This window comes from Anolis carolinensis, chromosome 1 (assembly GCF_035594765.1).
Source record: "Anolis carolinensis isolate JA03-04 chromosome 1, rAnoCar3.1.pri, whole genome shotgun sequence".
NCBI lineage: Eukaryota > Metazoa > Chordata > Lepidosauria > Squamata > Dactyloidae > Anolis > Anolis carolinensis.
In genome coordinates, this window is record NC_085841.1 from 116,290,437 (window position 1) to 116,353,147 (window position 62,711).

Consider the following 62,711-nt stretch of genomic DNA (forward strand, 5'->3'; position numbering starts at 1 on the left):
TCTCCTTTCTCCAATTTATCACCTTCCACCCTCTTTCTGTCTGCGAATACTTTATACTTTTTATGTGCTTCTTTTAAGGATGCAGTCACTTGACTCCAGCATTCCATCATTTGCGCTTTCCATTTCCCTGCCTCTGTTCCCTCATTCTCTGTCCATCTTGGCAGCTGGGGCAGAGGCTGTATTTCATACCCGTAAACTACTTCAAAGGGGGTTTTATTTGTTGCTGAATGTATAGTCGAATTAAAAGCTAGTTCTGCAAAAGCCAACCACCGAGACCAGCCATTTTGTCTCATGTTAGAGTACATTCGAAGGAACTGCCCAAGTGTCTGCTGAGTACGTTCTACCGCCCCATTTGTCATGGGGTGAAAAGCAGAACTTAAACTCCTTTCTGCTCCTAGCATTTCCAGGAATTTTTCCCAAAATTTTGCTGTGAATTGTACTCCTCTGTCACTGACCACTCTACTGGGACATCCATGCAGTTTGTAAATGTGGTTTATGTACAATTCAGCTAGTTTCTCGGCTGATGGTAGTTTCGTCAGTGCTATAAAGTGGGCCTGTTTAGAAAACAGGTCCAATACTGTCCAAATATAACGATGTCCTTTGCTAACCGGTAGTTCCCCCACAAAGTCCATAGCTACACATTCCCAAGGTCTGGTAGGTTCTGCTACTGTTTGTAATAATCCCATTGGCTTCCCTCCTCTCGATTTATTTCTGGCACAATCATCACATTGAACAACATAATTTTTTATGTCCTTCCTCATCCCTGGCCACCAGCAATGTTTTGCTATTGCTTTTGTTGTTTTTGTAATTCCTGTATGACCAGCGCTCTGGTTGTTGTGAAAACGATGCAAAATCTTGATCCTTAATGTTGCTGGGATATACAGTTTCTTGTTCACAAACCAAAATCCCCCCTTCTGCTCCCCCTGTTCTGCATTGGACGCGATCCACTGGTCTCCTTCATAAGACTGTTTCAGCTCGTTTCCCCAATTATCTTTTCCGTCGAGTTCAACCATAGCAGTGTTCTCCTTTTGGGTTTGTGCTCTTGTTCTGACAGCTAAGCCCCATTGTTTGTCAGAGAATATTGTTCCCTCTTTTGCTGTGGGTATTCCTTCGTGTTGAGGCATGCGTGAAAGAGCATCTGCCAAGACATTCTGCTTCCCTTGAAAAAACTTTAATTGGAAATCGAACCTGCTGAAGTATTGTGCCCATCTAATCTGTTTGGGGGACAATTTTCGAGGGGACTTTAAATACTGGAGGTTCTTATGGTCAGACCAAATTTCAAATGGGATTCCGCTTCCTTCGAGGAAGTGTCGCCAGCATTCTAAGGCTTTTAATATGGCTAATGCCTCTTTTTCCCATATTGGCCAACTTTTTTCAGTTTCGCTGAACTTCCGGGACAAATATCCACAGGGTTTTAAGTTCCCATTTTGATCTTTTTGCAATAGTACTGCTCCGTATGCACAGTCTGAGGCATCGCAATGGATTATGAAAGGGCTCCTGATATCGGGGTGTTTTAGGATGGGTCCTTCTGTGAAGCATTCTTTTAGGGTTTCGAATGCCTTTTGGCATTCTGGCGTCCAACTTAGTCTGGCGCCAGGAGCTTTTACTTTTGCTGTCTCCCCTTTCCCTTTTGTTTTTAAAAGTTCAGTAAGGGGTGCGGTTATTTGCGCGAAGCCTTTTATGAAGGGTCTGTAAAAATTTGCAAACCCCAGAAATGATTGCAATTGCCTCCTTGTTTGAGGCACTCCCCATTCTTTCACATCTGATACTTTAGCTGGATCCATAGCTAACCCTTCTGGAGATATCCGATACCCCAGAAAGTCAATTTGAGTTTTATTAAATTCACATTTGGACAGTTTTGCGTACAGCTTTGCTTCTCTTAGTCTCTGCAAAACTTCCCGGACCAATTTCACGTGCTTTTCCTTATCTTCAGTCACAATCAAGATATCATCAAGAAATATGAATACCCCTCTGTACAACAATGGGTGCAGTATTTCATTTATAAGCTGCATAAAGCACCCGCCTCCATTTTTTAATCCGAAAGGTAAAATTTTATATTCAAAATGGCCGAATGCGCAGGAAAATGCAGTTTTCCAAGTATCCTCCGGTTTTATTCTTAATTTATGATACGCTTCAATTAAATCAAGTTTAGTAAATATGCTCCCTTTTTTCAATACGGTAATTAAATCCTTTACTAAGGGCATAGGGTATTTATTGTCCTTAGTAATTGCATTTAAATTTCGATAATCAATGCACAGTCTTAGGGAGTTGTCTTTCTTTCTCCTGAATAACACTGGGGCCCCGAGAGGAGAATTGGATGGCTTAATGAAGCCCCGCGCCAGGTTTTTATCAATGTATTTCCTCAATTCCTCCTTCTCCTGCACAGACATGGGATACACTTTTGGTTTTGGTAAGTTTGCTCCGGGGGTTATTTCAATTTCTACTTCTACATTCCTTTTGGGAGGTAATTTACTTGCCTCTTTCTGATTGAACACATCCACAAAGTCTCTGTATTCAGGTGGCAATAGCAGTGGGTCTATTTCACCTTCTTCATCTCCCTCGTCCTCCTCTTCTGCAATCTTGCTTATCTCCCATTGCGTCTGCTGTTCTTTAAATGCTAGGCTCTTTCCTCTCCAATCTACTTCGGGATTTGCCTGTTCGAGCCATGGTATCCCTAATATTACGTGGTATGTGGCAATAGGGGCTATCACAAAGGATATTCTTCCTTCCCATTTGCCTATTTTACATGGGACCTCCCGTATTTCCTTTGTAGATACTTCCCCAGTAGCAACTGATCCGTCTAACTGCGAAAACGCAATTGGGGAGTCAAGCGCCATCTGCTGGCATTTCAACGCTTCTGCTAACTCTGGAGTTATAATATTCCTGGAACAACCACAATCCACAAATGCCTTGCAGGTGGCCCGATTCTCTAGCCCCGATAGGCAGATTGGTACTACTATCATGCGTTTGTCCCGACTCACCAATTTTTCTGGAGATTCTGGGGCTTGCACCTCCTCCTCCGCACGCCTCCCGGTTGCTGGCTTGGGCTTTGAGGGTTTTGGCGGCTCCCCCTTCCGGGCCCAGCATTCTGCTGCTCGATGGCCCGTCTTCCCACATACAAAGCATCCCGGTTTAGGTTTGTTGTCATCTCCTCTGGAGGGAATCCCCGGCCTCCCTCCGGGTCTTTCTTGCTTCCTCGTTTCTCCTCGACCTCTCGCCACCGGTCTTTGCTGGCCGCCGCTGCTCCTGAAGCGCTTTACTTGGGCCAGGGTGGATTCAACGCGCCCCGCTAGTTGAATCCATCCCTGGAGCGTTTCGGGGTCATCTCTGTGCGCTGCCCAGCTGAAAATCTCGGGGCGTAGTCCCTCTTTAAATAATTCCACTTTGGTCACTTCAGACCACTCTGGTACCCTTTCCGCGAGGTGGAGGAATTCCTCTGCGTACTCGGGTACCGTTTTGTCCCTCTGCTTTATTCCTTTCAGCTGGTCTCGAGCCCTCAATTGCTCTAGCCGGTCTCTGAACCGGTTTTCCAGTGCGGCGAGGAAGCGGGGCACTGACCTCAGGCATGGGTCCTGTCTGGCATGTAGTTGCACATACCAGCTGGCCGCTCCTCTCTTCAGTGTGTTGCCGATGGCCCGAACCCTGCTTGCTTCGGAGGGGAATGTGTGTGCATTGTCTTCCATGTATCCCCTGATGCTAATTAGAAAAAAGTTCAGTTCGGCTGATTCCCCTCCGTATTCTAGCTTGAGATCTTCCCTTCTTGGCATCCATTCAGCGGCCCGTTGATGCTGTCTGGGAGGCATGGGGAAGGGTTGCATCGGGTTTCCTTGGATCACGCCGCGCCCCACTCCGGTGGTCATTCTGCGCGGCTCCCGAAATCCTGCCGCCGCTGTCGGCCCTTCCCCCCATCCGCATACTGGCCTCGCTGTAGCCCCCGCATCTCGCCTTTCCCCGTCGTACGGCACATCCTCCTCCTCTTCCTGGATCTCCTGCTCCTCTCCGCCTTCGTCAGCTAATCCACTGGACCCGATCCCTGGCCCCAGTGGTCTTTCTACTCCGACGCCCATTCGGGGGGTTGGGAGCTCTGTTGGGGTTGGCGGCCTCAGAATTCCCAGAGCTTGCTGGCGCTCCACTTCGCGCGCCATTCTGTCCCGGAACTCCAGCTCTTGCCAATATTCCTCGTCTCCCTCGTCCCTTACTGCCGCGGGACTCTGCGTTGAAGCTCGCTGTCCCCTCTGGCTCCAATCGCCTCCTTTGCTTGGCTCTCTCTCGGCGCCATATCGGATGTGCTCTTTTTGGAGATTCTCTTCCAATATTGGCACTATTCTCCCCACGGTATCCGACAGCCTGGATAAATGAGTTTCCAGGATGGATAACCGCAGGGCCACGGTCTCCGGCATGCTTCCTCCAGATCCCCAACTGGTTTCTGCCGCCGCCGGAACGCCTCTTCCCCCTCTGGGAATCCTCTGGGTTACGCCGTCCGGCTTGGGGTACCCCGTAGAGGAAGCTATGGCTTGCAATGTCTCTTCTGCCAACGGCAGAGCTCCCAGCGGAGGCCCCTTTGCTCCGTCATGGCTTTGATCTCCTTCCCTGCTCATTATCACTTCACTGCAAATTTGCAGGAGGGTGAGAACTGGATTCCTGACTTAATTGTCCTGCTCACTTCAAAGGATCAGTCTGAACGCAGATCAGAGATGGCTGCTCTCAAATCCAATCTTTATTGAAGAACACATGACTTTGGAAAAGTCAGGAATGACTCAATGTTTACATACAACTATTTTTATAACTTTTTATGCTACGTAACACCACACGTAAATATCATCATCAAGTCCCACCCCCAATATCACATTACTACCATTTTCACACACTAGACCAATTATAATTGTTTATACTTTCGGCCCCAAGTTCCCAGGCATATTCTATCTTCTTCTGCCAGGTGCTCCTGGGATTGTTTATGTTATGACTCCCAGTTACAGGGCTGAATTACCAAAGCCCTGTAACTGGGTTCCATGACACTTTTCAGTAGCAGTAAAAGCATTGTTAGTTAAGTTTTCCACAAATAGACCTCATAACTTAAATTTCCTGTTGATTTTAAATAAATCAGGTATGCCTTCATAGACATCTGTTAGAAAAATAATAATTTAATTCAGATAAATTCAGTCTCAGATAGACAAAAATATTCATATCTGTCAAAGACAGCCACATAACTTGGTCAGAAAGGGGTTTTTTTGTTTGCTGTTGGCCTTTAATTTGCTTCCATTTCATTCTGACTCTATCATAGGAGTTTGGCTTTGGCCTGAAAGGATTACCATTGGCTTCTTTTGCAGCGAGAATATAACTTGCCCAAGATGGCCCAGTGGGTTTCCATGGTTGAACGATGATTCAAACCCTGGTGCCCAATAGTTCTAGTCCAGCACTAAAACCATCACACTGCACTGGCTCCTTGGTCATAGGTGGCAGTTCAGCAAAAGTTGGAAAAAGCTGGGATCCATATTGCAAGAAAATGGCTCTAGGAAAGGAAGGTGAATTGATGTACTGGTAGCCCCCAAGTTATGGATAAGATAGGTTCTGTAGGTTTGTTCTTAAGTTGAATTTGTATGCAAGTTAGAAGAGAAACATTTTTAAAGTGTAACGCAAGCCAAGGATATGTCTTTGAATACCAGACTCTCTACCTAATGCCTAGTGTTGTGCTTTTGTATGGAATTGCTGTCTGTTTTGTGTAGTTTCATTCGTGTTGTCTCATTTTTGTATTTGGTTCCCGCTAAAGAAAATGGGCCGCCTATATGACATGAATTTTTGTCTGGCTTTCTTCTCCCAGGCTTATCTTAGATTCCCAGAGTAGCTAGCTAGCGTTCTTTACATCTCTATATATAAAAGGATAAAAAAAATTTGGCCTAGGACAAAACAACAAAACTACACATCCCAGAAACACTAAACTTGGTAACACAACCCCTCATCCATACCTCTACGTTCATACAACAAAAAGAAAAGAAAAATAAAGTCCTAATTAGAGGGAAAGGAATAATTGTTTTTTATCCAATTGCTGCCAGTTACAAGGCTAAACTCTGCCCACTTGGTCTCCTAGCAACCCACTCAGCCCAGGGGACAGGCACAGTTAGGCCTCAGGCCTCTTCCCCACTGCCTATAAGATACAGATTATCTGATTTTAACTGGATTATATGGCAGTGTAGACTCAAAGTCCTTTCACACAGCTATATTACCCATTTATAATCTTATATTATCTGCTTTGAACTGGATTATCTTGAGTCCACACTGCCAGATAATTCACTTCAGTGTGCATTTTATACAGCTGTGTAGAAGGGGCCTCATATAATCCAGTTCTAAGCAGATAATATAAGATTATCAATATACAGTAGAGTCTCACTTATCCAACATAAACAGGCCGGCAGAACGTTGGATAAGTGAATATGTTGGATAATAAGAAGGGATTCAGGAAAAGCCGATTAAACATCAAATTAGGTAATGATTATACAAATTAAGCACCAAACATCATGTTATACAACAAATTTGACAGAAAAGGTAGTTCAATGCTCAGTAATACTATGTTGTAATTACTGTACAGTATTTACAAATTTAGCACCAAAATATCACAATGAATTTAAAACATTGACTACAAAAACATTGACTACTAAAAGGCAGACTGCGTTAGATCATCCAGAACACTGGATAAGCTAATGTTGGATAAGTGAGATTCTACTGTAATATGAAATAATTACTGTGGTAATCCAGTCCAACCCAATTCTGCCATGGAGGACACAATCCAAGCACGCCCAACAGATGGCCACCCAGCCTCTCAATAATAATAATAATAATAATAATAATAATAATAATAATATAATACAATCATTAGGTTAGGAGACACCCCTAAGGATCATCCAGTTCAACTTCCTTCTACCATGCAGGATGACACAAGCCAAGCACTCCTGACAGATGGCCATCCAAGATCTGCACAGTAATAATACAAATCGAATCATAGAATCAGACAGTTGGGAGAGACCCCTAAAGGCCATCCAGTCCAACCCAATTCTGCCATGCAGGACACAATCCAAGCACTCCCAACAGATGGCCACCCAACCTCTCAATACTAATACTACTACTAATAATAACAATAACATCATACAATCCTAAGGTTTGGAGTGACCCCTAAGGATCATCAACTTCTTTCTACCATGCAGGAGGACACAATCCAAGCACTCCTGACAGATGGACATCTAGCCTCTACATAATAATGATAATGATGAAGATAATAATAATAATAATAATAATAATAATAATAATAGAAGCATAGAATCCAAGAGTTTGGAGAGACCCCTAAAGGCCATCCAGCCCAACCCTTTCTACTATGCAGCAGGACACAATCCAAGCATTCACAACACATGGACAACGTATAAATACTATACAATACTACACAGGGACATAGACCCCCTCTCCCCTCACCACTTTCACAGTACACAAACAACCAAATGCATACTAAACATAAAGACAACCATACAACAGACATTCAATACCACCACTACCTCAACAGGTTCTCACCAACACCACCAGACAATGCCACAACAACGTGTGGCCGAGCACAGCTAGTATAAATTATATTAACATCCATTGGCACACACGTCAGATGTAATGCGGAGGCATTCCCCTCCCAGGCTCAGCTTAGATCCCCACAGTAGCTAGCTAGCGTATGTATGTATGTGTGTGTGTGTGTGTGTATGTGTATATATATATATATATATATATATATATATATATATATATATATACATACAGTAGAGTCTCGCTTATCCAAGCCAAACGGGCCGGCAGAAGCTTGGATAAGTGAATATCTTGGATAACAAGGAGGGATTAAGGAAAAGCCTATTAAACATCAAATTAGGTTATGATTTTACAAATTAAGCACCAAAACATCATGTTGTGCAACAAATTTGACAGAAAAAGTAGTTCAATACGCAGTAATGTTATGCTGTAATTACTGTATTTACAAATTTAGCACCAAAATATCACGATATATTGAAAACATTGACTACAAAAATGGCTTGGATTATCCAGAGGCTTGGATAAGCGAGGCTTGGATTAGTGAGACTCTACTGTATATATATATATATTAGCACCCAATGGTACAGATCAGCTGTAATGGGAAAGCAGCCCTCTGTCAGTACCTGCTTATTGTTATGAGGCAGAAACAAAAGGAAAACGAAAGCAAGGGCGATGACTGTGTGGCTTTCATTTTTGTGTCACCTATCGTTTCCTACAAAAATGTCATCATTCATTTTGTGTAGATGAATGGTCAAAACAAAACGATAGCATGAAGGAAATGAAGGAAAAATCTTTGCGCACATCTCTACTAATGTCTTGATTGTGACTTTCCTTGCATGTATGGTGGGTCCTTTTACAAATGAAACACTGGACCACACAATCCTTTGCTTTGATTCAGCAGTGCCATTTGGAGATCCATCTTGGAGAAGCAAAACTTTGCCACAGTAACCTTTCCGATAGGGCTATCTCTGAAGACTGTTAAAGTCAGCAAGTACAGTATACATTCCTGAGGCCATTTGTTTGTACATCCAAAAATGATTTATCTCAATAGTGTTCAAAGAACTCTACCTATAGTTAGCTGACAGTTCAAAAGTGCAGGTCGCAGATTTGAAAGTGGCAAAGGAGATGTGAAACAATGGTGTTCACTGAGCTGCCTGCTTCCATTTTCATTGGTCCCCCAAAAGGGAGGCTGTATTTGGTCCATGTGCCATACCACTGGAAATTCATCTCCTTATCTATTTATATAAAAATCATGTGTTTTTATGCACTGGGTTAAGTGTTGTTGTTGTTTTTTAACTTCCCAGGATTTTTATGGCTTCCACAGCAGCTTTTAGTTGCCTTCGAAAGGTAGAGATACTGTTTTGATTGCTTGAAATAGTAGGTTTTTTAAAATTAAAACACCAACATAGTCATGCTTTGATTATAGGCAGTCTCCGGGTTGCAGGACAAGGTAGGTTCTGTAGGTGTGTTTTTAAGCTGAATTTGTATGTAAGTCAGAACAGGTACATTTTTAAGTGTAACTTGAGCCAAATATGGATACCATAGGTAAAGGTAAAGATTTTCCCTGACGTTAAGTCCAGTCATGTCTGACTCTGGGGGTTGGTGCTCATCTCCATTTCTAAGCCGAAGAGCTGGCGTTGTCCATAGACACCTCCAAGGTCATGTGGCCGGCATGACTGCATGGAGCGCCGTTACCTTCTCGCTGGAGCAGTACCTATTGATCTACTCACATTGGCATGTTTTCGAACTGCTAGGTTGGCAGGAGCTGGAGCTAACACACGCCGCTCCCGGGGTTTGAACCTGAGACCTTTCAGTCTCCAGCTCAGTGCTTTAACGCACTTCGGCACCAGGGCTCCATGGATACCATAGGAAAGGATTAACACCCATGTAGAGTTTGTTTTGCTGTCTGTGCCCCTGTTCAGAAGATTTCACCTCATTTTCTGTCTGTGGGATAATAGGATTTTGAAAAAAAAATTGGCTTGTTGTGGAAAGAAGGATTGATGAGGAAGCTTCAGTGGAAGACAGCTTTTCCGTGTGATAATTCTTTCCAGAGTGAATTTCCCTTCCAAGGGGTTGATTTCTCTCACTTCCTGTTGCCTCAGCCCTATTCATAATTGTGAGTCATTTGTAAGCCAGATGTTTGTAACTTGGGGTCTGCCTGTACAGAAACATACTGGTAATCTGTTTTGCTTCTTATTCGACAATACATGTGCACTGCCAAAAATGTTTACCTCTTTACTTTCACAAGCTTTATAAAGTCATAGTAAAACCTTGGAGGAAACCCCCATTTCACTCAGTGCCTAAAAACACATTATTTTTATACAAATAGATAGGAAGATGAATTTCCACTGATAAGGCACCTGCACTAAATACAGCTTCACCTTTGGAGCACTGGGGGCAAGCGCAACTGGAAGTAGGCAGCTCAGTAAACACCATTGTTTCAGATCTCATTCCCCTCTTTCAAATCTACCATCTGCACTTTTGAACTGTCAGCTAACTGTAGGCAGAGTTCTTCAAATACTATTGAGATATGTCATTTTTTGGACGTACAAACGAATAGCCTCAGGGATGAATTCTGTACTTGCTGACATCAACAGTTTTCAGAGATAGCCCTATCAGAAAGGTTACTGTGGCAAAGTTATGCTTCTTCAGAATGAATCTCTGAATTGCACTGCTTGGTCAGACCAAAGGTGTTGAGAAACTAGCAATCTTTGCATGCACATTAAAAAGGTTTGTCTCCATGTTTTGTCTTACCTCACTTCCTTCCTGTTAGTTTTGTGGTACCCTCAATTAACATTTGCATGGGGCTTTGGGCATCTTCTACAAAGGTGTTAAGTCTTTTCAAGTCGTGGATTGATCGTCATATAGCTTGCATGCCAAGCATGGTCTGCTTTCCTAGGCCTACACTCAAGCTAAGAAAACTATTCTTTAACATCTGTCTTTAACTATAAGTTAAAGATACAAACAGAAAGGTTTTAAAGTTCAACCTGACAAGAAATGTACCTGTATATTTATATACATTAGGTTATGAGTAAAACAGACATGTTATTTTAAAGTCTACTTAAATCTTTATCTGCTGAGAGTGTCGAATAGCAACAAGATATTTATGTGGCTAGTGATCTTCCATTACCCAATAAACTAAAGGAACACCCCTGAAACTCTGCTACCCAATAGGTTATGATCCTAATAGGTCATAATCCCCATTAGGTTGTGATTTTAACAGGTCATAATCCCCATTAGGTTATGATCCCAAGAGGTCATAATCCTCATTAGGTTGTGATCCCAACAGGTCATAATCCAAGAGTCCAATAGAGACAGCCTGTGCAGGTGAAAAGAGACTCCTTGCAATCATAACCTTGTAGGCAAAGAGGGTTTAACCCTTTCTCTCCCCCTATAGTCTCCATCCAGAGCAGACCTTGCATTCAGCAAACTGGGCAGAAAAACCTGCACAGAACTCTCCTGAAATGAGGACCAGGAAAGGCAACAAAGATCTCAGACTCTGGCTTCAGAAGATGCCTCGCTCTCTCTACCTCCACTTTCTCTTCTTGACTATTTATTTATTTATGATATTTCCATTCCATTCCACCTTTCTCTACCCCGAAGGGGACTCAAGGCAGCTTTAAAAAATTGGCAGCTATTTGATGCCTTAACAACAATACAAAATAAAATGACCATTTAAAAATAAAATTATAAAATACAATTAAAACACTAAGAACAATTAAAAAACCATACAATCACAGTTAAATTACATAATCCACCGGTGTAAACTGGGCCGTTCCTATAGTCATAACATGTTGTTCCAAATCTGATTATTGCACAGGTTCTCCGAAGGCTTGGCCACACAGCCACGTTTTTACTCTCTTATGGAAGATCAGGAGAGTGGGGGCTGATCTAATGTCCCTGGGGAGGGAGATCCATAGCCAAGGGGCCACCACTGAGAAGGCCCTGTCTCTCGTCCCCACTAATTGCGCCCTCGAAGAATGTGGAACCAAGAGCAAGACCTCCCCAGATGATCTTAAACTGAGGTGGCTTGCAGAGGGATATACGTCCAGACAGGTAAGCTGGGCCAGAACCATTTAGGGCTTTATAGGCTAAAACCAGCACTTTGAATTGTGCTCGGTAGCAGATGGGCAACCAGTGGAGCTGACGCAGCAGCGGGGTTGTAGGTTCCCTGGATGCTACTCCAGTGAGCAATCTGGCTGCCACCTGTTGGACCATTTGAAGCTTCCGATCGGTCTTCAGAGGCCCCAAGTGCAGTAATCTATTTGGGATGTAACCAGAGCGTGGACTACATCCCAAGGTCGGGATGCAAGTGGCGCACAGGTTTTAATTGTGCGAAAGCTCCTCTGGCCACTGCTGAAACCTGGGGCTCCAGGCTCAGGGGTGAGTCCAGGAGAACCCCCAAGCTGCGAACCTGCGTCTTCAGGGGGAGTGTGGCCCCGTCCAACACAGGCTGTAACTCTATACCCTGTCCGGCCTTAGGACTGGCTAGGAATAGCTCTGTCTTGACTGGATTCACTTTCCATTTGTTCGCCCTCATCCAGACCCTCACGGCTATTATTCTCTTTCTGCGTGGACAGCGCCCAAGTTTCCTCTAGTAAACACAGGCTCGCCATATAGGACAAGGACATCAACCTTTTCCAAGAACGGATGCTCGCTGGAGAGGAATCGGACTTCCAAATCCCGCAACGCCTGCTTTTCGACACTCTACAAGGGACCTACAATAATAATGTCGCAGACCCCAGGGACGGAGGAGACGCGGCCAAAGCCCTTCTGCTGAAAGACCCCGGCGGGGCTCCGAGGGCGCCCCAATCTCGCTCACCCACCATGGCGTCGTAGCGGAGGAGCTCCATGAAGCGCGCCACCTCGCGCCCCTTGAAGTAGGAGAACCAGACGGTGCCCTGGAACTGGTCGCCGGCGTCGAGGAGCAGGACGGGCGCGCCTCCGCTCCGGATCTCCTTCACCTTGGCGGCCCTGCGCGCCACGCCGCCGAAGCAGCCCCCCGCGCCCCCCGCGCACTTCCCGGAGTCGCGGCTGGTCTCCTCCACGCGCGCGTGCACGTCGTTGGTGTGCAGCAGCGTCAGCTCCCAGGCCCCGCCGGCCCCGCACACGGCGCCCAGCAGCCAGCCCCACCACAGCCCCGGCCCCGGCCCCGCCATCGCCCCGGGCACAGCAGCGCTCCTCCGGACCCTAATCGCGCGCTCCGGGCGGGGAGCGGCGGCTTTATCAGCCTCCTCGGGCTCCTGCTCCGCCCTGCCTTGCTCAACCCTTCCCTCGCCCACGAACCAGGTGCCCTTCCCTCCCCGCTTCCCAGGAACGAGCCGGGCGGGGTCCCTTCCCCGCTTCTTTTATGGGGTGGAACGGACGGGGAGGACCCCGACGCCTGCATCTCTGCCCCGTCCGTCTCCTCCTCCTCCTCCTTCTACGCCTCTTCCCCTTCCCTGCCTCCTTCTCCTCCTGCTCCTTCTCTTCTCCTTCCCTCCACCTTCTCCACCTCTCCTCCTCCTCTTCCTCCTCCTTTTAGAAATTAGAGAATCCTAGAATTGGAAGAGACCTCATCCAGTCCAACCCCCTGCCAAGAAGCAGGAAAATCGCGTTCAAACCAAAACTGGTACAGTAGAGTCTCACTTATCCAAGCTAAACGGGCCGGCAGAAGCTTGGATAAGCGAATATCTTGGATAATAAGGAGGGATTAAGGAAAAGCCTATTCAACATCAAATTAGGTTATGATTTTACAAATTAAGCACCAAAACATCATGTTGTACAACAAATTTGACAGAAAAAGTAGTTCAATATGCAATAATGTTACGTTGTAATTACTGTATTTACGAATTTAGCACCAAAATATCATGATATATTGAAAACATTGACTACAGAAATGGCTTGGATAATCCAGAAGCTTGGATAAGCGAGGCTTGGATAAGTGAGACTCTACTGTATCTATCCATTTCAGGTAGACACAGGTCTCATGGTGGTCAAGTTTTGTATAATGAGATCAGTCTGCTTTTACGGTTTTAGACTAGATGGGGAGATGGAGGTGGGGTACAAAAACAAGGTTATTGTTATTATTATAGACATAAAATCAAGACCAGAATGTTGTTGGTGTCTTACACATGATAGAAAAAAGCATCTGAACAGATCTCTCCCACATGAGGTGTGGTCCTTAGTATGTTGCAAAAGACCTTGAAGCTGATGTCTATCCAACCTCTGCTTAAAAGCCTCCAAAGAAGGAGCCGCCACCACAGTCCGGGGCAGAGAGTTCCACTGCTGAACAACTCTCAAAGTGAGGAAGTTCTTCCTAATGTTCAGGTGGAGTCTGCTTTCCTGTCATTTGAAGCCTTTGTTCTGCATCCTTTACTTAGGCGATCCCTCGTAGCCTGAGGATGATGGTGTCTTGGTGGTGGATGCGTAGGTGGCTATGGAGATCTGTTATTGACCCACATGTTCTTTCACAGTGAGGACATTCGTTTCCAGGTGGAAAGTGGTTCCAGTCAGGGTTGGCTTGATGCACCTTCCTCTTGACATGTTTTGCCCTTTTGCCCTCCATTTGTGCCTCTTCGAATTGTGCAACACTGCTGGTCACAGCTGACCTCCAGCTAGAGTGCTCAAAGGCCAGGGCTTCCCAGTTCTCAGCATTTATGCCACAGTTTTTAAGCTTGGCTTTAAGCCCATCTTTAATCTCTTTTCCTGTCCACCAACATTACGTTTCCCATTCTTGAGTTGGGAGTATAGTAACTGCTTTGGGAGATGGCAATTGGTGATCGGGCATTCAGACAATGTGGCCAGTCCAGCAGAGTTGATGGCTTTAATGCTAGTGGTCTTTGCTTCTTCCAGTACACTGACATTTGTCTGCCTGTCTTCCCAAGAGATTTGCAGGATTTTTCAGAGGCAACACTAATGAAATAATTCCAGGAGTTGAGTGTGATATCTGTTGGTCCACGTTTCGCAGGCATATAGCAGGATTGGGAGGACAATAGCTTTATAAACAGGCACCTTGGTATCCCTACGGATGTCTCGATCTGCAAACACTCAGTTTCATTTGCAGAAATGCTACATGTCCTAGTCTCCAGGGCAGCAGAAAACAAGCTTGCTCCCCTCTCCCTATGACTTCCCCTCACATATTTACACATGGCCCTCATGTCTCCTCCCAGCCTTCTCTTTTGCAGGCTAAACATGCCTAGCTCTTTAAGCCACTCCTCATAGGGTTTGTTCTCCAGACCCTTGAATATGAGTCGCCCTCCTCTGGTGTGATGACTCATGGGCCATGTAGTCCCGTTCCTAGTACTATTGTGGCAGATGAAGAGGAAAACTTGGGTTTTCCACCGTTTCAGCCAGAATTGGAGCCCTTGCACCTGCAAGATGTTTGCCCACAAGAAGTCAGCCAAACAAGCCTTGAGCAGAAATCTCCCCCATTTTCTCGCCGGGATTATTATAATCAAGATAGAGGCGCTAGGGAGGCGATTCGCAGAAGCGCCAGGATTGCTGCCAGACAATTAGCTGATTAAGCCTGTTTCCCTTGGGAAATCTTAAGGAGTCATGCATCTGGACACAGTATGGGTTTCGTTTCTTGTTCCCCAGGGAAAGTGTTCCTTGGCAGGAAAGCAAGATCCTATATAGGTGTTTACCCGCAAAGAAATCCTTGCGGAGTCAATTAGTCAGCTGGAGGAGTGAGATCGTGTGTAGACTTCGTACTCCAGTTCCCTGTTTCCCGGACCAAGTTTCCAGCCTTGCCTTGTCCCGCGTTGCCCACGGATCAAGTTTCCAGCCTTGCCTTGTCCCGCGTTTTGCCACGGATCTTGTTTACTCTTGTTGCCTTGTTTCAAGTCTTGTTCTAGCCAAGTATCAAGTTTGCCTTCCAGCCTAATTGCCAAGTTTCTATGGACCTAAGGACCTTGTCTTCTCCCCACACTTTGCTTGGCAAAGTGTGTGTTTCGGTTATTGGATTATAACTTTGGACCTTAATATCACATATTGGACAATATTTCTCTGGACTATATTTGACCTTTCCTGAAAGGTCTACTTCTGAACTATATTCTACACTTGTTTTTATTGACTTTATATATTTCCTTAATAAAGATATTAGTTAGATTCTGGTCTCTGCGCATGGTTATTGGTGCTCTGCAGCCTGGGTCCTGACATCTGGACACATTCCAGCCTGTCAATATCTCCCTTCAATTGTGGTGCTCAGAATTGGACACAGTATTCCAGGTGTGGTCTGACCAAGGCAGAATAGAGGGGGAGCATGACTTCCCTAGATCTAGACACTAGACTCATTGATGCAGGCCAAAATCCCATTGGCTTTTTTAGCTGCCACATGACATTGAGGACTACAAGATTTTTTTCACACATACTGCTGTCGAGCCAGGCGTCCCCCATTCTGTATCTTTGTATTCCATTTTTTCTGCCTAAGTGAAGTATCTTGCATTTGTCCCTGTTGAACTTCATTTTGTTAGTTTTGTCCCATCTCTCTAATCTGTTAAAATTGTTTTGGGTTCTGCTCCTGTCTTCTGGAGTATTAGCTATCCCTCCCAGTTTGGTGTCGTCTGCCCTTCAAATAAGTCATTAATAAATCTTCTTTTCCTTCTCTCCTTCTCTTCTTCTCCTTATCTCCTCCTCTTCTCCTCCTCCTCCTCTTCTCCTTATCTTCTCTTTCTCCTCCTCCTCTCCTTCTTCTCCTTCTCCACTCCTCTTCATCCACGTATTTTTGTCTTGCCTTTCTTCCCATAGGGGCTCAAAGCAGCTCACAAATAAACACACCTCATGAAAATTTAAAATAAGACAGATACAAAACTTTAAAAGAAACCAATGAAACATTTATGGTGGGATACCAAAGTTAAACTACAAGAAACTCCATAAAAATTACATTCAAAGCCAGCACCCCCCTCCAAAAAGAGTCCCACCTACAATCTCCCCAGCAGCGTGCCCCCTGCCCACTCCCAAATGCCTGGTGGCAAAGAAATGTCTTGGCCTGCCCTTTCCTTCAATACATGCGGTCATAGGGTACATTGAATGTCCCCCATCATCATTTTAACTGTCATAATTTAATGCTGTGGAAACGCTCTGAAAACAGGGGAATTCCACACAAGAAACGATCAGGGCCAGTTAACACCTCCCAACAAAAGATTCCCCCAGGCAGGAAGCAGCCAGGCTTTGAAGCTGCAAGGCTATTCAATGCTAATCAATCTGGCCAATTATAACATTCACACTTGCCTCAGGCAGAAAGGAGTTCTTTCTCCCACCCTGGACCTTCCATAGATATATAAACCCTACTTGCCTAGTTTCCAACAGACCTCCAACCACTGAGGATGCCTGCCATATATGTGGATGAAATGTCAGGAGAGAATGCTTCTGGAACATGGTCATACAGCCTGGAAAACTCACAGCAACCAAGCTGCAGGATGCATGTAGTGGATTTTTCTACCTTGCCCTCTGCTGATGGCTCATCTTGCCAAATCCTTAAGCCTGATTTTGAGACATTTTCAGAAAATGTCCATTGTTTCAGAACAGCCTCTATAAATAAAAAAGGTATCTGCTTTCCAAATTCTGTGTGGCAACTTTCAACGTATTAGGATGATCAATCACTAGGCAAACATATAGAAGGTAAATCGCTTAGCTAAGGCAATATACTGTATGATGGGCTGAAGTGACATTATCTGGTGTAGGAACCTGTTTCACCACTTTTGGATTTGCGTTCAGTTGCTTTTTACAACATCCGTTGTATGTGTGCATATATGAAAGTGAACCAATACAGTCACCAGTTGACATTATGTATTGCAGCAAGCACAGATTTGCAACCCAAGATTATAAATCCATATCTGCTCCATATTCTATATAACAACTAGAAATGCCCTCTCAAATATACCAGGTATCTTCAACTGGCAATGATCAGGTTTCCATGCCTGTCCCACCTGAAGCAGGACCCTTCTTGCAATAGTTTGTCACTAGAGGGAGAGGGGAAGGATGCCTGAACAGATGACTTTCATTGCTCAGGTCAGCCGCTACCTGATAAAGTAGAAGATTCCATTAATGGTGATGGGCAGGAGGGGAGTTGGGTCAAGAGATCTTAGTTATGCATTCATAACTGTAGGCAATGCAAAATATGGACCATGCCCATTCCCAGTATAAGTTACTATATACAGTAATATGACAGATCTTATCACAATGGAATTCCATTGGAATTTCAACAAGAAAGAAATCAAAAACATATTTCAGGGATGCTTGAAAAATCTATTTAGTTAAACTAGTATGACAGTTGTTTAGAAACTGTGAGAATTTTAAAGAAAACCCTTTTTTTGTTCTATCCTTTTTCTTAATCTGCAAAACAATTTTATCATAGTGTGCTCCACTGTATTTGAGTTGATGTTATTTTATCATGTTGTTACTCCTCATCTTTCTATATCTTAGGCCCCTTCCACACAGCTGAATAAAATCCCAGATTATCTGCTTTGAACTGGAATATATGGCAGTGTGGACTCAGATATCCCAATTCAAAGCAGATGTTGTGGGATTTTCTGCCTTGATATTTTGGGTTATATGGCTGTGTGGAAGATGCCCTTAGAATCAGTATTGCTGATATTTTTCTGACCCAGTTTCATCAAGTGGCAAGTGGTCAGTTATCCCATCACCTTCTACTCCAGTCAGGAGCAGTGTGTTTTCCCTGCAAGGGTCGTATGTGCCACTGGAAGCTCACCTTACCTCTGTCTTTTGACTTCTTATTGCTGTGTCCCCTTTTTGGGCCTGGTTGCAAACTCCCTGCTGTAGGGTTGCCAGGTCTCCAGTATTTTAATGGGTGTCCTTTATTCAAGGACTACTCATTTTTCTAGGGCTGATAGCCCCTAAGTATAATAAGAGAGGTCTCCTATTTGAATATTAGATGCTTTGAGGTGAAAGAAGACATGATAGCCATCATAAATATGTGGAAGGATGTTATAAGGAGGAGGGAGCTCTTTTCAGCTGCCCTGAGAACTAGGACTCAGAGCAATGGGTTCAAATTACATAAAAAGAGATTCCACCTGAACATTAGGAAGAACTTACTAACCATTACGTAGAACTATTCACCAGTGGAACTCTCTGCCTCAGAGTGTGGTGGGAATTCCTTCCTTGGAGGCTTTTAAACAGAGGCTGGATGGCCATCTGTCAGATGTACTTTGATGGTACTTTTCCTGCATTGCAGGGGGTTGGACTAGATGGCCCATGTGGTCTCTTCGAACTCTATGATTCTATTATTCTTTTGAATAGACTGAACAAAGTTCCAAAAAGTCTGTCTTTTGTGCTATGGGCTTAGATTAAGACAGAAGAGTGTACATCACACACAACCAGCCGTCTGTATCCATGGGTTCAACTTGTCATGTCTTGAAATTATTTTTTTAAGTCCAAAAAGCAAACCATGATTTTGTCATGTGCCAAACATTACACTTTTTATTGTGTCAGAAGCGAATTGAGAATATACTACAAATAGCTTCTGATGTGAGAGAATCAGCCGTCTACAGATACGTTGTCCGGGGGATGGCCGGATGTGTTACCATCCTGTGGGAGGCTTTTCTCATGTCCCCGTATGGAAGCTGAGGCTGACAGATGGGTGCTCACTGTGTCTCGTGGATTTGAATCGCTGATCTTCAGATCTTCAGGTCAGCAGTTCAGCTGACACAAGGGTTTAACTATTGCAACACTGGTTCCTAACACTACACTGATGTATTGGTATACCCTATTCTACCCTCTCGCCATTTCACAGATCCTCAGGCTCTCTCCAGCACATGAGTTGTTAATTTTATCAAAGGAGCACCATTCTATAATGCCATTATATATAATGGGACTTAAGAAGCATAGATTTTTGTATCTGTGGGGGCAATGGAACCAAACTCCAGCATATACTGTAAACCTACTATAACACGATTTTTTTCTTGGGTTATAAATGTCATTTCCTAATTGGTTCTATCATAAAAATATGGAAAATTTATTAAATTGCAAAAATTTTGTTTTTGTGGGATATCCTGCAGCACATTTTTGCTATAGTCTTTCAATTAATATCTCACCGAGTCTCAACCAATTCAACATAGTTTGTGGCAGCCACCAAAATGGTGTTTCTGGGATTATGACAACTACTTTCAAAATCAGTACCATACAATTAAACAGGAAATTCCACCTTCAAACCAAGTACGGAAAAAAATCAAATTTTGTTACATACTGTAATTTAGGAATGTGGACAATATAGTGATTCAACAGGGAGAATTTAACTCTGGCACCCAAAGAGTTTCTGGGGCTGGGGTGTTAAGGAGAGGTGAAGTGTCATTTGTTGACAGTATGCTGGTGTTGAGAAGGAGGGAAACAGGAGAACATAATCAGTTGTGGTAGGAAACAAGTCCAGGAGTCAAAGGGCAATGTGGTTGGCTAGCTGGAGCTGCACATTGCACAAACTACAGAAAGCAAAAGGTGTGAAGTAATAGAGCCATGTGAACTTGTAGTGGGAGATTTGCAACACTTAGCTGATTTGAGCATTTCCCCAGCAATTATAGGAAAAAGGCAACTTAAGTTATGGCCCAATGGGACCAATTGATGGGAACAGATTGATGAGGGCTTTTTTGTATGAAATGAAAGAAGACGGGAAGCAAAAGTTTGAGAAGGTTTCCAGTCATGTCCAGTATATGATGTCACTGATTGCTGAAAGAGAAGGTGACAGTGATCAAAGAACATCCCAGAACAGTCTCAAAAATAGCTTTGTCTGATACAAACATGAAAAACAAAGAGACCCTCAGATTCTGAGTTGAGGCCCAGGATGTGATAGCACTTGCAGTTCTATTAACATTTGTTATGCTGGGTTGAAAAGCTCCTTGTCTGAATTTTTCAAATTTTAATATTAGACCTCCATTAGATATCTATACAAGTTGGCCCATACTGGAGACTGGCTCCACCAACATTAAATATTTAAGGTTACATCCTGGGACTGTCATCCTAAATGGACTTACTCTAGAGATAGCCCTTTGCTTGCTGATTGGATTGTTATGTAAATGCCAGTCCACCCTTTTTGAAACTAATGTAGTATAAACACACACACATACACTTCTAAACCATTAATTTTGTCAGGAGCTGGACAGATGACAAGATGGTACTGGCCTGCAGATCTCCAGAGCCCTCTGTTTTCATTGTGATGTTTCACACTTCGGTACCCCTTTTTATTCTCACTCTAACTCTTCTGACAAAAAGAAGAAAGTTGACAGGCATAAGGCATCAACTCTCTGAAGAGGAGCAGCTGCAGTTAACTCTGTGTTCCTGGATGTTTACATTTCATACTGACTGATGAACTGCCACATGATTTCCTTGCTATAAAGCATTGCCATCTGTAATTCTCTTTCTCTAGAGTTTCCACCTTACATTCTGGCAGGACTCTAGTGCATTCAACAGGCAGAAATCCAGGAAGGCTGTATCTAGCATGGAGTGTTATTCTATCAAACATGTGCACTTTTTTTACTTCCACCCAAATATTTTAAAGGCACCAGATTTGATTTTGGAACTCAAACAGGGCCACTCCTGCTTAATTCTTGGTTAAGAGAATGCCATGAAATACCAACTGCTGTGGACTATATTCAGAGCCGGCCCTAGGTATTTTTCAAGTGTAGGTGAACAGAATTTTGGTGCCCCCCCCCCAAACCAATCACTGAAAAATAAAAGCATTGGATGAGCGAAAATGTTGGATAATAAGGAGGGATTAAGGAAAAGCCTATTAAACATCAAATTACATTAAGATTTTACAAATTAAGCACCAAAACATCATGTTTTACAACAAATCAACAGAAAAAGCAGTCTCAACTGCACCCCCATATGTTTTGCGCCCCAAGCAACCGCTTAATTCGTCTCATTGTTGGACCAGTTCTGACTATATTTCAGAGGAAGTAACTGGCACAACCACTTATGATAATTCCGTGCCTAAGGAAATATTATGCAATTCATTAGGTCACTATAAGTCAAGGGTGTCAACCTCATTTTCATCAAGGGCCACTTTAGCCTTATAGTTGCCTTCAAAGGGATGGAGAATCCGAGGATACAGAGGGCCAATGATGATTTTTTTTACATAGTGGTTGGTGTTCTTTAACTTTTATTCAGTTTGGGTCCCCAGATGTTATTGAATGACAACTACCATTACTTTTGATTATTCGCCACGCAGACTGAGGATAATGAGAATGGCAGTCCAACAGCACGTGTGGCTCTGGAGTTGGGGAAAGATTAAAGGACATTTTAAAGTCAGAGATCATATCCTCAAGCCTTTAGATACAAGTCAAACCCCACTCTCCTGACTAAGCAGAACAAACTGCAGCCTTCCAGATGTTACTGTATCACAACTCCCATCAGCTTTGGTCATGATTTTTAGTGGCCATTTCAGTTGTTCCCGATGGTAGTCTAGGTTAAATGTATACCAGATTTTTGTTTTGTTCTGTTCTTTGCTATTTGTTTCTAGTTTCCATGCACATGTTTTCAGTTAGCATCCCTCCCTGATGAATACTCTTTTAAAATATAGTTCTTCCTTATGTTCCACAGTCTCTTGGCTGGAAATTGATAACAATTAAGGATGTAGCAACTCTCCTGTGGTGAGGGAAGAAAAAAGTATGACTTATTTGCATGAGTAGGCATGGCATAATTGTCATGGATTATTTTTCAACCAGGATGATTATATATTTGTGTGCTGTTGCAATGTGGAAAAGCTGGGATTGGAAGCTCAAGGTAACAACCCATTGTAGTTTCTTCCTTGTTCTCACAGTATCTTGATCTTATCTCTGATGTATCTTTGATATACAGATGGTCACAGGAGAATTGAAGGCATCTGCAGACAGACAAGCATTCTCCAAGAATGCAGGTATAAATCAATGACAGGTTTTGGGTCTCACATTATGGATTTTGATATGACCTATGGATAAGTGGAGGGTCATTCCATGGAGAGATTCCTTAGGAAAAATAACTTGCAACTTCTCACCACATGGATTTCAGCTACAAAAAGTCCTATCTTTTATGTACAAAGATGCAAAGGTAAGGTTTATGCGTCTATTCAACCAGGTTAATAGCTTGATCCTTTCCATATAAGTGTTGAAAGATAGGGAAGAGAGAGGTTATTGGTTGTTGGCTTCTTCTGCAGATTAGAGGAATATCAAAGAGTGAAGAAAATGAATTACACTGTGCAAAGGTCTAGTTCCCCATATCTCTGCTGTCTTCTCACATCAAATAAAAGCATTTTTTCTAATAAGGGATCTGCTACTCCTACTTGTTCTCTTAACCTGGCTTCTTCAAACTCATACACCAATGGGGCCTCCTGAAGTTCCTGATGCTCATTAAGGGCAACAAACTAGCAGAGGTGGATAATTCAAATTAAAAACTCTCAGAAGCTGACAACATTCTATTAATAATCAAGAAAGCCACCGGATCTGATGTTGTTTGTGGCATAAAACCAACAACAGCATCTTTTGAGCTTCTGTGCATTATGTACCATCATTAGCTTGTAAACGAAGTGCTTGCAACAAAGCTCTCTGCTGAAAACTTGCTGTGTAAAAAGTAGTAAATAAATAAGCAAATAAATAATAATATAATAATAACTCCCCAAAGGGATTTGGAGTGGCTTACATATGACACAAGGTGCCTAAAACAACTCATAAAATAAACACACACTAGAATATAAAAAGTAAAACCAATAGCATATAATACAACAATTTAAACTCAGAAAAATAAGAAAAAAGTTTAGGGTTGTGTAGGTAGAGCTATTCAACTTTCCAGATGAATAGCATATACTTACTTACCGGTCCCCTCTGCCCAAATGTGCATTTACATTGCAGAATTAATGCAGGCTGACACCACTTTAAGTGCCATGGCTCAATGCTATGCAATCCTGGGATTTGTAGTTTGGTGAGGCACCAGAATTCTTTGTCATGGGAGGTTGAAGGCCTTGCGTGATTCCATAGCATTGAGCCATGGTAGTTAAAGTGCATTAATTCTACAACGTAGATGCACTTCAAGATTACCTATGTAGAACCTGAGCACTTGAAGGAAGCATTTCACACTGTCCCCCATGAAAAAAAAATCTTGTGTTATCCCAGGGATTTAGTTGGGAAAGACTAGGTTTTCAAGAACTTTCACAGCACATAATTATAGTGCTATGATGCCACACTATCATGGTTCCATCTCTTAGATTCCTGGGATGGAGAGTTTAGGAAAGGGCCTCTAGAATTTTCTAGTATCTCTGACCAAATTATCAATTTCACGAATCTATAGAATGAAGCCACAATAATTGAACTAGAAAAAAGAAATATAATTTTGTTGTATGAAAAGGCCCTCCACACACATTGCTGACAAGATGTGGATTGTTGCCGAAGGCAAGAGAAAAAAGCATCTCCTTTCATTCTGAATTTCTGTTGTGGAGTTTGGAACATGTTTCCTTGTCAAAAACTAATGTATAATACATGTGGAAAAACACATCTTTGACAGTGTTTTGGGGTGGAAATGTCAGAAACTATTCTCTAGGTACTTCTGTTTCATTGTTGCAATACATTCTCAGTATCAAAAGTGACACTATGGATTACAATTTCCCTTTAAAGAATAAAATATTAATAGTAAAAATAATAAGGTAAACCTAAAACTCTACAAAGATATAAAAGTAGGCGACTTGTCTCTTCCCCACATTTCCATGCTGGCTGCCAGTATCAGAAATAGTATTCAAAGCTTGCTCAAGACATTTTGCCGCCTGAGGGGAGAAACAAATGGGAAGCTTTCATGCTGTTATTTTTTGTAGCTGAAGAAGAAAATCTTGCAAGGACCTCTCCCATTCATGGCAAGTAAAAATACTGGGAAGATGAAGAATAATCCGTTTGCTGCTTTTGCCTGAAGCTTCTGGCTGAAGCAGATGCATAACTGTCTGAATAGCAATGATACAGAACGCCAGCATATGTAGTGGTTTGAGCATTGGACAATGACTCTGGAGATGAGAGTGTGAATGCCTGCTCAGCCATGAAAACCTATTTGGGTGACCTAAAGCAAGTCACATTCTCTCAACCTCAGAAGATGGCAAAAGGATATCTTTTAGAAAAGCCCATGATAGGTTTGTCTTAGGGTTGCTATAAGATGGAATTGACTTGAAGGCTCAAAACAGCAAGCCAGATAGTAATGAAAAAAGTCATTAAGATGCATCTTGTTTACTTACAACTCTGAAGCAAATTACATTTTTTACCAGTCATTTTTCTTTCTTGCTAGGCCACTGGGAGCCTGGACAATAAGGCTGGATCTACATTGCCCTTTATCCCAGGATCTCATCTCAAATTATCTTCTTATCCCAGATTATCTGGCAGTGTAGACTCATAAATCAGTTTAAAATAGAAAATCTGGGAACAGATCCTGGGATATAGGGCAGTGTTGATCCAGTTTAGGAGTATTCTGAGCATTGCAATAAAAAAAAAAACATTTCCAAGATCCATCCTGTCTCCTTTCTCTTTCAGTCCAAGAAGTCATTCACCTTTCACCAACCTTTAACACCTCTCTTCCTCTACAAGCCACATTTCACTTTCCAAAGTCCTTCTGAAAGTATTGCTTATATCACTCTCCCCATTGTAAGGATCCTTGTCCTAGCGTCTTCTATGTGTTAAGGACCACAGATTACTATAATGCCCTGTAAACAAACAAAACGTCCCATGACCCATAATGATTCACACAGCCCAGGGTATTCTTGTGGGAACCACTTTTGTTGGTTGTTGTCTCTGAGTGTCTGCAATTCTGTTGCCCAAGTTCTGGCCTTCAGTCAGTATCAGCCATGCTTCACCCTACCCTTGCAGACGTCCCAATAAGTTACTTATGGGAATGGCACCATGTACAGGGGTGAAGAAAGTGAGGCTCACAAGATGCATATTGCCTCCAACCTCATTTTGATACACACTATCTCAAAAATCCTCTTGAATTTTTTTTCCTAGGATGCTTAAAAAAGAAATATCCTCAAATGGGTCAAAACACTTGAAACCATAGAATCTGTGGCCTCTTCCAGTCACATTATGCCTGAATTTCTACACTGCTCAAAGGCTGCTAAGAAAGAGAAAGGATTGCTAATTTTGATAAATAGAGACAGTTTTTGTTTAGTGATCCTCACCCCAAATACATTCATAGTTATTTTTTATTGCCTCTGCCCTGTCCAAAAGTTTTCAAATAATGGGCAGGGAGCATACAAATATTAAGCAAATTGAGTCAGTTCATTTGTTTACCTTTACTTGCATACACACACAGTAGTATATCTATTGACAGAAAAATAAGACAATGTAATGGGGATTCACGTTCCTAAAATATTAACACAAGGTGAGCAAAATTATTTTATAGCTTAAAGGCACACCATAAGCAGAAATTACAACTTCACAATATTGTCGTATTCTGAAGGTTATATTTCATTACAATAAAAGTGAAACTTTTCAGAAATGCCCTTTTCAAGTAGGGAAATTCATATGCATTTCTGTGGCATCTGAAATTATGCCAGATCTTGTAATTGGGAGGTGATAGATAAAAATTAAGAGAAAGAAAGGGATGCAAATCATTTTGAAGGAAATTTGCGACCAATAATGGTGCAGAAAATATGTTAAATGGGTTGCTGTGAGTTTTCCGGGCTGTATGGACTTGTTTCAGGAGCACTCTCTCCTGATGTTTCACCCACATCTATGGTAGGCATCCTCAGAGGTTGTGAGGTTCCTCTGAGGATGCCTGCCATAGATGTGGGTGAAATGTCAAGAGAGAATGTTTCTGGAACATGATCTTAGAGCCCGGAAAACTCACAGCAACCCAGTGATTCTGGCCATGAAAGCCTTCGACAACATAAATATATTAAAGTTCATTTTAGTTTTTATTTATTTTTTTAAATGTGGATTAACCTCCACCTCCACCCTATACTAAGCTTACCCACCAAGAAGTAAACTGGGTGCGACAGAACTTTGCTGCTTTTGCTGTGTGCCTTCACAACTTTGGTATAACAGGGTTTTCTGGGCCTGAGACTGTCTGACTTACCCAAGGTCACCCAGTGAGCTTCCATGGCTGGTTGCAGCATTGAACTCAGGTTTCCAAAGTTGCGGAACAATACGCAAATATCAGCCCATGATGACTGTAAATGCCATATATGGAACCTTAGTTGTTATGCTTATGTGTCTTGAAGTCAATTTCACCATAAGGCAATCCTATCACAGGGGGTTTTTTTTGGAAATATTTGTTCAGATGGGGTTTGCCATTGCCTTCTGAGGCTGAGAGCATGTGTCATTGGTCTTCTGAGGGTGCACCTACACTGCAGACATCATGCCTCAGTGCTATGAATTCCTTAGAACTGTAATTTTACAAGATATTTAGCCATATCTGCCAAATAATGCTTGTGCATCAGTAAATTACAAATTTCAGAATTAAGGTGTAGAGTAATTAACAACTCGAGCCACTACACCACACTGGTTGTATCCTCCAGTGGTGCAATGGGTTAAACCCTTGTGCTGGCAGGGCTGCTGACTGAAAAGTTGGTGGTTAGAATCTGGGGAACAGGGTGAGCTCCTCTGCCAGCTCCAGCTTCTCATGCAGGGACATGAGAAAAGCCTCCCACTATCCAGGCGTTCCATGGTCAATGCCCTTGCAAATGGACAATTCTCTCACAACAGAAGCGACTTGCAGTTTCTCAAGTTGCTCCTGACACACAACCCCCCACATTGGTTCAGAAATAAACACACACACACACACACACACACAACTGTACCTCCCCCCCAGAGCCGGCCCTAGGTATTTTTCAAGTGTAGGTGGACAGAATTTTGGTCCCCCCCCCCCAAACCAATCACTGAAAAATAAAAGCGTTGGATAAGTGAAAATGTTTGATAATAAGGAGGGATTAAGGAAAAGCCTATTAAACATCAAATTTGTGATGTCTCATGGGCCTTGTAGTCCCGTTCCTAGTGCTATTGTGGCAGATGAGGAGGAAAACTTGGGATTTCCACCGGTTCAGCTTGAATCGGAGCCTCGCCACCTGGAGGATGTTTGTCCTCAGGAAGTTAACCAAACAAGCCTTGGGCAGAATTCTCCCCCGTTTTCCCGAAAGGACAATTATAATAGAGATAGAGGAGTCAGGGAGGCAAATCGCCGGAGTCTCAGAATCGCTGCCAGACAATTAGCTGATTAGGTCTGCTTCCCTTGGGAAATTCTAAGGAGTCATGCATCTGGACAGAGTTGGGTTTCACTTCTTGTTCTCCAGGGAAAGTGTTCTGTTGGCGGGAAAACAAGACCCTATATAGGGGTTTTGCCGCAAGGGGAACCTTGCGGAGTCAATTGTTCAGCTTGAGGAGAGAGATCGTGTGTGGACTTCGTATTCCTTGTTCCCTGCTTTCCGGATTTAGTTTCAAGTCTTGCCTTGCTTCACGTTTTGCCACGGACCTTGTTTCATGCTTCAAGTTGTCACGTTCCAAGTCCTTGATCCAGCCAAGAACCAAGCCTTTGATCCAGCCTTGTTGTCAAGCTTCAATGGACTAAAGACCTTGTCATCTCCCCACACTATTGCTTGGCAAAGTGTGTGTTTCGGTTAATGGATTATAACTTTGAACTCTAATATCTTATATTGGACATTATTTTCCTGGACTATATTTGGCCTTTCCTGAAAGGTCTGCTTCTGAACTATATTCTTCACTTGTTTTTATTGACTTTATATATTTCTTTAATAAAGATATTAGGTAGATTCTGGTCTCTGCGCATGGTTATTGGTGCTCTGCAGCCTGGGTCCTGACAAAATTACATTAAGATTTTACAAATTAAGTACTAAAACATCATGTTTTACAACAAATCAACAGAAAAAGCAGTTCAATACCTTGTGGAGGCAGGCTGCAGGAGACAGGAGTTGCCTCGATGGCGCCCCCAACAAGATGGCGCCACAGGCAACTGCCTAGTTGGCCTGGTGGTTGAACCGCCTCTGCTCCCCCCTTACACTGAAGGGTTTTCTTAGGAACCCTTCTACACTGCCATATAAAATCCAGATTATCAAAACAGATAATGTGGATTATCTAAGCAAATAATGTGGATTATCTGATTTGATAATCTGCATTATCTAAACAGATAAATTAGATTATCTGATATGATAATCTGGATTATATGGAGGTGTAGAAGGGGCCTAAGTATTCTCTTTATATGGTTTCATTCTGCCCTCTCCTGGAATATTGCTGAAATTTCCATTGATCATTCATTGCTGTTTTCTTTCTCTTTTTTTGGGAAACCTGGTTATCCCCCCCCCCCCCCAATGAAAACAAAGACATCAAACTAAACAGCAGATTAATAGACAAATAGTGAAACTGAATGCTAACGCAGCAGTTGAAACATAAAGACAGAAACTACTCTCAGAGCAGATACCAAGGATATGTAGATGAAAAGATGCTAAATTTTCTAAAAACTAGGGAACAAAAATGAGAAGAGGTTGTTCTTCAGGAGTATACATCGAGCCAAAATATATAAATTATCAGTTAAGACCAAGCTGATGTACTTATGTATTTAGTTGCAAGTTGAGAAGTGGGAAACCTTGCAGCATCTTCTTCTTCTAGCTGCTTTATCATTAGTCAAGATTATTTGTAAACCAAAGTAAGAAGAAGAGGGCAATTTGTCATACAACGAATGCTTCAAAAATGGCTCAAAGAGGAATTATAATTTAACATTTTGGCCTATTATTACTTCCAGTTTGAATATAGGCAATAACAAATCCCAGCTGCAAAAATTCCAACCTTCCTGAACATAAATTAAGGGATTTACAGGTTGCAGCCCTTAAACAAAGAAAGTACAAAAGAATACTAAACAGAGAAACAGAAGAATTGAATTATATATAATTTAATAGTTTTTTTAAAAAAATGTTTTATTGGTTTTAACTATCGGTATGTATTTTTAATAAGTCATATGTTTAATTCTATTTTAATGTTTGGGTTTTAATTTACATATTGTATGATTTTTAGTGTTAGCTGCTTTGAGGCTCCTTCTACACTGCCATATAAAATTCAGATTATTGGATTTGAACGAGTTCAAAGCAGATAATGTGGATTATTTGATCTGATAATCTGGATTATATGGCAGTATAGAAGGGACCTTAAGGGTTTTGAACCCAAGAAAACTGAATTTTTGCTGTCTGAATTATTGCTTCCACACATCACCAGTAAGCAACCAAAGAAACAAACAAACGAATGGGCCTTTTCAGGACCAACTATGACAATAATCTCAATCAACATTGGAGACATGTCAACTGCCAAAGAACAGCTGCTATATGAACAGTGCTGAGATAAAAAATGTGACGTACTATGTGTCCAAAAAACACACAGTGATAAACAACAGAAATGACCAAAAGTTCCAGGAATGATCTTAGTGGTGGAAAGACCACATGCTCAGTATGGGAGTGCTGTTTTTGTAAAACCAGGCCTTCAAGTCAGCAGTGCCCATAACACTGAAGAAAACAATATAGAGGTTATAACAGTAGAGCTTAACATCACAATTACCTCTATGTACAGGCCCCCAAATGAAGAGTTTTGTTTCTCCTCTCCTGAGAACTTTGATAGGCACCAAAGGGCGGTAGTAATTGGTGACTTTAACAGCCATAGCCACATAAAGGGCTATGCTCAGGAGGATAAAAATAGAGAGGCTGTCCTTTCCTGGAATGAATTGTATAAACTATTTCTTATTCATCACCGTAAGCTCCTACCATCTTACAACAGTGGGAGATGGCACAGAGGATATGACCCAGATCTCCTATTTGTGAGTGACAGCATTGTGCAGCAATGCACTAAATCAGTGGAACCACCAATACCAAAGACACAGCATCGGCCGATAGTATATCAACTGTTCCCAACTATAAGGCCTCAGGAAGTTCAATTTAAATGAAGATTCAACTTCAGAAAGGCAGATTGGTCTAAATCCTCAAACATGTTAAATGACGAGATCATATCTGTTGCCCCAATCCCTGAGGAATATGAGCGCTTTATCAAAATAGTAAAAACTTGCTCATGGACTTCTATACCAAGAGGCTGCAGAACACACTACTTTCAGGGCATTACTCCTGATATAGCTGCTTTGTTGGAAGATTACTACTGGCTCCACAACTAAGTCCCATTTAGTGAGCAAACTCTTCAGGCAGTGCAGAGCATTTTGTCCTCCATCTCTGAAGCCAAGAAAGAATAGTGGATATAGCTGATATCAGAAGTCGACCTGGGCAGGAGCAGTCAGAAGGCGTGGAGGCTGTTAAGATGGTTGAGCAATGATCCCTCACAAATGAATAGCCATGCCAACATAAAGGCAGATCAGATAGTGCATCAACTTCTGAAGAATGGGAAACCCAACCTTGCCACCAAAGCAGGAAGGAAACCAATAGTCAGACAACCAGATAATGAGAACAACAACCTCCATGAATCTTTTACATCTACTGAATTGGACATGGCCCTCAATAAATGTAAAAATGGCAAAGCAGCTGGCCTGGATGATCTACCAATGGAACAAATTAAGAACTTTGGCTGTTCAGTGTCCATGACGTGTAGACTTCAGCAAAGGTAAAGTAGTCTTTCCTCTAGACCCCGCTCTTGAGTCCCTCAACTCCCCTGAGTCAAACACAATGAGCAAGGGTACTGGATGCTGAAGCTGATGAACAACTGCATTGAATCCTGTCAGATCCCCAAAATCTGGAGGAAAGCAAGAGTCATAGCCATCTTGAAACCAGGCAAAGACCGTAATGATCCAAAAAGCTATAGACCAATCTCCTTGTTGTGCCATCCTTACAGAGTTCTGGAGAGACTTATGTTGCATGCAGTTATAGAAAAAATAGACCCATGTATGATTCCACAACAAGATGGCTTCAGGAAAGGCAAAAGCTGCACATCACAAGTGTTGAACACGACTCGGCACATAGAAGATGGTCTTGAAAGGCAGCAAATTAAAAGAGCTATCTTCATAGACCTGTCAGCAGCTTATGACACTGTAAATCATCGCCTTCTCCTGGGAAAAACTTATAATATCACAAAGGACTACCTCCTCACATGCTTCATAGGAAATCTGCTACAAAACAGGAGCTTTTTCTGTTGAATTTCAGGGCCAGAGAAGCAGAAGAATGGCCTCCCTCGGGGGAGTGTGCTTGCACCCTCCATGTTTGACATTTACACAAATGATCAGCCACTGCCAGAAGGGACAGAGAGTTTCATCTGCGCTCTGGCACCAGGAGATGCAGAGCCAACCTTAAGAAATGGAGCCACAAAGTGGAGTCCACAACATGCAACTGTGGAGAAGAGCAAACCAGAGAAGAGCAAACCAGAGACGACCTACTGCAATGTAGTCTGAGTCCTGCCATATGCACAATGGAGGACCTTCTTATTGCAAAACCAGAGGCACTCCAACTGGCCAGCTACTGGTCAAAAGACATTTAGTATAATGCCAACTTTGTTTGTGTTTTTAAATACATTACAACTGTACCCTCGGTTTTGCTTCTGATATGATAAAGAGATGTACTGTATTGATACATAGCACTCACCAATACACATTTTGGTGCCTCAAATGTTTGTCCTGTTTCTGGGTATAATTGACCTGCTGATTCCAAAAATGGCACCAGTTTTCCTCTAACAGCTCTAGTTTTTGAGGTACAAAACATATGCCATCTGCCAGTCATCATCTACTCACCCATAGAAAACCATGACAATCATATCTAAGAAACTAGAGCTGATGTGGTCTATCCAATGCAATTTTGGGAATCAGTGCCCCAAATAACCCCAGGAACAGACTTAAAAACCAAGACACCTCTTTGCTTAGTTTTCTCCATACCTCACAACCTCTGAGGATGCCTGCCATAGATGTGGGCGAAACGTCAGGAGAGAATGCTTCTGGAACATGGCCACACAGCCCAAAAGACATACAACAACAAAAAAAATATTGTTGGGATATGTAGTCTTTCAATGCCATAGGTTAGTTGTGTGAAGCTACACCTTCTGCTGTCTAGGCTGGATCTTCCACCATTCATTCCACTTCATTGGATGTGTTTTAGTGTTATGAAGGGGGAAAGAACATCGTTCTCCACACTTTACGTTAATTATATATATCCTGCTTTACTTTTTTTTAGATTGAGGAGGAGGGACCTGATAAGCAACATCACCAACAATGCCCACATTTTCTCTCTCACAAAGGTTTTCCTCTACACTCTTGGTCATTTTGATTGTCCTTTTCTGCACCTTTCTGGCATTATTACATCCTTTCTGAGCTTGAGTGACCAGAACATGAGTGACCAGAACATTATGTGACATTTGAAGTACTATTATAAATTGGAATAAATCTATTTGATGAGCTGTGACAATCTTGAAATACTGTAGATACTGTGTTAAAAATGGGTTGCTGTGAGCTTTCTGGGCTGTAGGGCCATGTTCCAGAAGCATTCTCTCCTGACGTTTCATCCACATCTATAGCAGGCATCCTCAGAGGTTGTGAGGTCTGTTGGAAACTAGGCAAGTGGGGTTTATATCTGTGGAAAGTCCAGGGTAGGAGAAAGAACCCTTGTCTGTTTGAAGCAAGCGTGAATGCTGCAATTGGTCACCTTGATTAGCATTGGATGGTCTTGCAGCCTCAAATCCTGGCTGCTTCCTGCCTGGGGGAATCCTTTGTTGGGAAGGGTTAGCTGGCCCTGTTTGTTTAAAAATCATTGTCAAAAACATCTCTGAATATATTGGTGTCCACAAGATGGTGCTATAGTTCCTTCCATTGAGCAAACATTGATTTATCGAATTTCAATCTGGATTCTCCATTCTCTTTCTCTCTTCCCTTTTGTTGCTGCCAGTAGAAACCCCGTCAAAGTTTATTAATTTTCCTTTGTTTGGATAGTGTGACTTTCAATGATGACAGGTAAGAAATACCGGCAAAAAGTCAGTGGAAGTTAATATTTATCCATTTCACTAAATACAATGAATTAGCTGCGAGGACACAAGGGTTTTGCAGTTTTCCCAACAACCAGTAGAAGCTCTCTAGGTAGTTGGTGAGATTTTGAGTCTACAGTTGCTTCAGACAAGTGTTAACGAAAAAGTCCCATGATCTGCTGCCTGCAAATTCATTTTAACAGCATATTTGGACCAGGGACAAGTTCAAGACTCCCTACATATAGGCAAACATCATTATTAGGTGAACATGGAAATGACAATTAGGGTCCCTCCTACACTGCCATATAATCCAATTCAAAGCAGATAATCTGGATTTTATATGGCAGAGTAGAAGGGGCCTAAAGGTAAAGGTAAAGGTTTTCCCCTGACATTAAGCCTAGTTGTGTTCAACTCTGGGGGCTGGTGCTCATCTCCATTTCTAAGCCCAAAAGCTGGCGTTGTCTGTAGACACCTCCAAGGTGATGTGACTGGAATGACCTCATGGAGCGCTGATACCTTCACGTCAGAGTGGTCCCTATTGATCTACTCACATTTGCATGTTTTCAAACTGCTAGGTTGGCAAAAGCTGTGGCTAACAGCCGGAGATCATCCCGCTCTTCGGATTTGAACCGCCGATCTTTCGATCAGCAAGTTCAGCAGCTCAGTGGTTTAATCCGCTGCACCACCAGGGGCTCCAGAAGGGGCCTAGGATTCCTAATTATGTCAGGGACATAGGAAAAACAAACAACCAAACAAAAAGAAATTTAGATCAAGGAGCATATCAGAAGAAAGAGCCTGAGCATGGAAATGTTAGTTTTTCTGACCCAAGTTCCCAGAAACTCCTAGGCAACTCTTGGCAAGATCTCAGAACACTCCAAAAGCAGAAAGCAGTCTAGAAAGCAAGGCTATGTAACGGAACAGAGAAGGCCTTGCTGCTTACTGATGTAATCTCTGGGACCAGGAAATTCTCTGCAGCCATTCAGGCCTAGAATGGCCAGTCTGGGCAAGAGGAAGTAATCCTGACCCAGAAAAACTCTTCACTGAGGAGACCATTAGCTTCAGTTCAGTAGTTATTGCACAAGGCAGCTGCACCCAGATTGTGGCACTTACAATATTAAGTCATTGTATCTTGTTGGAGCCTCCGTGGTGTAATGGGTTAAACCCTTGTACTGGCAGGACTGCTGACCGAAAGGTTCGTGATTCGAATCCGGGGAGCGGGGGTGTCCCCAGGCCAATATCTTTGGAGACAGCCAAATCTCTCACACCAGAAGGGACTTGCAGTTTCTCAAGAAAAAAAATTGTATCTTGCATTTAATGTTAAAATACTGTTGTACACAATAATAAATATAACTATGGCAGGTACTGTCATTGGTAATCTGCCATGTGGTAACAAATCCTGGGAGTCACATCAATGTAAGCAGTCTTCTCCATTCCCCTATTCCACTTTCATAGTTTGTTCTTTGCAGGTAAAATTGATGGAATTGCTAAGTAAAACCCATATACATGCCACTGTACTTTACTGCAGTTTGAATTATTGTTCTGATGTTGTTCTGATGTTATTAGTGCAGATTAAAAATAGTGCTGACAATTAAATTGTATTTTTACATTACAAAAATAACAATAAGTACGTTTCTACATTTTTCAGTGTGCTACATTTTTTAAAAAAGTAATGAGCTAATGGCAAGTTAGACTAAAAACCCATGTAAATACATTTAAAAACTTTATTTAATCAGCCTTAGCATTTATGTTAGTGTGAAATAAAACCAGAAGTGCAGTTAATTTTTTAAAATTTCATTTTTATTATTTTGTCTATTACCAGCAGGGGGCACTCCTAATCCTGAAACAGAACAATGAGCATATAGAAATAACCTGGTTTGACCAATCTGGAAATATGCAGCCAGCAATTTATATCTGCTTGGCATTTGGGTTATGAGTCAGCACATGATAATATCAGATATTTATGACACCTCCATTTACTACCCTTGACAGAATAGTGCTAAATATCATATACATTGATCTCAAAACCACTTGCTGAATAAATATGTTTGAGCAGTCTGTTCCTCTGTATAACACATAACATTGCACAAGAAAACTCCAAAATTAATGTTTTGTCAAAGGCTTTTATGGCTGGAACCACTGGGTTGTTGTGAGTTTTCTGGGCTGTATGGCCATGTTCCAGAAGCATTCTCTCCTGATGTTTTGCCCACATCTATGGCAGGCATCCTCACAACCTCTGAGGATGCCTGCCACAGATGTGGGTGAAACATCAGTAAAGAATTCTTCTGGAACATGGCCATGGTCAAACTCACAGCAACTCCAAAATTAACTTTTCAAAAAAATATATGATAAAAAAGTTCTTGGAAAATGTATCTTTGTAATAATAATAAAAAAAAACCCTTAACACTTACAAACTCTTTATAAAAACACACCCTCTAATTGTCCAAATTTGGCAGGGTCAGTTTTGGTTAATCCTGTGTCATCCCATTTGTTAGCTGTTATTAAAAAGTCCCATTTTCTCCCTGCATCTCTCACTTTCCCTCATTGTCCTCAACTTACTCTAGTTCAGGGGTTCTCAATCTGTGCTCTCTGGAGTCTTTGGGGCTCTGTGGGTGATAATGAGGGGCTCCACTGTGCCCTGCTGCTTCCTGCCTCCTCCTCTTTCATCCTCCTGAGAAATGCAGGGAAATTAAAGTTTTTGAGCTGCCGGAAACAACCCAATTTACCTCCCACTGCTCAAGGGGTGCTTTGATTGTGTTTTTCTTGCATGGCAGAAGGGGGCTAGACTGGATAGCCTCTGGGGTTTCTGCTATTATTATTATTATTATTATTATTATTATTATTATTATTATTATTAGTACAAAGGCTGGATGGCCATCTGTTGGAGGTGCTTTGATTGTGTTTTTCCTGCATGGCATAAGGGGGTTGGATTGGATGGCCTCTGGGGTTTCTGTTGTTGTTGCTGTTGTTGTGCGGCTGGTGGGAACGAGGGACAGGACCTTCTCAGTGGTGGCTCCTTGGTTGTGGCACTCCGTCCTCAGTGATATCCAGCAGTCTCCATCCCTTCTGAGTTTTAGGTAAAAAGTGAAGACCTGGCTTTGTGAGCAAGCGTTTAATGAGTGAATTCTGTTGGCTTCAACTCCGTCCGGATTAAGGTTTACGTACAAGGTTTTGCGGACGAATGGTTCAAGTATTTTATTCTGTATTGTTTTAAATTTATTTATTGTATTCTGCTAAATTGTTTACTGTTTTAATTGCTTATGTTTTATCTTTTTGTATTGTATATTGGCATTGAATCTTGCCAGATTGTGAGCTGCCCTGAGTCCCTTCGGGTGAGAAGGGCGAGATAGAAATGATGGAAATAAATTAATAAATAAATGTTATTATTATTACAAAGGCTAGATGGCCTTCTGATGGCGATGGCTTGATTGTGCTTTTTCTGGGCAGAAGGGGGTTGGACTGGGTGACCCCTGGGGCCTTCCACTGAAATATTGTTAAGTTTATGTTGGTTAAAATTGTTCTTTATTTTCAATATTAAATTGTTGTTTCTTTCCTTTTTTTTTTTTTGCACTGTGTGCATTAATTGACACAAACAGTCTCCATCCATCTGCCACTGGCCTGGCACATGCCTAATATTTCTGAAAGGACGTTGCCCAGGGGACGTCTGGGTGTTTTTGATGCTTACTATCCTTGTGGGAGGCTTTTCTCATGTTCCTGCATGGAGCTGGAGCTAACAGAGGGAGCTCACCTGCGCTCTTCCCAGGTTGGATTCAAACTGGCAATCTTCAGGTCAGCAACTCAGCCTTCAAGTCAGCAGTCCTGCCCGCGCAAGGCTTTAACCCATTGTGCTACTGGGGGTTCTGGTTGTTTATGTGGCACAATTGCACACTGCAGTTGGCGCACTAATGTGTTGTAACACACAGTTTGGAGTGCTGTGATATAGACAGAATATCTATTCCTAGTCCTGATGGCTTTCAAAGGTTATGCGGAAAAAAACACCTTATACTCCAAACTCTGTCTTAGATTGGATTCTCCAGCCTAATAAGCAAGCTCTGACATACAATGACATGCTGTTAGTATTTACAGTTACAAGACTTTGTTTCATTGAGTAACTCATGTAATAAAAGCAGGTTTTAATTCTGTTCACAGAGATGACTGGGTGCATCCATGGTGCCTTTAGATAGAGTTGGTAAAATTTCAGCTCCATTAGCAATAGAAGAGTGACTTCTCTTGAGATCCAGGCTGCCTCTGTTGTTATTGCCCTTTCTTAGGCAATAACAGCAACAATGAACTATGCACAATATGACAATAATTTAAAACACACTCTCCAAAAGGATGAAAAGCAGTTAAAAGAGTTCAATTAAAAACAATACAGCACTGTCTTTCACAGGGAAATAAAATACGATCAGCATCTCAGCAAATAACTAGCGCTTGTTTGGTATTTTACAGTCTCAGCTGTTGGAGAGGGAGATACAAATTGTAAAGTGCAGGTAAAATGCCTTTTCTCCCTCACCACAGAAAGAAAACTGTGGCTGATTAGATATATCCGAACTGCAAAAGATATCTCTAGCAAGGAGAAAGACCTCTCCCCCCTCTTTCTCATCAGCCTGCTAGATTTCAGCTCTCACCTCATAACTATAAATAATAGCTCTGGGGTTAGTTTTGTTGCAGAGACAGGCAAAGACAGGAATTAGGGGAAACCAAAGCATTTCTTGGTTCCCTCCCCCTCCCTTGCTTTCTCCTTGTGTCACTGGCAAAGCGGGGCTCTGTTGTGGTCAGTGGTAGGATGTGCAAAGTAGAGTTTGAGATTCCATCAGGCTCTGTTTTGTATTTCCAGCAGACTAGTATCATGTGTGGTTCAATGGGCTATGGGAGAGCCCTGACGGCTCCAAGGTGGGCGGAACAAGAAGGGGAAAGAAATGCCCCTCCATCATTAAACAAAAGGCAGAAACTCAGAACAAACTCCCACCCTGATGATTTCAAAATATATGCCCACAGAGGCATGGAGATGACATTTGCAGGGCGAAGGGTCAGCTTGGTTTGTCTTTCTCCATAGACTGCACAACAGTCATTTGGTACATTTTCAACCACAATTTGAACTTTAGCTGCTCTAGGAGTATTTCAACTAGTAATGGTTGTGGGGAGAATTCAATACTGCTGTGGGTTTTTTCCTCCAAGAAAAGCCTGAACAGTTGTTGTTGGTTTTTTTTTAAAAAAGAGGTTTGCATTGTAAAAAGAAATGTATTGTTTTAACATACAACATTACCTCTTTTTCCTCCTTGATACATTATAAGGAGGGAGGGACAGAACCTTATTATTATTTTTTAAATGGTTTGGTTTCATTGTGGAACTTGATTAGAAGTTCTATAACTGGTGCTTTACATGTCTTACCATTTTTATCCAAGGCTGAGTCTTTCGGAAGATGCAATGAGAAGATCCAAATTAATTCTAATCCTGTAGGGCTATAATATCACATTATATTGGGAACAGGTAGAGAAGTACCTCAGAAGAAGAAGAAATAAATGATTACTGGAAGAGGAATGGTAACAAATAATACCCCCACTGGAGGAGGTAACTCAGAGAATCAGAAAAGAACCAAGCCGCAAAGGACTAGAAAGAAGTCCACACAGGTTTTTTTTCCTTCTTTTTCCCCTTTTTTCTTCAAACAGCCTCTTTTTTCGGCTGGTGTTTGTTTTTATCTCTTTCTATTTACTATTATTATTATTATTATTATTATTATTATTATTATTATTATTATTATTGTTATTTTATCTTTTTTATTTTATATTTGTTTGTTTTTTTTAATATTTTTTATTTTATTTTTTTCCTTCCTCCCTTCCCTCCCTTCCCCCCACTCTCCCTAATCCCTCTTTCTTCCTTCCTTCACTTTCCTTATAATTATTGTTCTCACTCTTTCGATGTACTATAACTCTATATACACTAATAAAAATTATTTTTTTAAAAAAATATCACATTATTTTAAAATGAATTTGTGAATCCGGTGTTTTGTTATCTGACATCCATTTCTCTTTAGGGGCCCATCCAGATAGCGTTCAAAATGCACGCGCTCTTGTGCTTTTACCGGAGGCATCCAAACAATGCCTCTGGTAAAAGAGAAATAATTCATGATATTATTTAGATTCTCCATTAGACCCGTGCCTTCCCGAAAGACCCAGGTCTAATGGAGTATGGGCCGTGTGGGGACTGACCCCCAGGTAGTCCATTGACTAGCGAGGGGTCAGTCCCCACAGCCTAATTTGCCTCTTAGGGCCCTATGCCCCCCCCAAAAGCTTTAAAATAAAATAAAACTTATTATGCCTCTCTGGTGACTCTTGGCATATATCAATGTTGCAATAGGAGGTGGGGAATCGCTCCTGGCCCCTCCATTTCCTGGTGCAACGCTGGTATGCACCAGGAGACTTAAAGAAAGGCATAATGGCAGCCAAATAAGTTTCAATCTATATATATAAAAGAGTGATGGCATCACGGCAATTCACAAAACAACAAAAGTACAGGCCCCCCAACCTCAAAATTTGACAACACAACCCATCATCCACGCCTCAAGGTTAATACAACAAAAAGAAAAGAAAAATAAAGTCCTAATTAGAGGGAGAGCAATAATTTTTTTTCCAATTGCTGCCAGTTTAGAGGGCTAATCTCTGCCCACTTGGTTGCCTAGCAACCAAGGGACAGCCAAGTTTCAGTTAGGGGACAGGCCGATTTAGGCCTCACTTAGACTTCTTCCACAGATTATCTAATTTGCACTGGATTATATGGCAGTGTAGACTCAAGGCCCTTCCACACAGCTATATAACCCATTTATAATCTTATATTATCTGCTTTGCACTGGATTATCTTGACTCCACACTACCATATAATCCACTTCAGAGTGCATTTTATACAGCTGTGAAGAAGGGGCCTCATATAATCCAGTTCTGAGCAGATAATATAAGATTAGAAATATACAGTAGAGTCTCACTTATCCAACGTAAACAGGCCGGCAGGATAAGTGAATATGTTGGCTAATAAGAAGAGATTCAGGAAAAGCCAATTAAACATCAAATTAGGTAATCGTTATACAAATTAAGCACCAAACATCATGTTATACAACAAATTTGACAGAAAAAGTAGTTCCATGCACAGTAATGCTATGTAGTATTTACAGTAGAGTCTCACTTATCCAACGTTCTGGATTATCCAACACATTTTTGAAGTCAATGCTTTCAATATATCGTGATATTTTGGTGCTAAATTCATAAATACAGTAATTACTATATAGCATTACTGTGTACTGAACTACTTTTTCTGACAAATTTGTTGTCTAACATGATGTTTTGGTGCTTAATTTGTAAAATCATAACTTAATTTGATGTTTAATAGGGTTATCCTTAATTCCTCATTATCCAACATATTCGCTTATCCAACGTTCTGCCGGCCCGTTTATGTTGGATAAGTGAGACTCTACTGTACTGTATTTACAAATTCACCACTAAAATATCACAATGAATTTAAAACACTGACTACAAAAACATTGCTTATGAAAAGGCAGACTGCGTTGGATAATCCAGAACATTGTATAAGCGAATGTTGGATAAGTGAGATTCTTCTTTAATATAAAATAATTACTGGGATAGAATAATGCAGAACAATATAATCTCTAAAACCAGGACAGTAAATAAACAGGGGAATTCCACACAGGAAACAATCAGGGCCAGCTAACACCTCCCAACAAAGTATTCCCATCATCAAAGTCTGGCAAATCCTGTTTTCTCAGGGCCACAGACAGTAGAAGCACATAAAATATCGCAAACAACACCACTCTGAAAACAAGGGAATTCCAAACAGGAAACAATCAGGGCCAGCTAACACCTCCCAACAAAGTATTCCCATCATCAAAGTCTGGAAAATCCTCTGTTTTCTCAGGGCCACAGACAGTAGAAGCACATAAAATATCGCAAACAACACCACTCTGAAAACAAGGGAATTCCAGACAGGAAACAATCAGCGCCAGCTAACACCTCCCAACAAAAAATTCACTCAGGGAGGAAACAGCCAGGCTTTAAAGCTGCAAGGCCATTACATCCTAATCATTTTTCCTAATTGCAGCATTCATACTTGCCTCCAACAAACAAAAAAACCCAATCAGAAATATTGTATATTCACAACCTTTAGGAAATAATATCCCCTGATGGCACAGCGTGTTAAAGCGCTGAGCTGCTGAACTTCTGGACCGAAAGGCCACAGGTTTGAATTGGGGGAGCGGAGAGAGCCCCCACTGTTAGCCCCAGCTTCTGCCAACCCAGAAGTTCGAAAACATGCAAATGTGAGTGCATCAATAGGTACTGCTCTGGCGGGAAGGTAACGCCGCTCCATGTAGTCATCCCACATGACCTTGGAGGAGTCTACGGACAACGCCGGCTCTTCGGCTTAGAAATGGAGATGAGCACCAACCTCCAGAGTAAGACACGACTGGACTTAATCTCTGGGGAAAACCTTTACCCTTGACCTTAACTACCACCAATTCCTCAATACTTTATTTCCCATACCACCAGACTTCGCCACAGCAACGCGTGGCCAGGCACAGCTAGTTTTATTTTAAAGGTTTTAAGGGGGGATTTGGGTTGTCCCCATTCCAATTCAGTAGTTACAACGCTGCAATGGGGACAACCCATGGGAAAACCCATTTGTTTTCCCAAGGTGTGGGGATTTAAGCCCACTTCAAGTTTAATATATGTCTGGAAGCACCCTATGTTATGTTCAGTCTATACTCTTAGGAGACTGGATATTCAAGAAAGCAGAATTTAATATTTCATAAGTACAGTAGAGTCTCACTTATCCAACATAAACGGGCTGGCAGAATGTTGGATAAGCGAATATGTTGGATAATAAGGAGGCATTAAGGAAAAGCCTATTAAACATCAAGTTAGGTTATGATTTTACAAATGAAGCACCAAAACATCATATTAGACAACAAATTTGGTAGAAAAAGTAATTCAATACGCAGTAATGCTATGTAGTAATTACTGTATTTATGAATTTAGCACCAAAATATCACGATATATTGAAAACATCCAAAAATGTGTTGGATAATCCAGAACATTGGATAAGCGAGTGTTGGATTAGTGGGACTCTACTGTAATTGAGAAGCAGTTATTCTGAGGCATGTAGATATACAGCTGCAATAAAAGACATACAGATATTACAAAGAACTTGATATTATGGATTTTCATCAACACGTATTTTGTTGCATTTCAGTGCCACTGAATAGGATGCTTTAGGTTCTTAGATTTGTGTTAAGAGCGTTTCACCCTACAAAGAGCTGGGCAGCTTCTTAAATAATTTTCTCCACATGTATCTTTGAAGTAAGAAGTCTACATCTGATGAAATGGTCATTTAGCAGGGAATTGGTGGTAGTGGTCATGGGCAGCTGGCCATCTGAGTTGGCATTGACTCTGTCCTCTCTCTAAGGAATGGCCCTCAGCTTATCCATGGGTCATAGAAAAATCCATAATTTTGGCACCTAAACCTGCTCTTGACTTATATACATAAGGTCAACTAATGCATAAGTATATACACTGTATATACAGTGTATACAGTATATCAAATCAACCTCCTAGGCCTAAGTTGAGTTGCTGATTTTGAAAAGAGCCATGGAAGGATCCAGATTTGATTTGCCCAGGCAATTTGTCCCTTCTCATTTGCGGTATTCAGTGACATGAGTCTTCAAATGTGGCCTCTACTCCCACCTCAAAGCGGTCCTTTTCCTTTGGTTATTCAGATGGCTTGTTTTCTAATTAACTATGCAATTGCAGATGGGATGGCTACCTAAACATATCTAAGACTGATTAACAAATAACAAGAAAGATCAACAGAAGATTCTACACTGCCATATAATCCAGAATATCAAGACAGATAATCCACATTATCGGTTTTGAATTGGATTATTTGATTCTACACTGTCATATAATCCAGTTCAAAGCACATAATCTGGATTTTATACAGTTGTGTAGAAGTGGCCTAAATTAAGCTAGTCAACAGAAAAGAAAATTTCAGAAACACCAACTCAGATTACATTCAACAATAGCCTACCTCTCACCACATCTCTTTCACAATCTGCTACTAACACAGCTATCTCTAATGTATGTCAGAATAAAGTTAGGACACTGTCATCACAAATAAAGATATGTCTGTATTTTTATTTGATACAGTCCACTGCCATGTTTTTGGATTGAAATCTGGCTAGTTGATATGGGATTACATTGTAATGTTGCCTATAGTTCCTTTGGTTTGCTATGGAGCATGGATTCAATGCATCGGTTCATTTAATCCCCATAATAACAAGGAATATGTTGGAATTTTATTTGCATCATATGCTCACTTCCTGTCTCCCACACGCATATTCCTGCTTCCCCAATAAAAAAATAGCATTTGCCCCACTGATGAAATCTCATTGCCATTCCTAGTTATTTTCTCCGGAGGTCCCTGCCAGATCAACTGCACGATTCCCATTGTCATTCACACATGGTGCTTGTTAGCACTTCATTGTTCCCTTTTATACAAGGCCCCTTATCTACTTGACTAATTCAGTGCTGCGAAGGAAAAGAGTCTCTTGTTTTACTTAACTATAAACTCATCTTAAGGAGATGATGCTGGATACAGAAGGGCCAGCACTCTGTCAGCACTGCTTATGGAGTTGCATTTTGTTTTGAATGTGTCTGCCACCACATTTTCTATATTTGTTTTCTGCTCATTGCAGACCATCATTTTTACAAAGTTATTCCAGGTATTATTCTCCAATGTCAGCGTCAGTCTCTCCTCTTCTGGCAGGCATTCCCACCTTGATTTTTTATTTTTATTTTTGCTTTGACTAATTTAATGTTTATTGATGGTTCTTAACATTCTATTACTTTAACACTGTTTGGATTGTTTATTCCTTTCTTCAAGCCAGAGGTTTTTAATTTTCTAAAATAACCGTAAAACTCCCTGTGGGCATTTGCCAAGTGGAGAGTATCTAAATATTTCAAATGAATGATTGGCAGCTTTCTCTATGCACTGCCAGTGATATTATTTTCACTATCAATTATTTTCACTTCCCAAATGATGTTTTCATCTGTGCATCAATATGCACTTATGAATTTTCCCAGTATAATCTTTTAAAAACTATTTCAGAGATAAGTTGCAAATCTTTATAGCTTAAGGTAAAGGTTTTCCCCTGACATTAAGTCTAGTCGTGTTCAACTCTGGGGGCTGATGCTCATCTCCCTTTCTAAGCCGAAGAGCCGGCCTTGTCTGTAATCACCTCCAAGGTCATGTGGCCAGCATGACTGCATAGAGCGCCATTAATGTCGTGCCGGAGAAGTACCTATTGATCTACTCACATTTAAATGTTTTCGAACTGCTAGGTTGGCAGAAGCTAGGGCTGACAGTGAGAGCTCACCCCGCTCTCCAGATTCGAACCGCCAACCTTTTGGTCAGCAAATTCAGCAGCTCAGTGGTTTAATCTGTTGCACCACCAGGGACTCCTTTGTTATATAGTAGTACAATGTTATTAAATGTACACTTTTCTTAAGAAAAATCATTTCAAAATATGGATACCCTTGAAGATGACTTAGCTCTGCAACTAGTTTGAAATGACTGAATCAGAAGACTGTGGAGAGAGAAACTGAACTACAGACAAAACTAGACTTAATGTCAGGGGAAATCCTTTACCTTTACTATAACAAAAGAATCATAAATAGTTATATTATCTATATATATAAAAGAGTAATGAAATTTCGGCCTAGGACAAAACAACAAAACTACACATCCCAGAAACACTAAACTTGACAGCACAACCCCTCATCCATGCCTCTACGTTCATACAACAAAAAGCTCCAGCTACTCCAGAAAACGGCCAGACTTTGAGACTGCAAGGCTATTCACTGCTATTCCATCTGGCCAACAAAGGATTCCCATAAGCCACAGCAACGCGTGACCGAGCAAAGCTAGTGTATTATAATTGTACACTTTATATATAAACTACGGCCCCTGTGTTCACAGGCTGGTATCTGCAGTTTCATTCATCCAAGTCCAACAAAATATTTCTTTTCAGGGCTTCTTCTGTGACTATGGGTGGAAGACCTTTATTTCAATAGGTTTCACTACTATTTCTGATTCTGTGTATCCACGCAAAGTCCAGAAATGTATTCCCCATGGATATGTGGGGACAAGGTGTCGTATTGTACTAAAAATACAAAGTGCTTAAACCCCCTATCTATTGTGGCTTACTGGACTATTAGCTGCATATTATTGATTACGCTAAGTTTCCATACTTGAAAGTTCCCCTTTACCCTAAACATGTTAACTGCACATGTTCACAAAACTGAAGTGCTTGCAACTTTCATGAAACGCAAGCAAGATTGTGATGTCCTACCATCCCTGTTTGGAGTCCATTTTCATCAAAGCAAGAAAGCTGCCCTTTAGAGTATCTGGATAGGGGCTTCTTTATTAACTTAAAGCTAAACGTATACATATGGGGGGAAAGAGATGAAGAATGAATGAGCTGGCAACAGGTGGGCTAGGCAGCCCAAATCCAGCACACCCTTTTGACTTGAATGCTGCCTTCTTAAACAACCATACTTTTCCAATTCTGTACACAATACCACACTATTTCTATATGAATCTTTTACAATGTTAGATTACTCTCAGCACCCAAATGCTTCAATTTTTCTTTATAAGGTGCAAGAAAACCTTAGAAGAGTTTGAAACAGTTACAGGTCCATAAACATGTGGTAAACAAAGCATTGGCGTGCTGCCAGTCACCTTTCAAACACTCTGCAGGGCTTCCGTCTTCTTTTCTTTTCAACATCTTCACTTCAAAAGACACCTCACATGTGAGCCTGAGCCTTTCCTTCAAGAAAAGCATCCTCTGTGACCTAGAGCTTTGCTTCCTCAACAGCAAATGAGAGTTTAACATTATCATGGCATACCTTCCCAGAATGGAAAGAAGAGCTTTAGTGTCAATGTGCAAAAGTTTCCTGAACTGTAGGTCTATGTTCTGGTCAATGTAATTGGTCTCCAGGTATTACATAGCTTATTATTATGTGCAATTGGAGCTAACAAAAGAGAAGTTTGGAAATAGGATGACCACTCTCTTCTGGCTACATCACGATTAGAGATACTGCACTCTTGCTCAAGGTAACTGGAGACAAACAATAGGTAGATTTCAGATAGCAAAACCTATGGCTGGAATTCTCTTGGTTAGTCTTGACTAGAGTAATAAATCCAACTGATTCAGTATTTGAGGCCTATGTATTGCTTGCACAAGAAATAATCACACTTCTTATGTAACCTGTCTTTGCCCAGACACAACACGTACAGCATCCATTCTATGGAATGTACCACAGTGCTCACGCCACCAGCTTCTGGTTTCTTATGGAAATGCTGAATCTCAAATCTTTCTATCCTGAATCTCAAATCCTATTAAACTCAGAAATAAGATCAACTTGAGCATCATGGGATTTTACTCTTAGATCACAACATAAGGAAGTGTTTTTATGTTATTTGCAGATGTTGCTTCATGGTATGGTCTTCAACACTTAGCACGAGAATTTGAAAAAAAAAACCTTTTAAAAACTACCTCCCCCTCCCCAGCCTGATTTGTTGTAGACCAAGTGAGTCTTTGGGAAGTAAACATATATATTCATTGAGTCAACTTTAGTTTGTACTGTTTCTAGTTGAGACTCTTTTGACTTACTGCCCATTATGAAACAAGGATGGGAAGAAGATACTGGTGGGATTCAAAATTGAGACAAAGAGGATTTCCCCATCCTATTAGAAGCACACCAAGCCATCACCACCACTTCAAGACAGATGTGCTCCAAATCTCTGCTCACTGGGATATGTTTCTCTGTGAGCCACTTTTCTATTGCAAAGTATACACTATACATCCTGATGTTGCGGAAAGTACATGTTGCCAGCAAGTACCCCCTCCATCTTTTTCGCAGGACCAAAGAAAAAAGAATTTAGATTAGTAGGCATCTGGTATTTCTTGACAGCATGGAATGAATTCCCCATCTGAAATCAATCAATAGAAGTTTGGAAGGAATTATTCAGAAAAATCAGTTGTGGAGTTGACAGACCTGAGGTAGTGAAACCATTCTTACAGCTGCAGTTCCCTTCAAGTCAGTAAACCTCAGGGAAAAAAACCCCATAACAATTGGTCCTGAACTCTCTTCCATAGCAGCGTCTGGGCATCATAATAGCTCATTTACTTGACAATGTTAATTCATTAATCATTGCAAATACTTTAGTTGTTCTGCTTTGAAGCTTACCACAACCTTTTCTTTTTCAGATGAAATGCAGTCACGTTATGGAAATACATAGTTTGTTAGAAGGAAGGATCAATTCCACATTATGTCCACTTTTTAAAGTTTACCATCAGCCTCCCAACCCTCGAATATTTTCCAATTTTGCGTAGGCAGCTTAGGAAGTGCTCCATGTGTTTGTGAGAATTTAGATTTGCACTTACCACACCAAAGCACAGTTTCCTAGTCTGCATACTCCATTCATACCTGGTGTTGATCAAACACATTTCCCACTAATATGTTTAAGCTTGTGTGTTATGTGAAGCAAAGTATAGGAAATAGTCATCTAGAATATGCACTAATAAGATATTCATGGAGGGAAAATGTCATGTGGATATAACAACTGGATTGTGATATCATAAGGACATGCCATCTGTTTCCCCATGCAGTTACAATTGCGATTGAAAGAGAGAGAAGCTGTCACTTCTTAAAGATGTGAAGGATAAGCTCAACTCCATGTTTCCCACACCCTGCAAAATCCATTGGCATGCTGAGTTTGTACACAAATGACTCCTTGCCTGCCCCTGCTAAAGTTGGATATATAGATGCATCCCATTAGTTTGCTCCATTTTTCTCCTGCTTTTCCCATCCCATCTTGTTCTATCATGTTAGGCACTATTTTGTTAAATATCAGAGTAGGATTTTCACCCTTTTATCTAATGGTTCTCAACCTGTGGGTCCCCAGGTGCTTTGGCCTAGAAATCCCAGAAATTTCAGCCAGTTTACCGGTTGTTGGGATTTCTGGTAGATGAAGGCCAAAACATCTGGGGACTCAAAGGTTGAGAACCATTGCTTTAATGGAACAGAGGCCAATGGAGGAAAGGAAAGGACACTTTTTGCCAAACTATATCCTCACCCTTGTTTTCTTCCTTCCACAGAATGGTTTTCATCATTTTGACTGCTCCATCTTATTTTCTCACACACTCATCTACTTCCCAAGCAAACCAAAGGTATTTTCTTATCTGATCTCACATCATACAGTGGAAGAAGTCAAGTGAGATGTTGCTCCCTCTTGTGGTTCATATGGAAGGGAAGAGGAGACATCGGACTAGGTTAAATTAGATACAATTTTTCTTGGGAAGGGATCTTAGAAGATTGAGAAGAGGCAAATTAACCAAATCAAATATTATACATTTAAGAGTATGTTGATAAAGAATGAAAAGTGTGCCATGTATATTGGGGAAATGGAATAATTTCATTTGATCTGTATTTTTAAGTGAGCAGATCACTTCCCAGATGAATATGCCACGTTGAACACAGTTTTTCTCTTCCCACACATACATATCTCAAATCTTGTGATATAGGTTTTGGGATGAACATAAATAAAAATGCAAACATATTCTCAGAAGCATATGAAATGCATATGTACAAAATATCCAGATTTCTAAACAAAGGAATTCAATTTGTTGAAGACTGTATTCTCACACATATGTACAATATTTTTATGTGCTGGTTTTCTGTGATGACTATTTGTATGAAGCTAAGCATTCACAGGTAGATTTAGGTTTATCAGCTCCAGGTTTGTGGTAAAATGTTTACTTCCAACCACACTTGGTGAAGAAAATGACAATTCAGAAGGAACTAGGATCAATAAGTTACTAGTGTAGATGGGTTAACCCAAGTCATTCTTAACCTGTGGGTCCCCAGGTGTTTTGGCCTACAAAAGGCTTTCAAGGAATAAAAGACGACACGGATGGACCTATGGATACAGCACGAGGTTTTCTGGATGAACGGATCTGATCAAATGTTTTAAATTTATATATTGTAATTTTATATTTTATATTGTATTTAATAGTTTTAATGGATTTTATGTATTGTTCGATATTGTTTTTGTGTGGGCATCAAATTGTTGCCATTGTTGTAAGCTGCCCCGAGTCCCTTCGAAGGGCAGCTTACAACAAGAAGGGCAGGATACAAATGTTGGAAATAAATAAATAAATAAATAAATAAAATCCCAAAAATCCCAACCAGTTTACTACTGGATTAGGTTCTCACATATTTTTCTGCTATAAAAATATGTAACCCTATTGTTCTTTTTAAAGAGGCATTAATCAGCAATTAATATTCATGTGGAGACGGAAATATTTGTTTTTTGTGATACTGATATCAAGACAAGGGTATTGGAAGCCATTTTCTCAAAATGTAGAGGTATGTCTTTAAAATATCCTGGACAAATGCTTAAAATCCCTTGCCTCACCTTCCATGTAGTCAAACATTTCACTGAACTAGAATCAGTTTTCAGCACGATTCTGAAAATGTCTGCATTTTAGTCACACCTTTTTATTTTGAGGATTTGATCATGAGTGTTTACTTATAGGACTGCAGAAGAATAATTCAAATCCTGCAGTTAAATATATATATTTAAAAATGTATGCATGCCAACGAGCTGAAATATCTTGAAAATGACTTAAGTTAACTTTAGGAGTTTCAAAACAGTCAACTTTATAGGAGGGTCCTTCTACAAACATTAAAAGTATATCACACTTCTTTGTGCTTTCCTTTGTAATGTCTGGAGTCCAAGAAGGCTGTTTTCCATCAGTTTTGAAGTTCTTTTTATCTCTGTTTGCTGACATTTTAACTCACGATGCAATGCTTGACATAGCTATGTTTGTAGGAGACTGGCAGCCACAAGCGGAAGTTGAGACAACGGCATCTGCCCACCATCTTGCTGCACAGCTGCTAATTACCTTGACGTGCAAATTTGCCAGAAAGACGTCACTAAATGATTTCCAAGGGCCAGATCTGTTTTCTCCTCCAGCAGAGAGAAAATGTTGGAATTATCATGGTGACCCTCTTGCTTTGAGTACATCTGGCTTCTCTTGAGCAATCCTCAACCAGAGCAATGTCAACCAATGTTCCAAGTTATGAACAGAGCTTTGTTCATTTGGCTTTGAAGCATCTTCAATTTTCTTACAACTGGGGACTGCTTAGCACATGATTAATTTTTCAGGCTGATATCACTTTTTCCATATAAAACTGAATGACCTTGAGTGCATACCATCATGTTGAATGCTCACATAAACATACCATGTGAGCTGGCTTCCCTTGCCATACATTTTCCTATAGTTGGCCCTTCCACACAGCCATATAACCCAGAATATCAAGGCAGAAAATCCCATAATATCTGCTTTGAACTGGGTTATCTGAGTCCACACCACCATATATTCCCGTTCAAAGCAGAAAATGTGCCATTTTATTGAGCTGTGTGGAAGGGGCCAGTGATACAAGATCCATGTAGTTAACTGGCCATGAGAAGGACTAATTCAGATTATTTCAATAGACATATATTACAGTTTATGTTGTCTATGATATTCGTAGGGAAGACAATTATAATTAATTGTTGATTAATTAATACATAGTCAAAGCAATGGTATTCCCTATAGTAACCTATGGATGCGAGAGCTGGGCCATAAGGAAGGCTGAGCGAAGGAAGATAGATGCTTTTGAACTCTGGTGCTGGAGGAAAATCCTGAGATGCTTTGGACCGCAAGAAGATCCAACCAGTCCATCCTCCAGGAAATAATGCCCAGCTGCTCACTGGAGGGAAGGATATTAGAGGCAAAGCTGAAGTATTTTGACCACATCATGAGGAGACAGGAAAGCTTGGAAAAAATCACGATGCTCGGGAAAATGGAAGGAAAAAGGAAGAGAGGCTGACCAAGAGCAAGATGGATGGACGGTATCCTTGAAGTGACTGGCTTGACCTTGAAGGAACTGGGGGAGGTGACGGCCGACAGGGAGCTCTGGTGTGGACTGGTCCATGAGGTCACAAAGAGTCGGAGACGACTAAATGACTGAGCAGCAATTAATACAAATAATCTATCTCCTGTAGAAGTAAGCTTTACATATGATATAGCTAAAGTAAAAAAGATATTCATTTTGCAAGATCAATGCAAAATAAATCCCATCTGGACATTCCTGATCATCTCTTGGGATTTATTCTAATTTATTAATTAATTTTCATTATATTTTAGGCTTGGTAGTTTTTTAAACTTTATTAGCCAATCTGCTAATAATCTAAAATATGAAATCATACACAGAATGGAGAACAGCAAATTTTAAACTTGAGCTATGGACTTGTTATTGAATATTAGACCTTGTAGTTTGGACTGTCGTATTTTAGTCACTGTTATCCATTTTAACAGTATAGAGGCATCACCTTTTAATGTATCTTTTAAACAAGAGAAATAAAGTACATTTCTTAGTGGAGTAATTGAAATGTCGTGGTTGTGATAATAATTGGTCTGATTTAAATCTTATTTTTTGTGGCAACCAGACACAGATTTAAAAAAAGGAAAGACAGTGCACACATTTGGAAGAAATTGATTTTCTATTACAGAACATTGCCATTTTTACATTACGGATTAAATGACAAAAGCATAAAGTTTTTCATCTGTTCTAAAGATGTTACCAATTGCTAAATGAGCAATACAGGCAACCATCTTTTCCTACGAATCACTGCCTTATATGTATAATCCATCCAGATTTTCATCACATAATGAACTAGCCAAGTAGGCTACACTGACCCATAAAACGGAGAACTGGTTAACAATAGCAATTTTGGTGACACAATGTTCCAACAGACCTTCAGCAGCTGCCAATCTGTTATCAATGAAATTGTATCAACAGCAGCACATCTGCAAAGCTTATTGTCATACAGTCTCCAAACATTTAATCAGGCCAGTCCTGGATCTAACAAGGCAGAGCAGTTAATCTATTGCACACAAAGTATTGTGTATGCTTCTATCACTCATCTGGGCATATGTACAGATTTGGCTTACCTATACAGATGTGATGGTGTGCACCATTCTCCGGGGGTCTGATCTCTATTTGAATTCACTGATGCTACAGCACTACATTCAAGTGGTAAGGGGTTGGGGGGGGGGGGGGGGGAGTGCCAAGCAAGGCTGATCTGGATATGGAAGAGGGGACATAGGGCATAAGTAAAATTGCAGGGAGGGAAGTCCTGGGGAGGCTAAATGGGCAGAAAGAGGGGTAACATGCAGACTGGGCATATTCAATTGACCCTAGCTCTTGAAGATAGTTTGTACATTTCCCACAAAATGACTTACATGGCAAGCCCTGCTAGATGTCTACCACACTTGGCTACCTTGCTTGAGCACATGCTGGTCTGGAAACCATTGCATACCCTGTCTCTTTTAACCTTATTGTGTCTACTTCAGGAAGAATTTAGATCTGAATGTAGCTGATTGACAAGGTGTTTGGTCTCACTGACTTGGCACAATATTGTTGCTGTGTGCCTTCAAGCCATTTTCAACTCTAAATTAAAATGATCATGAGGTTTTCTTGAAAAGATTTGGGTTATTTGGCGGGGGGGGGGGGGTGCCTTTACTCTGAGTCTGAGAGTGTGTGACTTAGCCAAGGTCACCCTGTGGGTTTCCATGGCTGAGTGGCAGAGTTGACTTTAGTCTCCAGATTTGCAGTCCAAACCACAAGAAACCAATATGCTTTTTTACAGGGAACTCTGATGCCTTACATTTCTTTAGCTTCAACAAAAGGGAGAAGTTGTTGAGGGTAAAAATGCACATATGTCCAGTCCAGAATGTGAGTCCTCTCTGCTCTAAAGTTGTGTCCTTTTCTTTTCGTATTACATTTGAGAGCAGGGATGAATTATGAATGTACTTCAGTAGAAACCTGATGAGCTGCATTAGTCTGCAGTTATCAGAAACATGAGTCAGGCATTGCTTTGTTTGTCATGTGCACAAAGTCCAGGAATCTCAGGTTTCATATCCAGGCAGAGTTATAACAAGCATATTGGGAGCCACAGACCAAAGCCAGAGATGTAGACCGGATTCTTTCAAAGACAGGTTTGTCTGTTAGCATTTCTGAAACCCAGAGGTTTATGAATATTGTGAAACCCATGAGTTGTTTTATCCTCCCAGAACAGCTTCTCAAGTCTTGTAACCCAGATCTAAGACACAAGTCAATGGGTACTCTGATTAAATGTCTTTAATAATTCCCCTTTCTCCTTAAACATTGAGATGACCAGGAACAAGATCTGAATACAGGGAAATAAATCCAGTTTATTTAGCTTGGGATGCCTGAGCTTGGTTATGGACCATATACAGCTCTAAAGCTATTCTGTCTAGGAAAAAATGCTTCATGGCAAAATGGAGAAGAATCTGTGGTTATCCAGATATTACTGGACTACAAGAGCCATAATCCTTGAACAGTAACTATACAATTGGGCTCATAAATAGTCCACCACTATAGTTCATTCTGGATCAGAGACCCTGTACCTCTAATCTTTGTAAAAAATATCCTTATTTGCTATAAAATCACACCCTCGTGCTTATACATTTATGCAGGGAGATTTTTTTAGCACTGTTTTTCAGTTCCCCTTCTGTCCTCACTGTTTTTATTCTGCAACCTTGCGCTCAAATCAAGATAACACTCTTGCGCTTCTGGTAAAGTAGACCATACTTCACCAGAACTTAGGACTTAACAAATTTGTTAGCCTTAAACGTGCCAAAAGAATTTTTGTTGCTGTTATTGCAGTGAACTACCTTGGTTTACTATTGATTCTTGTTGATATCAACAATTTGAGATTTAAAGAGATTTAAAGATGGGCTTAAATCTAACCTTAAGAACTGTGGCATAGACACTGAGAACTGAGAAGCCCTGGCCCTTGGAGGTCAGCTGTGACCAGAAGTGCTATGGAATTTGAAGAGGCACAAATGGAAGGTGAAAGGATGAACCGTGCCAAGAGGAAGGCGTGTCAAACCAACCCTGACCGGGACCACCTTCCCACCTGGAAACCAATGTCCTCACTGCGGAAGAACATGCGGGTCAAGTATAGGTCTTCACAGCCACCTATGCATCCACCAACAAGACACTACACTTGGAGGGTCATCATCTTTGGGCTACGAGGGATCGTCTAAGTAAGTAACACTTTGTGTTGCTGATGATCTGGTAATGGTTGAAAAGACCTCTATAAAATAATTTTAGGGAAATATCAATATATTTGCTGATCTGTGGTGAGCCACTGAGACTTCATACTTTGTTGCCCCACCATGCACACAACACTTAAGGTGACTGTGTTAAGAAAGAGCCATACTTGTAGCTGATCAGTTATTACATTATATCATGTTCATGAGAGAACTGTATGTGTTGGGTACATTTTTGTATATAAGGGGATGCATCCAGGGAACTCCATGCAAAAATAGAGGAGTCCTCCAGTCTTCCATACGTCCCTTTATGTTTCCCAAATCTAATCCTGAGTATTGGGGGACCTTCAAGGAAGGCTATGGTGGTGCACTAGGCACTGAAGAATAAAGGTATAGTTGAGGAAAACAGTAGGCAAAGACATCTTCTAGGCTTGGATCCTTAAACAAGCTCTGCCTGCACTGGGTAGTGGGTACATGCCACAAAGAATCCAGGAAGGCAACTGTAATGCATAGCCTTACTAGAGGCATATAATTTCTAGTGGGTAATATATAGGGCTTATTAAGTATACCTACAAGAGCACAAGCATACATGTCACATTTTTGAAAACTGTGTGGAAAATTCTGGTAGATTAAAAACACATAATTGGAAAACAAGTAAGTCCTTAAAACATTTGGAGTCTGTTAGTTTTAGCATACTTTCCCCCTTGTGATGAGTACATGAAGTTCTACTGTTCCCTTTAAACCTGTCTGAGCAAAATAATGATACTTGTTTGGCTTCTCTTTATATTCCTTAGTTTATTTGATACACAAGTTGATTGGGAAGGAGTCTGCCTTAATGGGCTGGAAAATAAATGATCTCATGCTGGGGTGGATCTTATTTGTTACTTGTAGTAAGTAGTTCAGGAAGGTGTGGGAAGGAAAAGACTTTGACTGCATGAGTGTGGCTTGGAAATGTTAGCTAGTGTAATGATATGATCTCTTCTACATAAATGCCCCATATGTTATCTGACATAGAGGACTGAATGTTTTTTTGTTTTGGGTTTTTTTTATTTTGCCAATATGTCAGGAACCATTACTCTGTTTGGATCCATTGGCTACAGCCATTGCCTTTCTGGAAACGTTCTAGTGTCTGGCAGTTGATGGCTCATGGACTAGCATGAGTTCAGGAACTACCACTTTGAATAAATGGACTGTTTTAAATGAATTCTGGCTCCCATATCCACAAGGATACAGTCCTGGGCTTTATATGGATTAGAAACCCAAAACTCTAAAACAGGAAACTCTATAATTTTAAATGGGATGAACAGTGGAGATACCAAGAAGATGGTATGACATCCATAAGGGACCCTAGGTGAATAAATGAAAGCATGGGTAACTGAAACCACATGTATTGGTTCTATGGATATAGAGTTTGTACTTTATAATGCATTAAATATGTGTTGGCCAGCTTAATCTCCTTCCTTTACATGAGCAGAAAGTCAAACAAGCCAAACAAACATTCTGTGTCTTAATAGACAGTTTGCTCATTTGCATGGATGATTTATTATTGTTTTTTGTAACAGAGGATTTTTTTTGCCTCAATGATACCCAGTGCAAAACACAAAGTAGAGAACTCTAGTCTTATAAGACTGGAATTAAGATTTAGGTGCATGAATCTAGGCTTTAGCTCGACACTCCTATTATGCTAGCCCAGTCAGCTACCTGAAAGTCCTACATAGGAGATCAGGAAAGTCTGCTAAACCTTCTCACTTTGGAGAGTGGGTCTTTTGTCCATGGCAGCCTTTTGCTCATGAAAAACATAGTTTTTTGTGCTCTAAATACATTTTTCTTTCACTGATTGAGGCTGCAAGACCATACCCAGGATACTGTTGTTGTTGTTGTTGTTGTTGTTATTATTATTATTATTAATTCATTTTTATCCTGCTTTTCTCCCATGGGTGGGACTCAAAGCAGCGGACAGTGGATTAAAAACAAATTTACATAAAACTAGCTGTGCCCGGCCACGCGTTGCTGTGGCAAAGTGGTGGTGGTATTGGTTAAAAATTGTTGTGTAATTTTTATTTGACGTTATTTGTATTTTTTAAATTAATTTTATTGTAAGTTATCTTTTTATTTATTATATTTTATTATTTTCTTGTATTATTTTTAGTTATTTTCTGTTATTATAGTATTTTATTGTATTAATTTTTTAGTGTTTTTAATTATTTTTAGTGTTTTTTATTATTTTTTATTGGGTTGCTAGGAGACCAAGTTGGAGGAGCTTAGCCTTCTAACTGGCAGCAATTGGATAAAAGCAATTATTCCTCTCTCTCTAATTAGGACTTTATTTTTCTTTTCTTTTTGTTGTATCAACCTAGAGCCGTGGATGATGGGTTGTGTTGTCAAATGTCGAGGTTGGGGGGCCTGTAGTTTTGTTGTTTTGTAGGTCGCCGTGACGCCATCACTCTTTTATATATATAGATACACATACAACAAGACATAATAAGAAACTAATACAAAGTATAATTGGGTCAAAAGGAAAGTCTTGGGGTACATCTATGCTGCAGAGCAATTTTACTTTAATTGCCTTCATTCAATACTATGGAATCATGGGGGTTGTAGTTTTACAAAGTCTTGAGCCTTCTCTGCCATAGAATGCTGATGCCCCACCAAACTACAAATCCCAGCATTGCATAGAATTGAGCTATAACAATTAATAGAGATGACATCCCTCAGATAGGAGCTCCAGGTGCTCCTGAAGCAGCTTCCGTTTTTTTTTTGCTTTGGCTTGGCACTAAGATTACCGCATTTTGCGAATCTAATGCACACCCTAATTTTGGCAAGGTAATTTAGCCAAAAAAAGGTGAGGATTAGATTTGAATAATTACAGTAATTATTTTAGTATGATATGCATTAGGCAATTAGGAGGTATACTTTAAAGTTTTTTTAGCTTTTACAATTAGGCAAAAGCATGCACAATTGGGAAGTTGTGTTAAATGTTCTTGCCCTGAAAGAAAAGGAAAAATTCCACTATCAGGAGAAATGGCTTGTTATAAATGTAAAAGAAAAAAAGGAAGCGGTTGGGACCATCAGGCAGAAAAAGAGTTTTTTTTTCTTGGCAGCTGAGAAGGAGAGCAATCATGATCAGGGGAAGAAAGGATTAAGGTTTTGCAGTGCAGCCAAGAAAGACGTACCACAATTGATGCCACATCCCCTTAAAATGATTGACTAGACTGGATTTTCTTATCGCATTATAAAATGTGTTTTCTAAAACTGTAAGCACATGCAGAAACCAAAAGATAATAGAAGGGGGTTGTTTTCATTAAAAATAACTTTGACATGACTTGAAGCTTGGTTTGGGACAGGACTAAAACAATTTGTCTTGAAGGAGCCTCCAACACAGCTTACTGACTGATATGACAATGTCCAAAGACTACAGAGATGTTCCAACAATTTGCATTAGAAGCATGCATCTGTATAGAAAATAAAACTGGAGGCTATGTCACCATTATAGCCCAATCTCTTAATCTGATCAGCTATACAACTCTGATTAAGTTGATCCATTGTTCTACTAGTATACATAACCCAACAGGATTGCCCACCCCTCATTGCTAGTTATTGTAACAACGTTGACTGTTAAATGATTTAGATACTATTACGATACTAGCACAACCAGAAGGTTGGTGGTTTGAATCCATGGGATTCAAGCTGCCCATTTGAATCATGTTGTTAATCCCAGCTTCTGCCAACTTAGCAGTTCAAAAGCATGCAAATGTGAGTAGATCAATAGGTACTGCTTCGGTGTGACGGTAACTGTGCTACATGCAGTCATGCAGGAGACATGACCTAGGAAGTGTCTACAGAAAACACTGGCTCTTTGGCTTAGAAATGGAGATGAGCACCAACCCCCAGAGTCGGACACGACTAGACGTAATGTCAAGGGAAAACCTTTACCTTTAGCTTAGCACATTTCTTACTTTATGTCACTATGAGTCCTTCAAGATAAGAAAGAATCTTTGAAAATCACAAATTTTGATCTTGTATAAAGATATTTTATTTTGAAGACTCACATGATGTATCTTTCATCCTGAAATGTTTTCTGGGAACTCCTGGCATTACCAAGGATTTCTCATTTATGTTTTTCAGGCCAGATTAAATTGACTCAGTATTTTCCAAAATGAAGTGCACCTCTACTTAGCTCTCTGTTTGTACAGTAGACCATGTACATTCATGGTTTTTACAGATGCAGGTTTGACTATTCATAAGTTTGTACCTGCTCCTTAAATCATTCAACCTCCTCTCTCCCACTCCTTCTATCCTGTTAAGAACACCAGTCATATTGGGTTGTGTGGACATTCACATAGCAGCCCTGTTCTAGGAGGTGCGTGGTAGGGAGGCAGGTTTCACTATTCACACCTGACTCACCTCCCTAAAAGGTGGCTGCCTCTATTTACATAGTTCTGCTTCATGGGGTAGGCAGATGGTGGCAGTGAGCAATTACCCCAGGGTCTATTTCCCGAGGGCATGGCTACTGGAGATGTGTGTGGATTTGTTTTCCTTCAGTATCTTTGACACCTTCGGGAGCACGTAAGGTAAGGGCCCTCCCAGTACGAAAACCCACCCTCAAAGAAAACAAGTAGGTATCAATCTCGGCTCTGCATCCTCTGTTTGGCATCACAGTTGAATCTTTTTGATTTTCCTTGATTTTCCTGATTCTCTTTATTTAATGGGATTGACTGGGAGTTGGGAACCTGAGGGACAGTGGGTGGGGTGCGCGCGCGTATTCAGGGGCTTTCACCCTTTTAGCTTCTTTTTCTCCTTCTCTTCCTCTCCTTCAGAAAATACTTCTACAAGATAATTAATAATTATTATTAATAATAGTACTCCCAGCAAACAAAAAGAGAAGCCTACCTCTCCTCTAGAATAGAAAGTAGAAACACTGCAAGCAAAACCCCAAGCAGGAAGGAGATTGCAGGCAAGAAAGGGTTTTTTAAAAGTAGTCCAGGGAGGATAGCTCCACTAAACTCTTGCTTCTCCTGGCCTCCTTAAAATGCCTTGGAAAGCTGCATGGCGTATTGCTGGTGCTGGCCTGGAAGAGAAAGCGTGCACCTGCCTCTCCTCTAGAGTAGAACAACTTTAAGAAGCATTAAACTCCTCCTCTACAAAAGGGAAAGGAGCCAGAAGGAGTGATCACCCTGATCCCCGTTGCTGACAACTAAGCTCCCTTGAAGGGAAGAAAGAAAAGACTCCCAGGGGAAAGGGAAGCCTCGTAAGTTCCCCATTATCACCAATGGGCCAAAAAGAACAGGTTTTTTTCGGATGCAGAACAAAAACACCCATTCAGCCTTGCACCCATTTTTGGGAGGCACTGGAAAATGGATGTGGGGGGCTTACTGTATCAGGCACGCAGAAACGGATAGCAATTCACCTGAAATGCACAAGCCTAATGGCTACCATGGGAATGTTCACAGGGCATCTTCAAGAGGAGGGCATGGCATGAGTGGTGGTACTTCGCTCCCTCTGCCAACTTCCTGAGGATGGTGTTACTATGTGAATGTTCGCACTGCAGCCCATCTTTAGGAAGCAAGCACGGCTGGGATGGCAATCCTTGCCCACCTGCCCACCTCCTGTGGATGGGGCTGCTGCTATGTGAATGTGCAGATGCCCTGGGTTTTGAGAGGGGTCAGTGACACTGCAGCCAGATGCACATTCTTTGTGCTCACCCGGAATTGGGGACTCCCACTGTACAGTATTCATGTTTTATTCCCACTTTTGCAGGTTTTCTGCACCCTTCCACCTGTGGATGTGGAGGGCCAACTGGATTATCATGGAGCTAGCTAAGATGACTTCTACCAGTAAACACACCTGTTGTTTCCAGGATACAGATTCAACAGAGATCAAGTATAGTAAAGAGGAATATTTGCACCAAAACAAAATGCTCTTAATGTTTAATTGATGTAATATTGCTAAAATATTCTGGCACTCAGGCTATAATTCCTAAATAATAATAATAAAGACTCAGTAGAACTTGGTGAGAATCAGTTTCAAAAGTCTTGCCTTTTTGTGACACATGAGAGGGAGGAGAAAGGACTTAAGGGAGGGGATGAGTGAGAGAAATGACGTATTGCAAGAAGTATGAATGCAAACTTCTTAATCTGCAGGAAAAATAAAAACCAAAAGAATTGTTCTCATACTTCTTGAGGCTTTTCCCCATTCTGGATCAGGGCTTTGTTGCTTGTGTGTATGTCTGTTTTATATCGTTCATCTCCTTCAAATTTCTCATCATATATTTCATCCCCTCCCTGTCCCTTTAGTTTTGTCGATACACCCTGCCTTCTCATTTTAAAAACTGCTTCTTCCCTTATTAGCAAATTGTACCTGCCCTGATCCCATGGGATAGGATGGGAATCAAATAAATCATAAGAATGCACAATAACTTCTTATTTCCTATTGCCAACAAAACTATTTCATTTCTATGGTTGCAAACAAGAACATTAAAAAATTCAGACAAAACCAAGTAATTATAAAAATGGGAGGTGGGAAAAATGAAAAGGCATGAGTCAATGAATCAAGAACGCAGTGAACTTGCGAGTTCCTCCAGTCATGGGCCAGGGCCCAGTGTAAGAATGCCAGAAAGTGCAAAACAGTTGAAAACACCAGTTATTTGTTCACACCAAATCTATTTATGTGGTTATGGCATGCCATCTGGATGCCTTTTATATTTTATAAGCATGTTTGGAACCATGGCACAGAGAAGACTCATTAGGGAAAAACTCTCCAATTAAAATAAAATAATGTGACCTAAGGAAAAACAGTAGGCAAAACTGAAATGGATCTTGGAGACTCAGTTGCTTTGGGATGAAATAAACACACAAAATATAATCTATTACAGAAATTCTTCCCCATCCCCAATGCATGGAATACTCAAAGCTCTGGTGCAGGGCTAACTGAATGGGACCAAAAAGATCTACAATTGACACAACAGTAATTTGAAAGCAGCGTTTTTACAGAGTCAAAACAGTATGAAGTCAAATATCAAATTAATATGTATGTTTAATATATATATTGTGGGCACTTCTTTCTGCTTCATTTGTATTCAGTGTATCTTTTTTGTGTTTAATGCTTGAAACAAAAACCAGGATTTAATTTACAAGTCTGACACCTATCTCTGAGAAAATCCAAAGTGTGAGGAAAAACACCAAATTTGACCTAGGTGGCAGCCAAATTCTGAAACCTCTCAGGGGAATTGCAGGCAAAATATTTTTGATTATTCCAGACAGGGCTTTTATTGAGTTCTTGATCCCTGTTACATTCACAAATTTTTTAAGATGGCTCAAAAATGCCTTAGTCCATATGTACCACCTGTGTGCCTTGCCTCCATTGTGTGTGTGTTTTTCCACATAGAAAAAAAAAGCAAATCTGGGGAAATCTGATACAGGTGCTTTATCCTATTTGGAGAGTTCTGCCATTGCTGCAGCTCTTTTAATAATCTCAGGGCCCTTCCGCACAACCATATAACCCAGAATATCAAGGCAGAAAATCCCACAATATCTTCTTTGAACTGAGATATCTGAGTCCACACTGCCATATATTCCAGTTTAAAGCAGATGATCTGGGATTTTATTCAGCTGTGTGGAAGGGGCCCAAGTGTGCCACCTGTGTGAAGAGTTAATATATATTTCTCAACTGAAAGGGCCCTTCCAGACAGGTTCAAAATCCGGGACCTGTCGAGGTTTCAACTGAGGCATCCAAACAATGGTTCCCTGCTTTGTTCCGAATTAATTAGACACCTGGCAAGATCTGGCTCTTAGGTAAGGGCCCATTGTGGATTGGGCCTGGAGACTGCATGATGTGATGCCCGGGTGCAATCCACACAGCCATCCCTGTTTTTCGGGCTCCATGAGCTACGGGGAGACTGGATACCATCCCCGTAGTTACCAGGATGACATCCAGATGCCCCCTGGGAAAGTTGGGTTTTGGGGGGGAGGGGAGGAAACAGAAATGCATGGCAAAGTAGGTTTTAATAACCCATTTTGGTGCACATTTCTGTCATTTTTTGGTAG

At 41.1% G+C, this 62,711-nt stretch overlaps 2 protein-coding genes and 1 long non-coding RNA gene across 3 annotated transcripts in view; 1 reads left to right on the forward strand and 2 right to left on the reverse strand.

Annotated features, from left to right (window-relative positions):
- The window catches only part of LOC134299156 (uncharacterized), a 5,621-nt gene extending 602 nt beyond the window's left edge, over positions 1-5,019 (reverse strand). The window contains exon 1 of the mRNA XM_062981080.1: positions 2,982-5,019. Within this exon, the coding sequence (XP_062837150.1) occupies positions 2,982-4,598 (1,617 nt within the window). The 5' untranslated portion in view covers positions 4,599-5,019. The remainder of the gene's footprint in view (positions 1-2,981) is intronic.
- The window catches only part of nt5e (5'-nucleotidase ecto), a 55,453-nt gene extending 42,575 nt beyond the window's left edge, over positions 1-12,878 (reverse strand). The window contains exon 1 of the mRNA XM_062981077.1: positions 12,381-12,878. Coding sequence (XP_062837147.1) covers positions 12,381-12,713 — 333 coding nt within the window. The 5' untranslated portion in view covers positions 12,714-12,878. The remainder of the gene's footprint in view (positions 1-12,380) is intronic.
- A 40,506-nt stretch (positions 12,879-53,384) lies between these two features.
- On the forward strand, positions 53,385-60,689 carry LOC107983660 (uncharacterized). Its single transcript, XR_001730992.2, has 3 exons — positions 53,385-53,589; positions 54,384-54,663; positions 60,427-60,689. It is a non-coding gene; the product is annotated as an uncharacterized LOC107983660 (long non-coding RNA).
- Positions 60,690-62,711: the final 2,022 nt, after the last annotated feature.